The sequence below is a fragment of the Mercurialis annua genome, linkage group LG7 (genome assembly GCF_937616625.2).
Source record: "Mercurialis annua linkage group LG7, ddMerAnnu1.2, whole genome shotgun sequence".
NCBI classification, from domain to species: Eukaryota; Viridiplantae; Streptophyta; class Magnoliopsida; order Malpighiales; family Euphorbiaceae; genus Mercurialis; species Mercurialis annua.
Genome location: NC_065576.1, coordinates 4,700,349 through 4,772,291, shown reverse-complemented (window position 1 = coordinate 4,772,291; position 71,943 = coordinate 4,700,349). Strand labels below are relative to the sequence as shown.

The 71,943-nt window shown below is 34.0% G+C and overlaps 6 protein-coding genes and 2 non-coding genes across 8 annotated transcripts in view; 4 read left to right on the top strand and 4 right to left on the bottom strand.

Annotated features, from left to right (window-relative positions):
* The window catches only part of LOC126656038 (cytochrome P450 81Q32-like), a 2,659-nt gene extending 2,279 nt beyond the window's left edge, over positions 1–380 (top strand). Inside the window, exon 2 of the mRNA XM_050350491.2 lies at positions 1–380. This exon is cut by the window's left edge and continues 443 nt beyond it. Coding sequence (XP_050206448.1) covers positions 1–187 — 187 coding nt within the window. The 3' untranslated portion in view covers positions 188–380.
* Positions 381–7,614: 7,234 nt separating this feature from the next.
* On the bottom strand, positions 7,615–7,721 carry LOC126658911 (small nucleolar RNA R71). Its single transcript, XR_007634477.1, has one exon. It is a non-coding gene; the product is annotated as a small nucleolar RNA R71 (small nucleolar RNA).
* Positions 7,722–19,754: 12,033 nt separating this feature from the next.
* Positions 19,755–27,089, top strand: LOC126656033 (pleiotropic drug resistance protein 1-like). The gene is made up of 24 exons (XM_050350482.1): positions 19,755–20,090; positions 20,920–21,040; positions 21,144–21,232; positions 21,312–21,396; positions 21,520–21,679; positions 21,751–21,827; positions 22,019–22,072; positions 22,166–22,256; positions 22,325–22,626; positions 22,748–23,029; positions 23,125–23,441; positions 23,522–23,682; positions 23,770–23,873; positions 23,956–24,112; positions 24,202–24,273; positions 24,343–24,518; positions 24,605–24,937; positions 25,027–25,317; positions 25,417–25,500; positions 25,607–25,740; positions 25,828–26,055; positions 26,145–26,316; positions 26,403–26,657; positions 26,757–27,089. The coding sequence occupies exons 1-24, from the start codon at positions 19,777–19,779 to the stop codon at positions 27,012–27,014; spliced, it is 4,317 nt and encodes a 1,438-aa protein (XP_050206439.1). The 5' UTR covers positions 19,755–19,776; the 3' UTR covers positions 27,015–27,089.
* Positions 27,090–34,474: 7,385 nt separating this feature from the next.
* Positions 34,475–38,676, bottom strand: LOC126656037 (cytochrome P450 81Q32-like). Its single transcript, XM_050350490.2, has 2 exons — positions 37,737–38,676; positions 34,475–35,258 (listed from the first exon to the last, which is right to left on the bottom strand). Exons 1-2 carry the CDS (start codon positions 38,643–38,645, stop codon positions 34,629–34,631), a joined length of 1,539 nt encoding a protein of 512 aa, XP_050206447.1. The 5' UTR covers positions 38,646–38,676; the 3' UTR covers positions 34,475–34,628.
* Positions 38,677–42,242: 3,566 nt separating this feature from the next.
* LOC130014803 (uncharacterized) lies at positions 42,243–44,537 on the top strand. Its single transcript, XM_056103733.1, has 2 exons — positions 42,243–42,558; positions 42,637–44,537. Exons 1-2 carry the CDS (start codon positions 42,243–42,245, stop codon positions 44,535–44,537), a joined length of 2,217 nt encoding a protein of 738 aa, XP_055959708.1.
* A 969-nt stretch (positions 44,538–45,506) lies between these two features.
* On the top strand, positions 45,507–49,679 carry LOC130014802 (uncharacterized). Its single transcript, XM_056103732.1, has 5 exons — positions 45,507–45,586; positions 45,970–46,065; positions 47,233–47,273; positions 47,378–49,390; positions 49,510–49,679. Exons 1-5 carry the CDS (start codon positions 45,507–45,509, stop codon positions 49,677–49,679), a joined length of 2,400 nt encoding a protein of 799 aa, XP_055959707.1.
* Positions 47,888–47,993, bottom strand: LOC126658944 (small nucleolar RNA R71). The gene has a single exon (XR_007634509.1). It is a non-coding gene; the product is annotated as a small nucleolar RNA R71 (small nucleolar RNA).
* A 4,326-nt stretch (positions 49,680–54,005) lies between the features above and the next one.
* LOC126656040 (cytochrome P450 81Q32-like) lies at positions 54,006–56,599 on the bottom strand. The gene is made up of 2 exons (XM_050350493.2): positions 55,583–56,599; positions 54,006–54,709 (listed from the first exon to the last, which is right to left on the bottom strand). The coding sequence occupies exons 1-2, from the start codon at positions 56,474–56,476 to the stop codon at positions 54,098–54,100; spliced, it is 1,506 nt and encodes a 501-aa protein (XP_050206450.1). The 5' UTR covers positions 56,477–56,599; the 3' UTR covers positions 54,006–54,097.
* Positions 56,600–71,943: the final 15,344 nt, after the last annotated feature.

Here is a 71,943-nt window from a genome sequence, read left to right as displayed (position 1 = left end):
GTTAGCTCAACGCATTGTGGGATTGACTATCGGATCGTTGATTCAGTGTTTTGAATGGAAAAGGGTGGACGAGAAGTTGGTCGATATGAGCGAAGGTAAAGGCGTTTCTATGCCGAAAGCTGAGCCTTTGGAAGTCATGTGTAAAGCACGTACAATCATGACCAAAGTTCTTGCTGAAGGTTCTTAATTAGAAATAAGGATGAAGTTTTATGCCGGATGTATTTGTATATGTGACGTATAATAATGTCGTGTGTTTGGTGTTTTAGTAGTAGTATTGGGCAATTAGAATGGATTATTAGTTTTATATCGTATTCTATTATTGTAATATCGTGGTCGATGTTGTGTGAAATATATAATATAATTTAGGTTTAATCATTGAATTTTTTTTCATGTTTTTATGGCTTAAATTTTTAAAATCGTCAAATTTAACCCATTTTTTAATTTTCAGTTTTAGTTGTAGACATGTTTAAATTGAAATTTTTAAAAAAAATTCAAATCTACTCTTCATATTTCGAATTTTTGATGATAAAAGGGCGAACTCAAACAATATGAAGGATTTATTTTTTAAAAAATCCACTCTAATTTGAACAAAAAACACTGTGATTGAAACTGAAAAATAAAAATTGATTAAAACTGATAATTTTAAAAGATTGAACCATAAAAAAATGCTAAAAAAATGAGATATTTTTAAATGATTAACCTATAATATATATGAATTTTATTATTACGTAGTTATTTTATTTTGCATGGTCCATAAATAATTTCTGAAATCTTTTTGTTTAATTATCGATTCATCTTTGACTGACCTATGAAGATCGATGCATAATCTGAGTATGTTAATTGCTTTCATTTTATTATTCATGCTGTGCACGTAGCTTCCTTATACTAACATTGCCAGCAAACCAATTCCAATAAGCCAATACTTTTCAGAACTTTAAAGGTAAAGATAACATTCAAGTAGAATTACAAAAGTACTTTGTATTTATAGTAATTACGTGAATAGTTGACACAATTACCAATTGTTTCAAAAATTAATAAGGTCGATATGTGGTATGTATGTTGCACTTAGAGTTGGGCGAAAATCGAACCGAACTATAAATGAAAATGGATTGATCAAAGTGGTTGATATAATTTGGTTTGATTTAGGATTTTTAAATCTACGGTTTTCGGTTTTGATTTGGTTCAGGCTTCGGTTAACCAAACCAAATCGAAAACCAAAATAGGGACATATGGTTTTGCTTTGACTAGTTTATTATGATATTTTAGTTCAAACCAATTGTACTAGTTTGGTAAATTTTCAAACTAAAATTCAAACTAGACAGATTATAAAACAGCAAATTTAGTTTGGTTTGATTTGATAATTTCTTTTATGAAACCATTTCAATTTATCATCAAATAATTATTTATTTATTATCGAACATAAAAAAATAATAATCTAAAATTATTCATTTATCAATAAAAATAAATATTATATTTGATAAAATAAACCAGTTCAATTATACTGCTTTTATTTTACTCGGCTCCTAACATATATTTTGTATTTATATAGTCTTTAACAATTTAATCAATTTTGGCATGAAACCAAATAATTATGTTTTTTATAATTCCGCCCGCATAAGGACTGTATTTATACAAAATAAATAGTTAAAAAATTATTTAAATATAAACATTTTATTAAAAATCAAGTGAAATCAGTGATGGACGCAGACTTTTATTTTAGGGGAATTCAATTTAAAAATAAATTAATATATAATACACTTATAAACAGAAAATATATAAATTAGTTCTACTTTAATAAACTAATATAAATAAATTATAATATTTACTTTCAATTTTTAATATTCTAAAATCTATATCAGTCACTGCGAACACATTATTTTTGATATAATTCATTAAACAATCATTTAGTTGTTTATCCCTATCAGCTTGCGCAATAAATATTTAATGAATTTCATCGCAGAAAAATTTTGTTCAATTATCATAACAACTATTAAAATGAATGAACACTTAGTTAACAATAAATTAAAAGATATAATATCAATATCCAATTTCTAAAATTCCTTAGAAATTGGATATAATAGGTTATAGTTATCGTCAGATAAATTTTCCGAATAAGCCTCAATATTAGCTTTTTCGGATAGCATTTAAGCAACAATTTAATCTAATAATGTTGATTTCTTTCTACTACTTGTTATTTTTTTAATGAAATCCTTATATATCTAAAAAATTATATAGATAAAATATTTTAATATTAATACCAGATAAATAAAATTAAAAATGAGATATTTTGAATATTTGATGATTAATATTTAATAAATTTAATTTTTATCCAAATGCTTGTTGCTTGACGATTGATATTTTACAATAAAATTTAAAGACGATTTGATGGAAATTATTGATTTCATTAATAAACATTTTAAAAAATTCTAAATGATTATTTCCAATTGATATGCACAATTGAAATTCTTAGTGGACGCAAAATGCTTTAACAGCTAATTTCTTTTTATAACTAGGTTATTTATGTAAAGTCTCAATTATAAGAGAAATTAACGTTTATAGAATTCTATCATTTCGTTTAAGAAAAGGTATATGATTTTTACACATGAATCAAGAAAATATTAATTAGCAATATTGTGTTTTCTCATCTTGCCCTATCAATGATGGTCTTGTAAATTATATTTATATAGTCGTTAATTTTACAAAAAAAAAAGAGAATAAAAAACAAATCACATAAAATAATATGCTTAATATATAATTTGACTCTAAGTTTGTATATTTTTACCCACCTAATCTCTAAACTTTAAACGTTTGACCTATCAAATCTCCCAAATTGTTAAATAATCTCTTTTGATCATTTGATAATTTTATAAATATTTAGGGAGCGTTTGTTCAACTTTTCGGTGGAGATCTTAAGGTTTACTTTTCAAAATGCTCCACTTAAACATTTAGTGAATTTTAATTTTTTTGGGAGCTTTTTGAACCTCCAACAGCTGCTATTTGAAAATCTCCATTTTGGATTTTTTTGCCAACAGTTGTTAGCTATTTTAATTTTTTTAATTATTTAAACTAGATTACCCCTGCTAAAATATATTATTTTTTAATATATAAAATTATGTAAATTATTTTTAAATACTCCAATCATTTATAATTTATGTAAATTATTTTGCGTATATTAGAACAACTATAATTTAATAGTATTTTAAAACTAAATCACAAATTTATGAAAAAAATATTTAAACAAGTTTAAATTAAATGTTATTTTTTATTAAAAAAATAAATGTTAATATTTTTATTATATATTATATAATATAATATATTTATAATTTAATAAACAAAAATAAAAATTATACACTTTAAAGTCATTTTACGTATAAAAAGCAATATCTAATCATATTTTACCAAACACGTATTGTCTACCAGCTATCAGCTACCAGCGAACAGCTAATATTTATTAACAACAGCTAAAACTAACGATTGTAAGAAACTGACAAACCAAACAGGACCTTAACCTCTCCTTATCCACCATGGCTTTGGCGTTTGTGTTAAAAAAAACTTGCGCGCTAGGGTAGAAAATCAAAATTTACGTGAACAAAATAAAATGGCTTAATACATCGTTTGACCTCTGAACTTGTATTCATTTACCCATCTCATCCTAAATTTTTTGTTTAATCCATCAGACCTCTAAATTTTTTAAGTTATCCTTCTTAACCCCTAAATTTGAAAGGTTTAAATTTTTTTTTATGAGAGCAGACTCAGTACCCTTAATAATCATTGTTATTTTGATATCTCTCAGAAAGTAAAAGATCAGAGAGATAGGCTTGACAGAGTTCAAAGAGATGTTCAGCTGGACCCTTTTAATTGTTACTTGTTAGCTGAAGAAAGAGCCATGTGTTACCATTTGAGATACTTGATGCTCTGTGAGGAGAGTTTTTACAAGCAGAAGTCTAGAGTCCAATGGCTTAATCTTGGGGATTTAAATACCAAATTTTTCCACAATGCTATCAAGCATAAAAGAATCAAGAATACTGTGGCAGTTCTAAAACTTGACTCAGGGGACAATATTAGTAATCAAGATGACATTCATAGTGAGATGACAAGATTTTATAAAGAGCTCTTTAAAGATAATAACAACCAGAACAGATCTCATATGAATAGAGGTATGTTCAGGAAGGGTGCTTGCCTTAGTAATGATGATATTTCGGAATTATGCAAGCCTGTCAGTGAAGATGAAGTCAAGAAAGCTATCTTCTCCATTGGAAGTGACAAAGCTACAGGACCAGATGGATTCAGCATTCACTTTTTCAAGCATTCTTGGGAAGTTATTAAAAAAGATGTGACTAAAGCTATGCAGGAAACTTTCCAAAATGGTAAAATCCTTAGAATCATTAACTCTACTTCTTTAGTTGTTATTCCTAAGAATTCAAATGCTGATATATTAGTTGATTTCAGACCAATTGCTTGCTGCAACACCCTTTATAAAATCATTACTAAGATTGTCACCTCTAGATTGAGTCCTATTCTTAACAATCTTGTTTCTGATAATCAATCTGCTTTTATTCCTAAAAGATCCATAGCTCACAATATTATGCTAGCTCATGAACTTGCTAGGAATTATCATAATGATAAAGGCAGCCCTAGGTGCATTCTCAAAATTGACCTTAAGAAGGACTATGACTCCATTTCTTGGGACTTTGTAGAAGAGATTTTGATTAGCCTCAAGTTCCCTGACATTTTTATTAGTCTTATCATGAACTGCATAAGGACTGCCAGTTTCTATGTGAACTGGAATGACAATATTGGTGATAGATTCCTTTCCAGTAAGGGTCTAAGACAAGGGGACCCTATGTCACCCCTCATCTTTGTGCTTTGTATGGAATATTTGTCTAGAATGCTTAAAGAAGTTAGTGAAGATTTTAAGTATCAAAAAAACTGCCATAAGATGAAAATTAATCACTTGATGTTTGCTGATGATTTGCTTATGTTTTGTCATGGTGATCTCCATTCTGTCATGTTCTTTTCAGACACTTTGAATTCTTTCAAGTCCATTTCTTTGTCTTAGTGTTAATCCTTTGAAAAGTCAGATTTTCTGCTGCAATATTGACAACAATATTAAGACCAATATTATCCAGGCTCTGGGTTTGTTGAGGGAGTGCTACCTTTAAGATACTTAGGTATACCCTTAATCACTTCTAGACTATCTAAAAATGAGTGTAGAGGTATTATAGACAAAATCACAGGCAGGATTAATTCTTGGTCTAGTAAGTTCATTTCTTATGCAGGTAGAGTCCAATTGATCCAATCAGTCTTGATGAGTATTGATAGGAGTATTTTACTCCTATATTTAGGGTCGATTTTAGTCGATTTTCATTATGTGTAGTATTGTTTTTATACATTATTTGGCGTTTTTACGTTTAATAGTGTTTGTTAGTGTTTCAGTGGAAATTAGGTGAAAATCGACTATTTGGGGCAAAATTATGGTGGATTGCGTGTACGAGTAAAAAGCGTAGCTTGCGGACGAAGGAATTGAAGTTCACGAACGAGATTGAGGAAAAAAGGATTGTTCCGTTCGAAAAAGATGAGTCCCGAACGGAAAGCATGCAGAGTGAGCATGAGTCCCGAACGGAAAAGCCTTGTCCCGTTCGGGACTCAAGAAGGAATCTGATATCAAAAGCTTTCGGCCAACAAGTTTTTCGAACGTGAATGGTTTGTTCCGTTCGGGAAAGAAGAAAATTAGGCATGTCACGAACGGAACCAAGGGCTTCCCGAACGGGACAAGAGTAAAACACGCATGCTTCAGGATTTGATTTGGAGTGAAATTCCTTCTCCAAATACAATTACAATTCCTATTACAAATTGATTTGTAATACGAATTAGAAGACTCCGGAACTTCTCCTACTATATAAAGACCTTGTACTAGACTCAATTGAAGACGTAGAATAATTTAGACTATTTTAGTTTTATTTTCATTCTCCTAAAATAGCGTTTTAGCTTCTATTTCTCAGCAGTTTATAAGTAGTTTATTATTAGTTTCTGCAAAGAACGATTGTGAAGATTTCAAGTTTAATCTAGACGATTCTTCCGAAATTGACAACTTCGGTATTTATTGTTCTAATTATGTTTAATTCTTCATCTTTTTCTTTGTTTAATTTAAGCTTAAGCATGTGTAACTAAATCCTTTGTTCGGGGATTGATATGAACACTTAGACTAGTTTCGAATTGGATTAGGATTTATTAAGTGAATAAAATTGTGTTTTAATTACTAAGATTAATGCTTGAATTAATTTGATCACTTAGTTCATGATTTTGTGTTTAATTAACTAATTGAGAGATTGTTAATTAAATAGACATAGGTAATTAAAAACTTAGAGGAAAACACCGTGAGAGCGGGTTGGAATTTAGGTAGTCGTTGAGTTTGCTTCATAATTACAATTTAGTTATTTAATTCAGTTTTAATATTGTGAGAGCAAGTTAATAATTGATTAGCTAATTAGGTTGTGATTTTATTTGAATCTTTGAGGCTTGAGAGAGCGGGATTCGGTGCATTAGAATAGCTCGATTCACAATAAAATCACTAGATAAATTTTGATCCATTCTTCTACTAGTTTATTTGGAATTATCAATTCTTGAGCTTTTTACCATTATTGTTTAAACTTCGATTTATTTGTTTAAATTCAGATTTTTAGTCTAATTACTTGAGTTAATTCACTTTAGATTATAATTAGTTCACACAAATCCATTTATTTTCCTACTAGCCAATTAAAAGAATATTAGAAATTAGTTGTTTAGTTCATTGTTCCTTGTGGGATCGATACTTGGTCTTCCAAGTTATATTACTTGCGCGATATCGTACACTTGCGATTATTTGCCATCAAGTTTTTGGCGCCGTTGCCGGGGAGCAATTGCAATTAAATTAATTAAAAGTATCTTATTCTTAGATTGAGTTAGTTCTATTTAGTTATTTTTATACTTTGTGATTCTTGGATTTTACGTTGGTTTTCTTGTTTTTGTTTGCGCAGGAGTTTTGGTTAGTGTATGCCTAATACACGACGTGCCAGAAAACCACTAGAACCGTTTCAGTCAGATTTAACATCCTTCGAAAGAAGTATCCGAAAAACAGCGCAGAAATCCAAAACAATGGAGGACGACCGTAACCCTCCGTTGAATCACGAGGGGATTGTTCCACCACCACTACATGATGGCCTAGCTCTTAATAGGCCAAACGAGAGGGTCGCCCCTCTTCCCGCAAGACGTACCTTGGGTGAATTCTTCTTACCCAACGTAGACAACGCCAACTATGGATGCTTTGCACCTCCTATACTCGCTAACAATTTTGAAATCAAGCCGGGAACGATTCAACTACTTGAGAGTCGTTGTCAATTTTATGGGTTGGAACGCGAGGATCCAAACGCCCATCTTTCAAAATTCACGGAGGTATGCAACACATTCAAAATCCATAATGTGACGAAGGATCAAATCAAGCTTCGTCTTTTTCCTTTTTCTTTGAGGGATAAGGCGAGGAATTGGATTCAATCACTTCCAAGCACCTCAATCACAACATGGAAGCAATTGGCACAAGCTTTTCTCAATAAGTATTTCTCTATGGGTAAGACCGCAAGGATGACCAAGGAAATTATAGATTTTCTCCAATTACATGGTGAATCTCTATACCAAGCTTGGGAACGCTTCAAAGAGCTTCAAAGAAATTGTCCGCATCATCATCTAGGGAGGGAGCATCTTGTCTCTATTTTCTACAATGGTACCAATGAGGCTACACGGGCAACGATTGATGCGGCATCGGGAGGATCACTTATGAAGAAAACTTATGATGAGGCCAATAACTTGCTAGAGGAACTCGCTACAAATAGTTGTTCTTGGTCAACCGAGCGGTTGAGGCAACCACCTCAAAAGGGTATCATGACCCTCGAGCAAACCCAAGAATTTGAAGCAATGAAAGCGAAGAATGCGACACTTCTAGCACAACTCGAGATGTACAAACAACAAGCAAATCAAAGGAATGCTCAACTTGCGGTAGTTCAAATGGGTTGCGAGACTTGTGATGGGCACGATCATTCGGGAATGGATTGCCCCGTCCTACATCAAAACTCAAATGAGCAAGTCAACTATGTCAATGGGCAAAGGCAAGGCAATGACCCATATTCCAACACCTATAATCCGGGGTGGAGGAATCATCCTAATTTTTCATGGAGGGAAAATGCGGGTCAAGCCAATGCCAACCCAAATATGGGAGGAGCAAATTTTCAAGGAGGAAACCGTGGTCCACAAAACCAAGGCAACTTCAACAACTACCGACCACAACCCCCACCCGGTTTTCAAAATCGGAATACGGATGAGGGGAGCAAGATTGACAAGCTTATTGAGGAAGTTAGAACCGGTTTTAAGAACCAAGCTTCCGTCAATCACCATCTCGAGACTCAAATTTCTCAACTTGCCATCTCGCTTCAAAATAGAGCTCAAGGGGGTTTACCGTCTACAACGGAGTCAAATCCAAGGGAGCAAGTAAAAGCCATTGAACTCCGAAGCGGGAAAGAACTTGATGATCCACATGCAAGTAAAGAGAAAGCAATCGATCTAACAACGGGAACAAATGAGGAGGAAGTAACCGAACTTCCATATGTAAAACCGCCACCTCCTCCTCCATTTGTGCCAAAGGTCCCCTTCCCGGGACGATTGAAGAAGACGCCGGATAACCAAAAATTCCATAAATTTCTGGAAATTTTCAAGAAACTCCAAATCAATATAAGCTTTGCGGATGCTTTGCGTGAGATGCCTCAATACGCGAAGTTCCTCAAAGAAATCATAACGAAGAAAAGGAGTTGGGACGACAAAGGCACAATTTCCCTAACGGAAAATTGTAGCTCACTCATCCTTAGTGACTTGCCCACCAAGCTTAAGGACCCAGGGAGTTTTACAATTCCATGCAAAATAGGCGATTTAAATTCAATTAATTGTCTATGTGATTTAGGGGCAAGTATCAATCTAATGCCTTTGTTTCTTTTCAGGGATATTTTTGGTGATCAAACTTTGAAGCAAACATCAATGATGCTTCAATTGGCGGACCACTCCCTAAAAAAGCCATACGGAGTGGTAGAAGATGTTGTAGTCAAAGTAGACAAATTCATCTTTCCGGTGGATTTTGTCGTACTTGACTATGCGGCGGATAAAACATGCCCTATGATTCTTGGGCGTCCTTTCATGAACACGGGGAGGGCATTGATAGATGTGCACGCCGGACGACTCACTTTGCGTATCGATGATGACAAAGTGGAGTTTGATATGAAAAGGATTATGCGCAACACTTTTGAGGAGGTGGAATGCATGAAATTGGATATGGTTGATGGAATTGTGGAAGAACTTTTCCCGGTTTCAAAAGTCATATTCCATTCCGAGGAGACACAAGCAACTTCCGAGGAAGAATATTCCAAAGAAGATGAGCCGAAAGCCGAAAATTTGATTAGAAGAGAGAGCGTGACACCACCTTCTTCTATCTCTCCACCAAAGGTTGAGCTTAAAACGTTACCATCTCACTTACGGTATGCGTTTTTGGGCGACAACATGACTCTTCCCATCATCATCTCAAACAACTTGTCGGAAACACAAGAAGCGAGAGTTGTCAAAGTGGTGAAGCAACATATATTGGCGATCGGTTGGCAAATTTCGGACATCCGAGGAATTAGTCCTTCGGTGGTCATGCACAAGATCCACCTAGAAAATGAGTCAAGAGCATCGGCTCAAAGACAACGGCGTTTGAATCCAAATATGAAGGAGGTCGTGCACAAGGAGATAGTAAAACTTCTCGACGCCGGAATTATATACCCCATATCCGATAGTGCGTGGGTTAGTCCCATCCAATGCGTTCCAAAGAAAGGGGGGATGACGGTGATTGAGAACGAGAAGGGTGAGCAAATTTCCACTAGGACGGTAACGGGATGGCGTGTTTGTATTGACTACCGCAAGTTGAATACGGAGACGAGGAAGGACCATTTTCCGTTACCATTTATCGATCAAATGTTGGAGCGGGTAGCGGGCCACGCTTATTATTGTTTTCTCGATGGATATTCCGGGTACAATCAAATTCTTATCTTCCCGGATGACCAAGAGAAAACAACTTTCACATGTCCTTATGGAACGTTTGCTTATCGGAGAATGCCATTTGGTCTTTGTAATGCACCGGCAACATTTCAACGATGTATGACTTCCATCTTCGCCGATATGATTGAAGATATTATGGAGGTCTTCATGGATGATTTTTCGGTATTCGGGGACTCTTTTGAGATATGCTTAAATAATCTTGAACGAGTGTTGGCCCGGTGTGAGGAGACCAATCTAGTCTTGAATTGGGAGAAGTGCCATTTCATGGTAGAGGAAGGAATTGTCTTGGGACATAAAATCTCCAAGGACGGCATTGAAGTAGATAGAGCAAAAACGGAAATCATCGAGAAATTACCACCACCAACTACCGTAAAAGGAGTTCGTGCCTTCTTAGGGCACGCCGGGTTTTATCGACGATTCATCAAAAATTTCTCTTCCATTGCTCGTCCTTTAACTAATTTACTTGTTAAAGATACTCCTTATGAATTTACTAATGATTGCCTTGATGCTTTTGCTAGGTTGAAAGAAGCCCTTATCTCGGCCCCAATTATTTCATCACCCGATTGGACTCTTCCTTTCGAACTCATGTGTGATGCAAGTGATATAGCACTCGGGTGCGTATTGGGGCAACGGAGGGAGAAAAAGCTTCACGTGATATACTACGCGAGCCGAACATTGGCGGGTGCTCAACTCAATTACACCACCACCGAAAAAGAGATGCTTGCGGTGGTGTTCGCATTGGATAAATTTCGGTCGTACTTACTTTGCTCTAAGGTTATCATCTATACGGACCATGCGGCCCTTCGATACCTTTTTGCAAAGCAAGATGCTAAACCGAGACTAATCCGATGGGTGCTTCTTATGCAAGAGTTTGACATCGAAATTCGCGACAAGAAAGGGACGGAGAACGTCGTCGCCGACCACTTGTCAAGGTTAGAGATTCCGGAACCAATTATAAGTGGCGTAGAGATTAATGAAACGTTTCCGGATGAGATGTTGATGGTACTTTCGGAAGTGGAAATGCCATGGTATGCGGATATCGCAAACTATCTATCTTCCGAAATAATGCCACCGGATTTGACTTACCACCAAAGGAAGAAGTTCTTGAGCGATGCTAAACGGTTTCTATGGGAGGAACCATACCTCTTCAAGGTGTGTGGAGATGGGATTTTGAGGAGATGTGTACCACTACAAGAGATGATGCCTATACTTAGTCAATGCCATTCCTCGGATTATGCGGGTCACTATGGTACATCAAGGACCGCCGCTCGTGTGCTAGAGTGCGGATTCTTTTGGCCTACGCTATTTCGCGATGCAAAAGACTTTGTTAGTCATTGCGATCGATGCCAAAGAGTGGGGAACATATCTAAGAGAGATGAAATGCCGCTTACCAACATTCAAGAGGTGGAACTTTTCGATGTATGGGGAATAGACTTCATGGGTCCTTTTCCTATGTCGTTTGGAAAGCAATACATATTGGTGTGCGTAGATTACGTTTCAAAATGGGTAGAGGCGGAAGCATTACCCACTAACGATGCCAAAGTAGTGTTGGATTTTCTCAAACGTTTGATGAATCGATACGGGACTCCTAGAGCAATAATAAGCGACGGTGGATCTCACTTTTGCAATAGGCAATTCGATGCCTTGATGCGGAAATATAAAGTCTATCATCGGGTCGCTACTCCGTACCATTCTCAAACAAGCGGGCAAGTTGAAGTTTCTAACCGTGAGCTAAAGAGAATTCTAGAGAAAACGGTTAATAACACAAGGAAAGATTGGTCACTGAAACTAGATGATGCATTATGGGCATATCGTACGGCTTTTAAAACGCCCCTCGGAATGTCTCCATATCGTATTGTTTTTGGGAAAGCATGCCATCTTCCGGTGGAACTTGAACATAGAGCGTATTGGGCCATTAAAAAGCTCAATTTTGACCTTAAAGCGGCGGGGGAGAAACGTATGCTTCAACTCAATGAGTTGGACGAATTTCGGTTAAATGCCTATGAAAACGCCAAGCTTTACAAAGAAAAGACGAAACGATGGCATGACGCTCATATCGTGCCTAAAACGTTTGTGGAGGGCTCTTTTGTCTTGCTCTACAACTCGCGCCTCAAATTATTTCCCGGGAAATTAAAATCCCGTTGGAGCGGTCCTTTCAAAATTCGAACGGTGGCAAGTCATGGAGCTTTGGAATTGGAGAATTCTAGTGGTGAAATCTTCAAAGTAAATGGACAACGGTGCAAGCCGTATCTTGGACCTTTGACGGATCAAGTAGTGGAACAAATCACGTTCACCACTCCTACATAAATTCCGGGCCACGGTCTAGCTTTTGACCAAAAATAAAGCGCACTCGAGAGGCAATCTCGAGAGGTTACGTGTTTTGTTTTATTTATTTTATTTTCTTTTATGCGTATTTAATTTTCAATTTGTTTATTTATTTCCGTTTAATTCCGGGGTGTGTTTTTGTGTGTTTATGCAGGTATATACAATATTTCAGGAGGTTTACGTTCGTGAAAAACCTTTCCCGTTCGAAAAAAGGCAAATTTTGCCTTTGTCCCGTTCGGGAAAGGCTATTTCCGTTCGGGAAGCAGCCCTCAGCCCTCAGCCCTCAGCCCTCGGCTTCTAACTTTTTCGAACGGGAAAGGGTATTTCCGTTCGGAACTAGGCAAAATTTGCCTTTGTCCCGTTCGGGAAGCCATAGTTCCGTTCGGGAAACAAGGAAATTTTGCCTTGTTTCGAACGGGACAAGAATTAAGCCTAATCCCGTTCGGGATTAAATTATTCCCGTTCGGGAAACATCAAAAATTTTGAAAAATTTGAATTTTGAATTTTGAATTAAAGTGTAGTAGATTTCTTGGGACTTGTGTTTCTTTTGAGATTTGTGTTTCTTTTGAAACTTGTGTTTCTTTGAGATTTGTGCTTTGTAAAAATTTGAATTTTTCACTTGGATTGATGATTTGGCAAATCCGAACCATTCATTAGTGTTTCAATTTCACTTGGATTGATTACATGGCTTCGATCTAAACCGTTAAATCAATTTCAAGTTATTAAATGGAGAGTTTGAAATTAGTGGAGGGAAATCTTGAGATTTGATTTATTTTTCCTATAAATACCTTGCATTTTTCTACTTTCTATTTCACACATATTCTTCTTCTAATATTCTTCTTTTCTTATTCTCCAAATTTATTAGAAATACTCTCATTCCGCAATCATGGTGCGAAGCAAGAATGCCGAAAATCAACCAATCCGTCGTTCAAGCACGAGAAATCAAGAAGCGGCGAATCCACCCTTACCGGCCGTGGGAAGGGTACGTACTAAATCAACCGCTCCATCCTCATCTCGGGTTAACACCTCGGCGATATTGACTACTCGCTATAACGCACCTTTCCAAATCCATACGGAGGAGGAAGGTGATTTATATTTGAGTATCAAAGAAAGGGAAATGGTAGTTCCATTCCAAATCGATTTTGATGATATGGAGAGCCTTGGCATCAAGGATGAGGTGGAGCGTTATTTGGATATTTTGGGGTTATCGGCATTGGCAAAGGTTAGTCATCACTCTTACGATGAACTTACTCGTGAATTCTTCTCTACTCTCAAACCGGTTAGCGGTTCTCCTTCATCTATTTCTTTCCGCATCAACAACACTAGCCACACACTTAGTGTTGAAGATTTGGTGGAAATGTTTGGAATGAGGGGAACGGGGTTGATAGATTGGGATCAAAATTTTGATCAAGTGGAGATATGGAGGGAATTGACGGATCGTGATGATTATCGGACAAGGGGGTCCAAAATTAATGAAATCAAAGACATCGCTATCGTGGTGTTTGTGAAGTGGTTTGGGCACTCGTTTGGCGGGCGTGGTGAATATACGAAGGTGGCCAAGAGTGATCTTTTAGCTTTGAATGCTATTTTGCATCCGGAGATAGAAGCATACCAAGTCAACACGGCGTATCGTCTTTTGAAGCGATTGAGGGAAGTTCCATCCGAATTATCCAAGATTGGCTATGGTTTCATTATTCGTGCTTTGGCGGAAAAATACAATTGTATGCCTACGGCGTCTACTTTGGCAACTTTTGAGACCATTCTAGCACGGTCTCTTAATATGAACCATTTGGATGTTGCCGGGTTTGTGAAGAAGGGAAGAGTTATTCCCTACAATAGAAGGGTACGATTGGTGGCACGAACACGGCGAGAAGAGGTAGCACGGGAAGAAGAAGGTGGAGAAGAAAGAAGAGCGGGGAAGGAACCCGCAGGAACTTCTCAAGCCGGAGAAGCGGCTCATGTTTCCGGGTTTGACCAACGGTTTTCTGAGTTGGTTGAGCAAAACCGGATCGGATGGGAGCAAAACCGGGTTGGTTGGGAAACTAACCAAAAATTACTTGAAGATATCCGACGTGAACAACATGTTGGTCTTGCACAACTACAATGGAGGCAAGATTGAATGCGAGCACGACTCAATCGGCAAGAGGATTTTCTTCGGGGTTACTTTAATGCCGCCGGCGGAGAGCGTTATCCATCACCGGAACCATCACCGGATCCACCGGCCTTTGACTAGAGCGAGATTTGTTTTTCTAAACCCAAACTCTTTCCAATTTTTTCTATTTTTATTTCTTATTTCTTAGCTTTGGGGACATAGCTAGAAATAGTGTGAGGAGGGGGGCAGAAAAATATATTTTTCGTTTGGGTTATTTTTCGGTGATTTATCTTTATTTTCAGTTTTAGTTTATTTTTATTAAGTTGTTATTTTCTTTTTAGTAGATTGTATTAGGTGTTAAATTAGTTTATTTCAAGGTCTTGTATCGTTTTAAATCGTTGTCTTTTAAATATGAAAGTGTTAGTTGATTTGGTGTGTATCTTAATTAATTTGTCAATCTTAGATTTCCCCGAATCAATGAATGTATGAACGCGTTTTCTTAATTCGAAAATTGATAAGCGATGCTTGCTTAATGACTTAATAATTCGTTGACATAATCCGATGAAATAAGGGTGAATTCAAAATTTAGACTTGTTCAAATCGTTGAAACATAATTGAATAACTTGATGCGGATTCATGACATGTTGATTGTTTATTTTTATAGTCGTTTTTAAACTTTTGGCATGAGTAGCATAATTTAAGTAGGAATTGAGTTTATGGCATAACACTACACACTTTTGAGAGTTTTGAGCTTAATTTCCTTGTTGTGAGTGTTGATTTCGTGTTTTATTCCTAGAACTTGCTCGGTGTCCGTTTAAAGTTACACGATTGAGTTTTCAACAATTAGATGATTATGGCAATTAGGTATAACCTTTCTTTTAGACCACTTAAATAGACTACCCTTTATCCCTTAGATTACACCAATTTGAGCCTTAAGCTTTTTTTATTGTTTTTACCATATTTTACCATTTACCGTTCTATGCTTTACCTCTTTTGTTTACCTTATCGACTTGATATATTATTTGTTATGACTATGATGAATATAGGTGATTAATAACTCAAGATTAGTGAAAAGAGAAAAGTGAACTACATTGTGCTTTAAAGATTAAGATTGCGCCTTGAAAAAGATTGAAAAAGAAAAAAAAAAGATAGAAATTTGCAAGCAAAAAGCTTCAAAAAGAGAAAAATTCTGAGATTGCAAAAAGCAATGAGTAGAGCGTAAATTCAAAAATAAAAGAAAGTTATAAGTTCACATAAACGCAAAAGCGGAGTTAGATCAACCTAGAAGTTAATAGTAGTAATAAATAGTATATTAAGTTGATAATTAGCCTTTGTTTAAACCTTTTTACCTACCCTTTACCTTAGCCACATTACAACCCAATAAAAGACCATATGATTTTTGTTGATTACCGAATCAAGTAGCGGAGTCCGGGACTATGAGCAAGCTTATGGTGAGTATTCATGTTTTCAATTGTGAGCTTTCTTTGTTATACACCCTACTTGTTGAAATATTGATGCCATTAGCTTAGTTTTTACTAAATTGTGCTATGATTTGCCTAAGTGAGAAATTGATTATTTTCCATGTCCCGCAAGTGATAGTGAAGCTTGAAGTGTGATTCAATTTGACCTTGTACTAATGAGTTAGTAACCGTTGTTATATTGAATTATGTCATAAAATTATTATTGTTATTTGATTGCATCATTATTTAGTTGTCGGTTTTAGAAGGTTGTTTTTCATATTATTCATAGGGTTGGGGATTTCTTTGATTGATTTATTGTTAAAGTTATATGCTAAGGATTTCTAACATATTTTGTAGAGTAAGATTTATTTCTTGCTTGAGGACAAGCAAAGGTTAAGTGTGAGGAGGTTTGATAGGAGTATTTTACTCCTATATTTAGGGTCGATTTTAGTCGATTTTCATTATGTGTAGTATTATTTTTATACATTATTTGGCGTTTTTACGTTTAATAGTGTTTGTTAGTGTTTCAGTGGAAATTAGGTGAAAATCGACTATTTGGGGCAAAATTATGGTGGATTGCGTGTACGAGTAAAAAGCGTAGCTTGCGGACGAAGGAATTGAAGTTCACGAACGAGATTGAGGAAAAAAGGATTGTTCCGTTCGAAAAAGATGAGTCCCGAACGGAAAGCATGCAGAGTGAGCATGAGTCCCGAACGGAAAAGCCTTGTCCCGTTCGGGACTCAAGAAGGAATCTGATATCAAAAGCTTTCGGCCAACAAGTTTTTCGAACGTGAATGGTTTGTTCCGTTCGGGAAAGAAGAAAATTAGGCATGTCACGAACGGAACCAAGGGCTTCCCGAACGGGACAAGAGTAAAACACGCATGCTTCAGGATTTGATTTGGAGTGAAATTCCTTCTCCAAATACAATTACAATTCCTATTACAAATTGATTTGTAATACGAATTAGAAGACTCCGGAACTTCTCCTACTATATAAAGACCTTGTACTAGACTCAATTGAAGACGTAGAATAATTTAGACTATTTTAGTTTTATTTTCATTCTCCTAAAATAGCGTTTTAGCTTCTATTTCTCAGCAGTTTATAAGTAGTTTATTATTAGTTTCTGCAAAGAACGATTGTGAAGATTTCAAGTTTAATCTAGACGATTCTTCCGAAATTGACAACTTCGGTATTTATTGTTCTAATTATGTTTAATTCTTCATCTTTTTCTTTGTTTAATTTAAGCTTAAGCATGTGTAACTAAATCCTTTGTTCGGGGATTGATATGAACACTTAGACTAGTTTCGAATTGGATTAGGATTTATTAAGTGAATAAAATTGTGTTTTAATTACTAAGATTAATGCTTGAATTAATTTGATCACTTAGTTCATGATTTTGTGTTTAATTAACTAATTGAGAGATTGTTAATTAAATAGACATAGGTAATTAAAAGCTTAGAGGAAAACACCGTGAGAGCGGGTTGGAATTTAGGTAGTCGTTGAGTTTGCTTCATAATTACAATTTAGTTATTTAATTCAGTTTTAATATTGTGAGAGCAAGTTAATAATTGATTAGCTAATTAGGTTGTGATTTTATTTGAATCTTTGAGGCTTGAGAGAGCGGGATTCGGTGCATTAGAATAGCTCGATTCACAATAAAATCACTAGATAAATTTTGATCCATTCTTCTACTAGTTTATTTGGAATTATCAATTCTTGAGCTTTTTACCATTATTGTTTAAACTTCGATTTATTTGTTTAAATTCAGATTTTTAGTCTAATTACTTGAGTTAATTCACTTTAGATTATAATTAGTTCACACAAATCCATTTATTTTCCTACTAGCCAATTAAAAGAATATTAGAAATTAGTTGTTTAGTTCATTGTTCCTTGTGGGATCGATACTTGGTCTTCCAAGTTATATTACTTGCGCGATATCGTACACTTGCGATTATTTGCCATCAAGTTTTTGGCGCCGTTGCCGGGGAGCAATAATTCTTTGTTATATAATATTTATTTTTAGTTTATTAAATATTTATTTCATGATTATCATGGTTTATTTATATCTATTATCTTTTCATTAAATTTTTTTTTTATTATATTTAAACTATATTTAGCAATACAATATAATAGTTTTGCTAGCCATTCGAGCTGCCTGTAATCTGTTCATTCGGATCTCATCCCATCCATTATAGTTGTAGATTAAAATAAATTAAATGAAAATAATTATTAAATAAAGTATAACTTTTTTTCCTTGAAATTTTATTAGCACTGATAATATATATAAAATTAACGGTATTATCTAAACAAATAGTATATAAAGCATGTAAAAAATTATTTGTTATTAATTATTAACTAAACTAAAGATATATTAAAAATGTAATGTTAATTAAAATAGATTTAAAACTCTCAAGTTCAGGAGTAAAAAGGATAATTTAACAAGTTTAGAGGTGTGATGAGTTAAACTAAAAGTGTAAAGGTTAGATAGGTAAATTAGTACTAATTCAGAGGTCAAATAATGTATTAAGTTTTTATATATATTTAATGATGTGGCAAACGAGCTGGCATTCCAGTCAAAGATCTTTCATTTAAGACTCAATTTCTCTTTCAGGGGTTAAGAAAGATAATTTAACAAATTCAGAGGTTCGGTAAGTCAAACGTTAAATTTACAGGTTAGATGAATAAAAAGGTATAAATTTAAGGATCAAATTATAAATTAAGCTTTTTTCTGAGAATAATTATAAATTAAGCTTAAAATAATTTTAAAAGACATAGTAGAATTTTTTAGATGAAATATATTAAAATAAAATTTAGGTTTTTATTTCAACGGGATCGAGGGTGCAGTACTTATTTTCAGAACCACAAAACTGAATTCAAGTTTTATTTAAGAGAAATCTGACTACTTGTATTAGTATATAAGTACATTCTAATTAAAGGCAATCGTAAGAATTGATCATTTAGAAATTGATTCTTGCACGTCATATATAATTTTATATCTTTCCCTTAAACTGGGTAGAGATTGGACTTTTATAATTTAGGCCTAATCACTCAAAAAACCCTCACATTTATTTATTTTTTTAATTCCATCCCGACGTTGAAAATTTGTCAATTTTACCCACTTTTAAATTTTCCGTTTTCAATTGTACCCCAATATTTTAATTTTTGTTAATTATTTAACTTAAATGATGAAATCATTCAATTAACTAAGTTTAAACATGAAATTAAATTTTTTTTTATTCAAAAAAATACAAATAAGTCCTTTATTTTTAAAAATTAACTAAAACCCATAATCATATCAACACTAACTTAAATTCTTAATTAATTTAACTAAATTTAAATAAATTTTAAAAACGTACAATTAATATATGCTAGACATGGAGAATGTTTTAAACAAATTTCCAAACGAAAAAGACGTTAATTTTATTTTTCAGGGTACAATTGAAACACAAAAATGCAAAATAGGGTGAAATTGACAAATTTTCAACGTCAGGGTATGATTGAAAAGGGGCTAAAAGGTCGGGTTTTTTTTAAGACATTAGACTTATAATTTACAAACAGTGTTGTCATCCATTTATTTATCATAAGGTTGACTTCCATGTAGAACGCAAGGTACATTATACTATTGAAATCCCTGTATATAAAAATATAGAGAAAAGTATACAAGGCAGAAGGTGGCATCATGTAAATGTAATCATGGAGCACATAAAATATAAATATAGTAACTACCTCAAAAGAAAACTATATGAAATGGCTGAGAGAAAATAACCCATTTTTTCCTGGTCTTGGAAATGGAGGGTTCTAATAATGTTTATTCTAGAGCTGGTAGCTCTTCTTCCACAACATGGCAACTCAATTCTGATGACATTTTCTCAAAATCTTCACGAGAAGACGAGGAGGAAGCTCTAATATGGGCTGCACTTCAAAGATTACCCACTTACAAACGCTTAAAAACTGGCATGCTTTCATCATCTTCAAAACGTGGAGCCATTGAAGTGGATATCCAAAATATTGAATTGCAGGAAAGACAATCTTTGCTTCAGAGATTGGTCAAAATAGATGATAATGAGAGGTTCTTATGGAAGATAAAGAATCGTGTTGACAGGTATGATAGAGAAAACAATGCCTTCAATCTGTTATTTTATTTGCATGGCTTGTTTGGTTGCTGAGAAAATGTATGCAAGAAAGTAAAAGAAGTACTAGAATTTAAGCATGACAACTGAAATTTTCTTTTTAATAATGGGGAGTCTTTCTATGGTTAGTTTGTTGTTTAACAAAATAAACCTTACTTTATCCACTTGTCACCGTTGAATGGATTTTCATCACGTTCATCTAATGGTAAAATGGACGAAATAAGCTAAAACAAATTAACTATAAACTTTCCTTGATATGGAGTATTGAGATTTTCTCTCTTTTTGTTTTGCTGATAATCTTTACATAAAATAAAATGTATTTTGTGACCGCAAAATCTATCACAAATTGATATATATATTTTTTGAAGCTAAATTGATATATATATATATATATATATATATGAAGAATTTTGGTCGTCATAAAAAGGGGTCATAACTTTTTTTTTTGGTGACGGAAAAGGAAATCCGTCATAAAATTTGTGACTGAAATTTCCCATCACAGTCACAAATATTTTTTGACGGAAAATTTATAAAAATATCTATATTAAAAAAAGAAACTTGTTTGTAAAAAACATTTAGATGAAAATATTTTACAATCCGTCACAAAAAATTTGTGAATTTGTGACAGAAAATTCCTTCAAAAATCCACAAAACTCTGTAAATCCATTATAAATTTGTGACAAATTTTTTCTGTTACAAATTTCCGTCACAATTTGAGAATTTTCGTGTAGTGAATAAGCTTTGCCTTTAATATATTGTAGAATGTCTTTAATGCAATTCCTTGTTTTAATGATTTCTTAGAGTTGGACTGAAGTTTCCAACTGTAGAAGTCCGATTTGAACAGCTAAATGTTGAGGCACAAGTTGATGCAGGGAGCAGAACTCTTCCTTCACTCATCAGTTTCTTTCTGAACATACTACATGTATATTTTTCATTATACCAATTTGATATGCTATGTCATGCTTTTATTTATTTCCATCACAAGTTTTCCTTGTATGCTTACTTCTCAATTTCAATCATAAAAGAGTATTTTAAAAGGCCTGCATATCCTCCCGAGCAAAAAGATTGATCTTCCTATCCTTAGAGATGTTAGTGGAATCATCCATCCGTCAAGGTTAGTTGAATATTGAAGCCTTTTCTTCATGTTTATAACACATAATATGATTACAGTACTCTTCGTGTTGGCGTTGCAGGATGACATTGCTTCTTGGACCCCCGAGTTCTGGAAAAACCACACTCCTGTTGGCACTGGCTGGGAAGTTGGACCGAAATCTAAAGGTTATGATACTGAATTTAATGTTATAGACAAACTGCAATTTTGATATGCTGATGTTGCATGGGATGTATCCAGGTTAGTCCGTTTTAATCTCTAATTTGAATAAATTGCAATTTATTTTGCAGTTTTCTGGTAGCGTAACTTATAATGGACATGGGATGAATGAGTTCATACCCCAAAGAATTGCTGCTTATATTGGTCAACATGATCTTCATATAGGAGAAATGACTGTGAGGGAAACTTTGGCATTTGCCGCAAGATGCCAAGGGGTTGGGCTTCGTCATGGTAATAATAAGTTTATAACAAATTCCTTTATGAATATTTTTAGTTCTAAACACAGTTTAAGCCATATGCAGAGATGTTGGCGGAGTTGTTGAGAAGAGAGAAAGCGGAAAATGTTAAACCTGATCCTGATATTGATGTCTTCATGAAGGTGACCTCAAATACCACTAGTGAAAGAAATTGATATATAGAATTAATTTGGATTATTATCAACATCATTATAGCAACCTTGTTCATTGACTTTGATTAATGATTTATGATATCCAAACACGAGCATCTTCCAACAAGAATAATTATATTGAAAACAAGAGATATTATGCCTTATATTCTCTGATATTTTAGGCGGCTGCAATTGAAGGTCAGGAGGTGAATGTGATGACAGATTATGTTCTCAAGGTAGTGATCTTGATAAGTAGTATTGTGAGTTTCTTGATGATGTATAAGTATCACGAAGACATATTTATTTGAACCTTTTATATTAATTTGCAGATATTAGGATTGGAAGCTTGTGCAGATATCATGGTAGGGAATGCAATGATTAGGGGCATATCAGGAGGGCAACAGAAGCGTCTTACAACTGGTAAACTGCTTTAGTAATCAATTGTATTACAATCAACTTTGTTATAACCTATAATAATCTACTTCTAGGAGAAATGCTTGTTGGACCAGCCAGAGGTCTCTTTATGGATGAGATTTCTAATGGCTTGGACAGCTCAACGACTTACCAAATCGTGCGCTCGTTGAGGCAATTCATTCGCATTCTCAACGGAACAGCTGTCATCTCTCTTCTACAACCAGCTCCAGAAACATTTGAACTTTTTGATGACATTATTCTGCTTTCTGATGGCCAGATTGTGTACCACGGTCCTCGTGCAAATGTGCTTGAATTTTTTGAACACATGGGCTTCAAGTGTCCTGAACGAAAAGGTGTAGCTGACTTCTTGCAAGAAGTAAGCATGGACATGGCCTTTTTTCCTTTCTCATTTTTTTACAACAAGATCTTCTGGTATAAGTCCTCTATCTGTAGTTCCATAGTATACTCTCATTGCTAATTCATATTTTGGATTACAGGTAACTTCCAGGAAAGATCAGGGACAGTATTGGGCACGGAACGGTGAGCCTTACACTTTTATGACAGTGAAAGAATTTGTTGAGGCATTTCAGTCATTTCATGTGGGACAAAACATTAAAGATAAGATTTCAACTCCATTTAACAAGGTTGAGAGTGATCCAGCTGCATTAACATCTCGAAAATATGGTGTTGATAATGTGGAGTTGTTTAAAGCTTGCTTCTCAAGAGAACTCCTGCTTTTGAAGAGAAATGCATTTCTCTATGTTTTCAAGAACATTCAAGTGAGTAAAAAAAGAATTTGTATTAAGCAATGTATTTTTTTTCTAGATAAAATATTTGCTTATGGAGTTGGACCCTTTTTTCTCTTCTGCTTTAGGCTTCAATCATGGCAGTTATTGCAATGACTGTCTTTTTCCGAACTGAAATGCACCGAGATTCAGTCATTGGTGGGGGAAAATATTTAGGTGCTTTATTCTATTCTTTGCTCGTTTCGATGTTTAATGGCCTGGTGGAGGCTCCCTTGACACTTGCAAGACTCCCAGTATTTTATAAGGAAAGGGACTCCCTATTCTATTCTTCATGGGCATTTTCTCTTCCTCATCTGGTCCTTAAGATTCCTATATCAATCATGGAAGTTGCAGTTTGGGTGGTAATTACATATTATGGAATTGGATTTGATCCAAATGTTGGAAGGTAAGATCACAATTATTTGAGATGTCTTATGATCTTTGTGAACTTGGAGAGTAATTTGGAGAGTAATCTACTTTATGCAGGTTCTTTAAGCAGTATCTTCTGCTAATCCTTGTTAAGCAGATGGCTTCTGCATTGTTTCAATTTATTGCAGCAACTGGAAGAGACATGGTAATTGCTAACAGCGTCGGGATATATATATCACTTGTAATTTTTTCATCAGGCGGCTTTATCCTTTCTCAAGGTATAATTACTCAATAACTTTATTGTAATCTTTTTCTTTAATAAAAATTTAAAGAAATTTGCCTTCTTCACTTGCTCAACACTGAAGATATGATAAAGAAATGGTGGAAATGGGCTTACTGGATATCACCGATGATGTATGGACAGAATGCAATAACAATCAATGAGTTACTTGGAAAAAGTTGGAGCCATGTAAGTTTCTCCAGTTTGCAGATCATATGCTCATGCATTCCTTGCAATCACCTTCCAAATAATTATTATATTCTTTTCAAAGGTTCTCCCAAACTCGACAGAAACTCTAGGAGCTGAGGTTCTCAATTCTCGTGCGTTCTTCACGGATGCATACTGGTATTGGATTGGAGTCGGGGCATTGTTTGGATATACATTTTTATTTAACTCCTGCTACATTATGGCTCTCACTTTCCTTGGCCGTGAGTATCATGATCAGTTATCAACTTAGTTTTATGTTGACTAAGGGTAGGTGGTCATTTTCTAAATTCATGCAAATATTGTCATGCAGCGCTCAAGAAACCTCAAACTATTATACCTACAGAGTCTCAGAGTAATGGACCAGGAGATAGCCAACAAGAAGGTAAGTAGATTTATATACTTATGTTATTTCTACTAATTGCCAGTTTTTATGACACCAAACGGTATATAGGAAGCCGCAGTGGAGTTGGTCAGAGCAGTTCATATAGGTCCTTCGAAAAAGGGTCCAGTCCAGCAGTAGAGACCATTGATGTGGCCAACCATGACAAGAAAAAGGGCATGGTTCTTCCATTCGAACCTCATTTCATCACCTTCAATGAAATTACTTACTCTATTGACATGCCACTGGTATCAAATGTTTTGTAGCTATTATCTTGTTCGTAGAGATGCTTGAGAAACTAGAAGTGACGATCTTGTCAAATTGAACTCTGCAGGAAATGAAAAATCAGGGAGTGATTGAAGATAAATTGATGCTTATACATGATGTGAGTGGTGCTTTTAGGCCAGGTGTTCTTACAGCTTTGATGGGTGTTACTGGTGCTGGTAAAACCACTATGATGGATGTGCTGGCTGGTAGAAAAACTACTGGGTATACACAGGGGACCATTACAATTTCCGGTTACCCAAAGAAGCAAGAAACATTTGCTAGAATTTCAGGATATTGTGAGCAAAATGACATCCATTCTCCGAATGTTACTGTTTTTGAATCCTTGTTCTACTCAGCTTGGCTTCGTCTACCGATAGAAGTTGATGCCAAAACCAGAAAGGTATGCATCTATTCCTTAAATCGGCATCAAGTTGTAATCTAGCTGACTAGCGTTCATTTGGTTGAACTTATGAATTCATTTAATTACAGATGTTCATTGAGGAAGTCATGGAGCTAGTTGAACTGAATCACTTGAGACATGCACTTATAGGATTGCCTGGTGTAAATGGTCTTTCTACTGAGCAGCGTAAGCGACTAACCATTGCGGTTGAACTTGTGGCAAACCCCTCTATAATATTCATGGATGAGCCAACTTCAGGACTGGATGCAAGAGCTGCTGCAATTGTTATGAGAACGGTTAGAAATACTGTGGATACAGGAAGAACAGTTGTTTGCACAATACATCAGCCAAGCATCGACATATTTGAAAGTTTTGATGAGGTAAGAAATTCTTCAACTCATAAGGTTTTTGTTATTTTTTGTTTCTTTGTATATATGGATTATACAGTTTAAGATGTTGTCTGTAACATGCGGCTGTAGCTTATCCTGTTGAAGCAAGGAGGACAAGAAATTTACGTCGGACCACTGGGTCACAATTCTTCCCATCTTGTCAAGTATTTTGAGGTACATAGATCTTAAGAACAATGAAGAAAAATAATTAGGATGTCAATTTTATACCTCCATGTTCATAATTAATCCTGGCCAAATCATGTGCTATTTTTTAATCAAGGGAATTGAAGCAGTAAATAAAATAAAAGATGGTTACAATCCAGCAACTTGGATGTTAGAAGTTACTGCTCCTGCACAAGAAATATCTTTGAGGATTGATTTTGCTGATATATACCGAAATTCAGAACAGTTCAGGTATATATACTGATAAAATAAGAATTTATGTGAAGAAAACAAGGAAATTTTGAAGAAATTGTAACTAATATATTGAGTATTTTTCAGGAGAACTAAAGCAGTAATTAATGAATTAAACAAACCAGTTCCTGGATCAAAGGATCTATATTTCCGTACACAGTATGCACAGTCACTTTTTTTCCAGTTCATCGCTTGCTTGTGGAAGCAACGAAGTTCATACTGGCGTAATTCGTCATACACTGCAGTAAGATTTATCCACACAATAGTTATAGCTTTAACGTTGGGGACAATGTTCTGGAGGCTTGGCTCCAAAACGTAAGTTACTTCTCCATCCCATTCTAAAAAACTTCACAAATTCCAATTATGCCTGCTTATTATTAATTTCTCCGAGCTCTAAATTGCAGGAAAAGAAAAACTGATCTTCTAAATGCAATGGGTTCATTGTATGCTGCTGTTTTGTTCCTTGGTATAAGAAATGCAGGGATTGTTCAGGCAGTAGTGGCTGTTGAAAGAAGTGTTTTCTACCGAGAAAGGGCCGCTGGAATGTATTCAGCTTTCCCCTACGCCTTTGCACAAGTAACAACTAGATTTTTTAACTTTCTCAAATAGTAGCATTGTGATTTTTTTTTTCGGCTTATGAAAGTTTTATCTATTTACTGCAGCTTCTCGTCGAGTTACCATATACGTTTGTGGAAGCTATGGCTTATGGTTTAATTGTTTACACAATGATGGGGTTTGAATTCACTGCTGTAAAAATCTTTTGGTATTTATTCTTCATCTACTTCACATTGTTGTATTTCACCTTCTATGGTATGATGGCTGTGGCAATGACACCGAATCAACAAATTTCAATGATTGTTTCTACTGCATTTTATTCGATATGGAACCTTTTCTCAGGTTACATTATCCCACGAACGGTTAGTATTTTTGCTGGTCAATATCTGCATTTCCCGAATATGGTCATATACACTGAGAATTAACATTCTTCCTGCATCAAATCGTTTCGTTTGTCACAGCAAATTCCTATATGGTGGAGATGGTGCACTTGGACAAGCCCAGTGTCGTGGACATTATATGGATTATTTGCATCGCAATTCGGAGATTTAAAGGATACAGTTACGGCAGAAGAAACGGTGGAACATTTTCTAAGAACATATTTTGGTTATAGACATGACTTTCTAGGAGTTGTTGCTGTTGTTGTTGTTGGATTCACTATACTATTTGCATTTGTTTTTGTGGTTTCCATTAAGATGTTTACCTTTCAAAGGCGTTAGATCTGTGCATGCCTGCATGAAGAGAAGAAATTGGTGAATTCAGTTCATTACGTAGAATTATAAATTTTCCGCTTATTTTGTGATGTGTAGTGATGCGTAATTCAATAAAGAAATCTAAAATTACTAGAGACCGTATCAATTTATTGTGTCTTTAATTAGTATTAAATTTTCTTTATTAATCGGAGAGTTTAACTTATTTACGCTAATATGACTCTGTCCATGTAAATTTCATAATTTTTCATGGTGAAATGAGTTCATGCAGGCTAAGTTTAACAAACATCCAAAATGTCCATAAAAATCATTCAAGAATGACCTCCTCCTGTTTTGTTATGGGGATGAGAGTTCAGTTATGGCTATGATTAAGACTCTGGATAATTTTAAGAACATATCTGGGCTTCAAGTGAATAGTAACAAGAGTCAAATCTTTTTCTGTATGGTGGATCACAACATTAAAGATAGAATTCTGAGTAATCTGGGATTTGAAGAAGGGGAGCTGCCTTTGAGGTATCTAGGCATACCTCTTATCTCATCAAAGCTTTCTAAAGAGGATTGCAGGGGTATTATTTCTAAAATAACTAGCAGAATCCATTCTTGGACAAGCAAGTTATTATCCTATGCAGGGAGGATTCAGCTGATTCAATCAGTCCTTATGAGTATGCATGTCTTCTGGGCATCTATAATGATTCTTCCTAAGCAAGTGACTAAAGAGATCCAAGGAATTTGCTCCAAATTTCTTTGGACTGGTAGTACTGAGGGCAGAAACAAAGCTGTTGTCTCCTGGAAAGAATTGACTAAGCTTAAGAAAGAGGGAGGGCTTAGCATGAAAGATATCAACTGTTGGAATAGAGCAGCTATCAGTAAGCACATTTGGCACCTCTTTAATAACCCAGATTCTATATGGGTAAAATGGGTTAAAGCCAACAAGATTAAGAAGAAAAGTTTCTGGGGTATGAACTTTAGTAATACTACTAGCTGGATTTGGAGGGGCATCCTGAATATCAGACCTGAGATTAGTAAGATTATTGATTTCAGATTGGGAAATGGGAAAATTACTAGCTTCTGGAATGACCCATGGCTCCAAGGGCACTCTGTGGTGGAGAGATTTCCAAGAGTGAAAATGAGAGAATCAGATATCCCAAGGGCTGCTGTAGTTGCTGATTTGTGGAGGAATGGTAAATGGGATTTGCCAGACCCTACTGATGAGGATATGGATGAAGCCTGGAGTTACATTACTCAGAACTGCTCTATCTCCAATAATAATGATGAAATTAAGTGGAAAGTTGTAAAGAACAGTAAATTCTCCATTGACCAGACCTGGAGAATATATAGAGAAACCCATCCTACTGTTAACTGGTTCAAAGTTGTCTGGGGTAAGGGCTCAGTCCCAAGGTACAATTTTATTTTGTGGCTAGTGTTAAAAAGGAGAGTTAGAACTAAAGACAAGTTGAAGAGGTGGGGAGTTACAGAAGATGATAAGTGTGTTCTTTGTAATGATGGCACTGAAACTATCAAGCATTGCTTCTATGAGTGTGATTTTGCCAAGCTCATTTGGAGCAAAGTGTTGAGAATCTGCAGATGTAATGCTACTATCAGAAGCTGGGGGAGATTGATTAGCTGGTTCTGCAGGAAAGCTGCTGGGAAGAATGGTGTTGCGGTTATCAGAAGAATTGCCTTAACAGCAACTGTTTATCATATTTGGTCTGTTAGGAACAAGAAGGTTTTTTAAAATGAAGTTCCTAATGCAGAAGCTGTGATGAGAAAGATTAAAGCAATAATTATTGATAAAATCAGTGCGATGAAGATGAATGATAGAATGATTAGTATAGTTGATGATATCCATTTGATGTAATCTTCTTTTTTGTAGTTGGCAGGCCTTTTAAAAAGCCTGATCTCTGTTTTGTAGTGGTTTAGGCTTTATGCCTAAGGACTATTCTTTATTTCAATCTGAAATGAAGCTTTTTTGGGTTTTTCACCAAAAAAAAAAGATGATTTATATGTACATATCATAATGAAATTGTTTTACTGAACAAGTGTGACTTGAGTACAAATCAAATATCTCAAATCAAATAATGAAATTTATATTGATATTCTTCAATTGCGTTGACAAATTTAGATATTAAACTTGAAAGGACATTGAATTATGGGAATGTTTGATGATGGATATCAAACAATTTTTTTTTATAAAATGGATATTAAACAATTTTTTTTTATAAAATGGATATTAAACTTACTAAATCGTTTCAATAGGAGGTCACCCATCAAAAGATGGTCACTTTTTGCCGACATAGCCACATGTTTTTTATCGTCCAATCAATGTCACATCACTAGCTATAATGCCACATCATCCAGGCAAAAGCTCAATTCACTCCCTCAATTTTGTACATAATTTCAAAAATAACAATTACTTATTTTTTTTCATTTTCACCATTTCCTACAACCGCCACCACTAGCTCACAGCTCCCTTCATCTGAGCCGAAGCTCAAACGAAGATCTCTTTATCTGAGACGAAACTTTTCATTTGGCGGTGAGATAGAGGTAGCGGCGGTGACTGCATGGTAGGGATGGCGGTGACTGCATGGTAGGGATGGCGGTGACTGCATGGTAGGGATGGCTACGGCTGAAGGTAGGCTATTGGAGGTAGAGGTGGTGGCTATAGAGGTGGGTAGAGGGAGGAGAAATGTGGAGAACATGAAGAAATTGGATTTTTTTCAATGATGCGACGAGATGATGTGCTGGGGCGATGTGTTTTTTTTAAAGTAAAGTAGTACTGGATAGGTGAGGAAAAAATATTATGGTGGTCATGTCAGCAACACGCCAGCGTTTTTCAATGGGTGACTTCCTGTTGTAACATTTGGATAAGTTTTTTTTTTAAAAAAAATATGTTTTGATAAGTTTAGTATACATTTTTTAACAAAAAAATTAATTAATATAAATTTTTAAACATCGCCATAGTTTAGTTCCCAAGAAAGTTTAATATCCGATAAGTTTCTTTGATTGTACAGCTCGGCCATATGTTTTCTCTACTACACTCCACTCTATAGTTAATTTATGTAAGAACCCTAAAATCCTACGATAATTGGATCGTGCTACGAGGTCTAAATTATGGGATACAAATCTAGTAGGTCGGGAATAAAACTCGACTTAAGAAGTATAATTGAGATAAGAATAGAAATTAAGTGATAGAATAATAATTTGAAATATAAATTATTATTTATCAGAGCAATTATTAGCGGGACTTAATATAAAATAAGCTATACGTCCTAAGCTAATAATTTTCACGACGACGTTTGTGAAATGTTAATCGGAATAGGATATCCGAAATTATTTGGAAAGTTAGCTTGACAGTTATTTGGAAATTTGAGTTTAAGTGAAATTTAACCGTTTTGAGCTAAAGTGAATTTTTAGCCATTTTGAGTTAAATGGACTTTTGGCCAATAAAACTTCCTAAGGAAGTTGTTTCTATTATTATATCCTAAGATAGAAAATGAGCTTCCTTTTCTCTCCTAGAAGGCCAAAATGGCCGAACCATTACCCTTCACCCCCTATCATTATGATTCTTCTCCAATCTTCATAGTTTTTGAAGCAATCATTCCCAAATCATAAGGAGATCAAGGTAAGGCTCCTATTCGGTGATTTCAATGATTGATTTGTGAGAATTAATGGTTAGAAAGGTTAGGGTTTATGAGAAATGATTTGGGATTTTTGATTGATTAGTGCATGTGAGATGGAATTAAGCTTAAGGAAAGGTTAATGATGATGGAAATGAAGACTTGCAACCTTCGGCTATAGAGTTTCATGGAGGTAAGGAATTTTCTAAATTTTGGTGATTTGAAAATGATGAGTTTGATGATCAAATAGATTGTGTATTTGGCTTAGAGATAGAGAATAATGGTGTTTGATGTTTGTTGGAGTTAGCTAGAGAAGTAGTGTTGTGAAATTGATGAAATTTTAGTGTAAAATGATAGCTATGGTTCGGCCATGGAGCTATGAGGTTGAAGAAGATCCTAAGGATGTTTTAAGAATTTAGGATGAGTTTAGATTGATTAAGAATGAATGATAAGTTTGTGTAATTGCAGAATATAACTCTGCAGAACAGCCCTGTTGCGTGAGTTGTATCTCGGGTTATATAACTCCGAATTAAATTCCGTTTGTTGGTACGGAAACTAAAGGATGTTAGCTAAATATGTTTAGCTTTGAGTTTTTGCAAATTCGTGTAGTCGCATAATTTTATCTTTTAAGACAAAACACTTTTGAAGTGGATGACTAATTAGTCGATGATACTTGCAATAGTTTGGGTCATTCACTTTGTCAGCCTCTTCGGGACGCTTCATTTCTGGAAATTGGATGAGATTAGCCTCAAGCAAGTCATCCAACATTTTAGAAACGTCAGAGTCATTGAAAGGTAGACATTTTCTTGTCTCTCCTTTAAAGTACTCTTCTTTACTTCTTGACGGTTGAAGGCAGGAGGCTTTCCTTCTTGTTTCTTTTCATACTTGGTGAATTTGAACGATGTTGTAGTAACAACCATGGAATGTTTCCCTTCAACCTTTGTTGATGTTTTTCCCACTTTACGAGCCTCTTGTCTTTCTTTTCCCTTTTGGGGATTTTCTACCATTGAACCTTGAGTTCCCGCAGCGGCGAAAGTTAGCTCCATGTCATGTGCACGAGTTGCCAACTCCTCGAAGCTTCTAAGCTTGATACCTTGGAGAATGTAGAGAAGTTGAAAGTGCATGCCTTGAATGCATATATCTAGAGCGGATGCTTCCGAAAGACGATCTTTGCAGTTAAGACTCAAGTTTCTCCATCTATGAATGTAGTCAATAACAGCCTCATCTTTCCATTGACGTGTACTCGTTAGCTCTATCATGCTAACAATTTGACGAGTGCCATAGAAGCGATTTAGAAACTCACGTTCCAACTGTTCCCAACTATCAATTGTGTCAAACTCTAAGTCCGTGTACTAATCAGAAGCATTTCCTTTTAAGGAGCGAACAAATTGCTTGATCATCAAGTCACCATAAGTACCAGCGTTGTTGCATGTCTCAACAAAATGAGCTACATGTTGTCTTGGGTTGCCTTTGCCATCAAACTGTTGAAACTTTGGAGGTTGATAGCTTGTGGACATCTTCTTGAGGTCAATCCTATAAAAATAGGGTTTGGCATATGAATATGATGGTTGTGTACCACTCTCAACTTGATCTTTGACAACCTCCTTGATGAGATTCTCCAATTGGTCTCCATGAATAGAACCATTGGTGATTGAAATCTGAGCTTCTTTTGAAGCATCACTAGAGGAAGTACCATCCACAGTAGTAGAAGGAAAGATATTTGCAATATCATCACCTTCTTGTGATTGTGAAGTTTTAGAAACAACAACCGCCTTAGCAGTTAAATTGTCTACCTTCTTCATCAAAAAGGAGATTTGTTCATCTTTTTCCTTAATGGAGTCAAAAAGAGCCTCCAACACCTTGCTCATCTTAGCGACTTGTTCTTCCAAGGAAGTAGTGCTAGTCATCATAACGCTCATGACATCAGAAGAACTCTTTGACGATGTTGGTGTGAATGGAGTGGTTGGCAAATCCTTGCTTGTCGGCGACTTAGGATATCCTTTTGCCTTTGGTGGAGAATGAGTTGGTGATGGAGTTTCTTCATCCGATTGTGATGAAAACGAGCATCTTTTGAAGAAGGGGAAGAGTGCGAGCATAAATATCCTAAATCAACCTCTCTTTGATTATTGCTCCAGGGCTAGCATTAGTCGTATTTCGAACGGTGAAACGCACTGGTGCCTTGGATTGGCGACTGTAGTTGTTGTTTCTTGAAGCCATGGATCTTTGTTGTTATTTCTTTGAATTTGCGAAGGAAAGAGATGAAAGGTAGAGATGTCCCACTGGACGTGCCAAAAATTTGTTAACAATAATTTCTTGTCCTAAAATTAGAAAAAAAAATGCACAAATGTCAATTTTATTGAGTTTACTCAAAAACCGAGTACAATCTCTATGGGGTAATTTCTACACGTGTAGAAATTAAATCCTTTGATGCTTTCCTTCAAAATTTGTGGATTAAGGGCTTATGAAGCTTGTTCTTAAATCCGTTGTAGAATCTCCTTCGATTTGGTGAAGAAAATTGTTGAATCGTTGACGAGTGAAGAACACGCCGTATGGAGATTCAAATATGAAGACTTGATTTGATATGTAGTCACTTGGTTGAATCCTCGATGGGTGATGAACACGACGTATGAAGATTCGAATATGGAGGCTTTATTTGGTGTAGTCGCTTGAAGAAATTATGCAGAGCTTATTTGTTGCTTTGTTTGTAGAGTTTTCACGACTTAAGAGTTATGTGTCCTTTTTGTTGTGAAGACACTCCTATTTATAGAAGGGTAGAGAATATGTATATATGGACATATCTCTAAAGTGGGAAAGAATTAATTGATTTTCTATTAATTAGTCATGTAATTATATTTACTTAACTAATAAAAGAAAATAATATATTCTTTTATTTTTAGGTAAATATAAATTTATTTTAACTTACTAAAATGAGTATTTAGTATCAATTAAATTTTAAATAGTAATTAATCTTAAATTACTATATAAATATAAAAATTTAATAATATTAAGCCCAATTTATATTATAGGCTTAAAATTTATGGGTCAACACAACCAATTGAGTTTTATTTGATGTGTCAGAGAGAGAGTCGGAAGAGATAGACATGATGAGATAGAGATTAGAAAAAGAAGCCAAAAAAATTGGGAAGAAATAGAGGTCAATCTGGTCAAGTTAGAGAGAGCTCTAATACCATGAAAGATTGTTAAAATTATATGAAACTATAATGTATTTCTGTTATTAACTTGTGTAAATTTGTACAAGAATAGCAACGACTATTTACATTAATTAGAAGGAAATAGAATCAATATAAAATCAGTAATAAAGAAGAAAATATTTATAAGGTACATCAAATCAAATCTTCTAAGATTAAGGCAAAAATCACGGTAGCTGATTATTTATTTATCAGATTTATGGTCAGCCAGTAAATTAGTGTTTTTTTTACAGTATCATAGAATTATCTTTAGAGTTAATGTCATAAAAATTCACCAACTTTACACGTTTTTTCATTTTAATCACGCACTTTTTCTTAAATTCATGCACGGTGCTGAGATGTTACGGCTCTATTGGTGTAATTCGATGAGGTGGAGGTCATTTTACACCAATGAATGAGCGCCACCTCAACACAGTATATGAATTTGAGAAAAAATTATAGTTCGTGCATGAAAATAAGAAAATTTAAACTGCGTGATTAAAATGAAAAAACGTGTAAAGTTCGTAATCTTTTTTGACATTAATCCTTATCTTTATTCTTGTTACTTCTGCTATATCAACGTGCCGTTTCGCCGAGGACATTTTTTAGACAAAACATACACTTTTGAAGCATTGGGTCATAATGAAAATTTAAGAACAACATATGTAAAACTAATTATCCATTCTAATTGCCTTATTCATGCTATTAATGATACAAGTAGTAATCCCCATAATACCCGAAAAACTATTACTTCACACATAATATTATTTTATAACAACAATAATACAATATTCATACAAATTCATCCATATTTCTAATTAAGAAGCTTGGGCAAGAACCTCGTTCATGATTGCACATGCTTTACACATCACTTTCAATGGCTCGGCTTTAGGCATAGCAAAGCCTTTATCTTCACTCATATCGACCAACTTCTCATCCATTCTTTTCCATTCAAAGCACTGAATCAAGGAACCAATAGTCAATCCCAAAATACGTTGAGCTAACCCCATTCCAGGACAAACCCTTCTCCCTCCACCAAATGGAATATAATTATATGTCTGATGAACACCAAGTCTATGATCGGCCTCGAATCTCTCTGGTCGAAAGCTCGAAGGATCGTCCCAAACAGTCGGATCTCTATGAATAGCCCATGCATTTATCAGTACAATTGTATTTATAGGTATGTTATACCCATTAATAATGCAGTCCTTAGAGGAGTAGTGTGGTACTAGAAGCGGGCCTGCAGGATACAAACGTAGGGTTTCTGATATTATACTTTGAAGATAAGGTAAATTCGGAAGATCTGATTCTTCAAGTAATCGTTTTTGTCCAACTTGTAAATCAATTTCTGTTTTAGCTTTTTGTAAGACATTTGGATTATTAACCAAACTTGCCATTGCCCATTCTAATGTTAATGTTGGAGTATCGGTCCCTCCTAGTAACATCACCTACATATAAACATCCCATATACATGCATAAGAAGCAAACACAGAACTCAAATTAGCTAATTAAAAGTTTTCTAGCAAAATATGGTGTTTTTTTTTTCCTGAAATCAGCAATATAGATTGTTGGTTATACATATTGTATACTTAAATTTTTACTAGTTTGATCCAACTTTTAAATTAACTAAATCACATCTATCAATGTATTATTTATGATGTCCAAATGATAAAAATAAAATATTTGTTATATTTTTTCAAAACTAACAAAATCTGAAGATATTTTTTAAATAAGATATTCTTATTTATTAAAAAACATATGTTTTTTGTAAGTTTAATTAGTAATTAAATATCAGTACATAATTTACTTATTTTTTTAAGAAAACTTTTAAAGTTGAAAATTCAGAAAACGCACACGAGCATTTCGACTAGTTTTACACCCTTTTAGCGTATGTTTGATTTTATCGCACCAATATAAATATATTTGAAAAAAAAACATAATTCAATAATAAGAAAAATTCTTAGATAGACTCAGTCTATCATGTCATCCGTGAACTAAACTAATCATATCATAATACCTTATTAAAATGAAGGTATTCGTGTAATATTATTATTCACAAATGTATGCAAATAACAAACAAAATACAAGAATACCCTCATTTTAATGAGGTTATGATATGACTGGCTTAGTCTACGGATGATGTGGTAGACTGACTCTACATAAAAATTTCTCCCAATAATAAATTAATGTATCTGTCTACATTTTTACCATAATATTTATGAATTTTTATATTATCATAAAATAATCTATGATTTTTGTCCATGTATGAATTAGCTTGTCATAAAAAAAGAGTTAAAATATTCAATTACATTCATTTTATTCACTTAAACTTTTAGTTTTTAAAATAAAATTGATTTAAATATTAGATCACACTGATACTACTTTAATTCAAAACTCATTTATTAATTTTATCATAACTGCACAGTTATTAACACATTTTGACTTTTTTGACAAATGTGAAATTATAAAAAGAAAAAATCTTTAAACAGGATATTAAACAGCTGGTGTCACTAAGTTAACCTGTCATTACAAAAAGGCCTAATTACTTTAAAAAACCCCACCTTGAAACAATTTTTCGTTTATACCTGACCTAGGAAAAAGTTCATTTATTTCCTTTTTTTGATTTTTCGTTTTCAACTGTATACCAAAATTTTATTTTTTGACAATTTAATTAATTAAAGGATGAAAATATTAAAAATAATTAAATAGAAGGGTTATATCATCTTTTTTCTATTTGAAAAAATACAAAAAAGGTAAAAAAGAAAGGATTATTTTAAGCTTTTTCTAGATATAAAAAGTTCAATTTAGTGCTTTAGGGTAGAGTTGAAAACAAAAAATCAAAAAAAGGGTACAATTGAACTTTTTCTTAGGTCATGGTATAAACGAAAAAATATTACAAGGTGGGGTTTTTTTAAGTAATCAAGCCTTACAAAAAGTGTATTGTATTTTTATTTTGTCACAAAAACAAAATCGAATTATATTATTTATTACAAAAAGAAGTCACTTTGATCGGTTCAGTTGAAAAGGTTTAATATTTTAAAAAATTCCGACCTTTTATCCCCTTTTCAATCCTATCCTGACGTTTAAAATCAGTCAGTTTTATCATATTTTGTATTTTTTTCATTTTAATTGTACCTTAGATTACAAAATTGATTTTTTTTTATTTTGCAAAAGTTCAAAAAAATTCTCTAAATTGACCCTTTTTACATTAGATTAACTTTTATATTAAATTAACCATTTTTGACGAACTTTTTTGAACTTTTGTCAAATAAATGAAGGTTAATTTTATGCTTCAGGTACAATTAAAATGAAAAATACAAAATAGGGTAAAATTAACAAATTTTCAACATCAGGGTAGGATTGAAAAGGGGATAAAAGGTCGGGATTTTTTAAGACATTAAACCTATTATAAACAAATGCTGAGATTTTCGTGAACTAAAAAAGAGATTTAAGTTATATTTTTTGTTTTATAAAGAATACTACATTATTTCCTTTTCTATAAGTCTGACATTGTTATATAAATAAAAATAATACTTTTCGTTATTCGTTTTGGTTAAATTGAGTTAGTGATTTGTTATGTTGTCATGTCAGTTAATTTGCTGAGTTAGAAGTAACATAGATGACATGAGGGAAATAAATACAGTTTGATTCAAAAATAATTGGAAAAAAAAACAGAATATAATAAAAATTGACTAGATCTGGTGATTTTAAAAAATTTAGTTGTAAATTAACTGACACGAAACGTAAATGTTGGAACTTTTTTTGGTAATGTCACCAATATTCAAAATATGATATATTTGACAAATATTTTAAGATTTACAGATAAGGATGAAACTTTTTGCCAAAAACAGTTAAATAAATCATATAGATATGTGGGTAGGTACTTCAAAAAAAAAGATCATGTAGATATATGGGCAGGTACATACCATTATGAGTCCTTTAATAACCTCATCTTTGTAATTGTTCGGCTCAGATTCTTGCAAAGAAAGCAAACGATCAATCATTGTAGCTGCTTTGCTCTCTAAACCCTTCTCCTTACTCCGATGTTCTTCAAGCAAATCTTCCAAAAATAAATCCATTTTATTAGAGAGAATTTCAAGTTTCTTCTCGAGCTTACCACCATTGATCCACCTCAAAAAGGGTAAAACATCCTCCAAATTTGATACCCCAGCAAAGCTAAAAATCTCTTCTATTATCTCTTTGAATTTCGTAGCCTGCTCCTCATTATTCACATCATCACCGTAGTATTTTTTCCCTGCTACCATTTGCATTAAAATATTAAAAGTTGCATTCTTGAACATAGGTTTTAACTCTACCTGAGCAAATTCTCGGCCTCCGGCGCGACATAAGCCGTATAATAATTGCTTTATTTCATCGTTTCGACTGCTTAGAAAAGCGTTAAGACGGTTAGCTGAGAAAATTTCGGTTGCTGCTATGCGACGGAGGTTGCGCCATTGATGACCGTAAGGTGCTGAGATAAGATTATTGTTGTTGTAGTTAAAATACTTGCTCATAATGTATTGAGGGCGATTGGCCAAAACAATGTCGTTTTTAGTGTAACATTCCTCGACTGCCGATGGTGATGAGACGATCACCACGAGACGGGACCCCAATTTGAGGGAGATGATCGGACCGTACTTTTGAGACAAGCCGTAGAAAGCACGGTGGAGCAGTGGTTTTAGGAGATGGAGATGGCCGAGAATTGGAAGAGCATACGGTGGGCTTGGAGGAAGTTTAATTCCTTTGTTGTTTTTTGAGGGGTAGAATTGATATGCAAAAAAGAGAAAGAGAATAGAAAGGAATGTGTAGAGGAAATAAAGATTAATAGCTTCCATTATTATGGCTTTGCTCTTGAGTTGTTTAAACTCTCCAAGGGTTATATATATATAGTATTGTATACTACCTTATATTTTTGACTTTTTTCATTTACAATTTTTTAAAATCGTCAAAATATTCTTTTAATTTTTAGTTTTAATTGTATATGTTTATTTAATTGGACTAGAAAAAAAATTTAAATATACTTTTGTGTTTGAAATTTTTAATATTAAAAAGACAAATTGGAACGATATGAATAGTAGTATTGAATTTTTATCATTATAATTTGAACAAATGGTTATAACTGAATCGAAAATTGATAGGTGTCGATTGTTTGGATAATATTTGAGCTTTACACTTAACTGTATCTTCTACTTGTATATCGATTGAGAAGTTATTCAAGATAAAGCCCTTCGAATTTGAGTATGATCACTAATAGGGTATGACATCTTCTATTGAATGTCTCTTCATAAACCTTTAACTACAACAAATTTAGAAACCTCAGCATCTTAAACATCAGTGTTAGAAAATTTATCAATAATTCACTTGCTATCCATCCAAAGATCATACCAAAAAGAAAACTCCACACCATTCCGCTGCGTAAACCAATCCAATCATTAACCGGTTACGACAATTGGTATCAAATATTCGTATCAATGTTACAACAATAAATATAAAATATCGGTAAATCATGTGCGTAAGAGAGAAAATTTAATGAACTTTAATTTGGCTACATAAGAGAGACATTTGGATATTTTGTAGATTAATCAAATTGATCAACTTTAAAATAAAATCCAGACTATAATTTAAGATAATTTAAAACAAAAATAGTCTACTAGTTTATAACATAGAGAAAACAACAGCCTAAGGATGACTAAATGGCCGGTCAAACTGGATGAACAGACGATAGGGCATTCCGACTAGTTCAATGTCAAGGTTGTTGATGACAGAAAAACCTTATATTTAGATGCAAAATTTTCCTCCTAGAATTCAGATTTTCTGCTGGCTTGTAGCTAAAGATTGTATTTTAATTTATTTCCGAGCATATAATTCTCCTTTTAAATCAAAATAACCCACACTAAACTAAAATCAAAGGCTAGTGCTGTAAAATAATTATTTATATAATCAAAAATTAATTAAAAGATAAATCTAAAAAATAAGTATACTTTAAAATTTAAATATATTTATCTCAATTTATAAAATTGGCAAATCAAAATATTTAATTTATATCTTTTTTAGTTATTGGAGAGAGGGAGTGTTTCTGGAAAAATTTAAACCGACGATAGCGTTTATATCATTTAAAATATAAGTCATTGGTTATTCAATTTATAAATTAAATATATATTTAATAAAATAATCAAAATTATAGATACAAAAAATTATTTTGTGAAATCATGTATTATTTAATTCAATGGAACTTTTGCTCAACCATATAGCTAAGCATTAATGGCTATAGATTTTAAATTCATAGAGGTTGCTAGCTCAATAAATGGCCATACTACCTAATTTTAAAATAACGCTTACCGATGTCAATTTAAATTGAAATGCCACTACTTTTTTATTTACTCTTGTGTCCCTTAATTTAGATTTTTTGAATGACAATGCTATTTCATTTATTTTTTATATTTTTTATTGTACTACCTAACATGAAAATAAAAAATATAAATGTATTAATTTGTTAAAAAACAATTGGTTATTGACATTATTAAGTTTTAAAATTTATGTTATAATTGCAAATAGGGATAAAGTTCGTGATTAATTTGCAATTTACCCTTATTTTAAAAATATTTTATATTTTTTTATAAATTTCTTAAAATCTCCAAATTTATTCTCATTACTAACATACTGTATAGAATGAATATATATATTGAAGCAAATTAATATTACTTAATAATTGTTAATATCTACAAAAATAAATAAAAGAATTGACAATAAAATAAAATAATATCTTTTTAAATATAGCTAAAAAAAATATTTATTTTGAAACAATTCAAAAAATCATTTTATATATACATATAATGAAGGAATTATTTATTTATTTTAAAATATCAAAATACTATCTATATCTCGGTGTTATTGGTAATAGTTTAATTTAGATAATTTATTCTAATTGATAAATTTTATTAAATATTTTTTATTTGATTTTTCTATTTTTTAGCTTAATTTTTAGAAAATTATATAGTATATAATATGAAAAAGAACAAATATACAACTAAGTTTTATTTATTCATTTTTCAAAATTATGTCTATAGTTGTTTTTCTTAATTACTTTGAACTATTGCTTGGTTTGGAGAGTTAATAAAATAAGTACAATATTCTAGAAAATGGTAATAACTTTTTAGTTTATTTCATTTTGAATAAAGGGTCATTTCACCCCTTTAACTTGACACGAAATATCAAACAAGCCGAGTTATCCTAATTTAGTTGTTAATAATAAGCTATCCCCGAAAACGGCGCCAAAAATTTGTTGATAAAAATACACAAGCGTACATAGCCAACTTGTAATACAGACTGCGAAGTCCGGATATCGTACCCACAGAGAAAGCTCTAAAGACAACCAGCTAAGAGACTCGATTTGAATAATCGAAAAGATAATTTTGTTTGTTATGTAATTTGAAAGACAGAATTTAGTGATTGCAAATTAAGTAAACTAAAGCTGTAATTCAAATGATGTTTTAACAATAATGGATTGTATTGTTCTGATGAGGTTCGAACTAATCTAAAGCACCTAAAATTCTCTCTCGAGCAATTACATGCAAAAGCATTAAACTAACTAATACTAGGTTAATTATTCACTCTCGCACAATAATTAACCTATGTATAAATCGATTTAATGATGGTTAAGCAAATTCAAAGAACCCGCACTCATTAATTCACTCTCGCACAATCAACTCCTGCGTTCTTAATTATATGATTCTATTCCAATTTTACTCTCTCGAGCTAAAAAATAAAACATATGGCATAAACTAAGTGATCAGTGATAAACCATAATTCTACCACCTAAGCTTAAAGATACATAAATTCTAGATAAAGTTCTAGAATTAATTCGCATAACTACCGTAGGATAGAGATATACCTACGGATTTGTGTATGACATATAGGTTGTAATCTTTCATCATTCGATTAAATTAGGGTTTGGATTGAGAAATTAAACTCACTTTAATTGAATAGGCTTTCTTGATTCGAGAGAATATTAAAGCAATTTTGAATACCGTCATTGAATCACATTCATTCCATAGTTGACAATGTATCTTATAATTAAGTGAAACCCCGAAACTCTAGTGTTCTTCACCATTAATTTATCTTTACATCTTAATTTCTGTCGTTCTATTTACTTTAGTTAATTAGTTTAAACAAATTCAATTCAAATTTATAATTGTTTTAGCTATAATTAATACAAATAATAGTTAATCCGTTGTCTCTGTGGATACGACCTTGTTTGCTACGATTACATTCTGTATACTTGCAGGAGTTGCATTTTTAGCTATCAAGTTTTTGGCGCCGTTGCCGGGGACAACGTTGTTTTTAATTATTATTTTATTAATTCTAGTCTTTACTTTTAGTTTTTTTTTCTTTTTTATTTCTTTCAATTCTCTTTGTCATCTTCAGGATTTTGAATGCTATTGAGACGGTCAAAAAGTCTTAATAACGAAGAAATACTTGAGCTGAATCTAGAGATTGAACGAACGTGCCGTGCAAATAGAGCGAGAAGAAGACAAGACACAGCTGAAAACATGAACGGACTAGTTAATCCCAATCAAGAGCAAAGGCTACGTGATATTCAAAGGCCAACGGTTACTGCAAACCCGTCATGTATCCGTTTGAGTGAAGCAGCAAGGAACTATGAGCTCAAAACTTTCCATCTCAATATGCTGCCTCAGTTTAATGGAACGGCTACTGAAGACTCACTAGCTTTTATCAGAGATTTCTATGGTATTGTGCAGACTCTACCATTGAACAATCTCAATGAGGATGAGTTAAGGACGAGGTGTTTTCCTCATTGTCTGTAAGGAGACGCGAAACAGTGGCTGTTAAACCAGCCAGAAGGTGTTTTTCTCACATGGGAGGATGTCTACAATGAATTCATGCTGAGGTTCTACTCATCCCAAAAGACCATGGATCTCAGGGCAAAAATTTGCAACTTTGTGCAGCGAGATCCAGAGTCGTTTCATGAAGCATGGGAAAGGTTTAAGCTACTCTTGACTCAGTGCCCTCATCACCAAGTGCCGAAAAATTTGCTGACTCAGTTTTTCTATGATGGCCTAAATGTTACTTGTCAAACGCTAGTTGACACAGCTTCTGGAGGTTATTATGGAGATACAACAGCTGCAGAACTCATGAAAACCTCTGAGAAGTTGGCAATGAATTCAAGGCAGAAGGCAATCAGAGGAAAAAGGGCAGGAGTATATGAAATCAATTCTCATTATGATCTCTCAGCACAAATGGCTGATTTAACCAAGCAAGTCAAGATGCTTATAGACAGAGATACTTCCAATCAAGAGTCATGCGCCTTTTGTGGGATGTTTGGACACAATGCAAATGTGTGCTCAAACATTGGATCGACACCACCAAACAGTGAGGAAGCAAATTTCATGGGAGCCTTCCAGGGTAGACAAGTCAAGAATGATACTTTCTCAAACACTTATAACCCTGGATGGCACAACCACCCAAATTTCTCATGGAGGGATCAAGGAGCGAATAGGCAAGCACCACCTCCGGGATTTCAGCAACAAAGACAAGTTCTCCCACCTCAACAACAGAATATTCCAGACAGGAAACCGTCTGTAGAAGAGATGTTATCTCAGTTCTTAGCGACTCAAGATACCACTATTAAGAAGATGGATGCGAAAATTGACCAGTTGGCACAGTCAAGTCAAGCATCAATTCACAAATTAGAGTTGCAGCTGGGCCAATTGACACGAACTGTTGCTGAACGTGAACAAGGCAAACTCCCTAGTAATACTGAGAATAATCCAAGAGAGGTGGTTATGGCCATTAGTCTAGGGAGCGAAACTCGGGCAGGAGATGGAAGCAAAGGCAGGAAAGTAATTGAGATTGTCAACGATAGAGACGACAAGAAAGAGAGTGACCACGATGTAAAGCAAGGGAATGATCTTGATAGGAAAGTGGTGGCTGATCCTTCACTCAAACCTTATGTTCCACCTATTCCATATCCACAAAGGCTTAAGAAGAAAACTACTAGCAATAATTTTCAGCACTTTCTTAATGCCTTTAAAAATATTGAGCTTAATATTCCTATTTTGCAGGCCCTTGCTAAGATGCCTTCCTATGCCAAGTTCTTAAAAGAACTAGTTTCCAACAAGAGCAAGGTAGAGGAGTACGCCACCGTAGCTTTAACTGAAGAATACAGTGCCATACTTCAAAAGAAGCTACCACCTAAGCTTAAGGACCCAGGGAGTTTTTCTATTCCTTGTGTTATTGGTGATATCACTATCTCTAAATGTTTGTGTGACCTTGGTGCTAGTGTGAATATTATGCCTGCATCTTTTTATAATAGGCTTGGCATGAAAGAAATGAAGCCCACAACTGTGTCTCTACAATTGGCCGATCGATCGATCAAATACCCTTTAGGCATTGTAGAAGACTTATTTGTGCGAGTGGGCAAGTTTTATTTTCCTGCAGATTTTCTTGTTTTAGAAACAGAGGATGAAAATGGTATATCTATGATTTTAGGTAGACCATTTTTAGCTACAGGAGGTGTGTTGATTGATGTTGTTAAAGGTAAGCTTACCTTTAGGATGGGGAGTGGAAAAGAAGAATTGAATATTCTTAAAGCCATGGAACATCCATCACTTGATGGTTCTTGTTTTAGTGTCGATATTATTGACCATACTGTTTCACATATTGTTGAACAGGAATCGTTCAAGGAGCTATTAGAAGCATATCAATGAGTCTAGCTAAAGACGTTAAACAAAGCGCTAATTGGGAGGCAACCCAATATTTTCTTTTGCAATTTTATTTTCTTTATCTTTTGTTTAATAATTGTCGTTGTTTAGTTTTTTTTTTTTCAGTGTCGTAGCGGGTTACAAGACTCTTTCTCCTTTTATTTAGTGGCAACAATACATCAATAGCATAAAGGAACTCTCGCAGTTAATACGTCACAAGTCGGGGGAGTTTTATGTTTTCTAATTGCTTGCATTTATTTTCATTTATTATGCATCTTGAGGGCAATCTGCGAATTAAGTATGGGGGAAGAGTCAATTTGGCTTTATGCTTTTGTTTGATTTTTAAGATAGTTTTTAGCTTGTCCTTCAAATTGTTTTTAGTTGTACGTTCTTTGATGAGTCGATTACCCTTAAATTATCACTAGAGTCAAGTAATTAATTATCACTTTTTGAATGGTTTTGCAATTATCAACTTAAATTATCTTTGGTTAGTAGCTAGTGCGATGGTTTAATGACTTGAAATTGCTGTTTTTTTATTGAAATTGGTTGAATTCTAAAACTTTATTTAACTAATTAACATTTGTAAATCTCTTAGACTTTCATTTGAATCGAAAATAGATAAGAGTGAGTATTAGTATGAATTATAGTTGCTTCAAAAAGGTGAGATGGAGCGTAAAACGCACTCACCAGAAAAAGAAAAAAAAATTCTTTTGAATCACTCAAACATAAAAGAAATTACTATTCCGCTAATTTTGACCAAAAGAAACGTAAATGTTTAAACTTGTAGTGGTCAAAGTTATGAATAGGGCTTATAGCCACTTGAATTTGTGATTTAGCAAAGTACACCGTTGATATTTGAGTTTTCTATATGATGTATTTTTGGTGGAAAAACTAGATGACATTTCAAATAGATGGAGTGTTCAATTGAAAAGAAAATAAGAGTGGGATGGAGCGTAAAACGCACCAACTAAAGAGATGGAGCGTAAAACGCACTCAAAGAAAAAAATAGAGCAAGCAACTTTCTTCATACTTTTACTCATGATTTTTCGATCTTGGTTCATATGTTAGTTTACTAGATTTGTTTAGCTTAATTATTTGAATAAATAAAGACTTGAGATATTTTCTTTAATGTTTTTGTAGGTCATCTAATCATCATATGTAGTGATTGATTTTTGTAATTTGGTTGGTGTTGTTAACTTTTCTTTAAGTGATTTTTGATTACTAAATCTCTTGATATGATTCATGGGTGTATTGATGCATTATAATACGGGCTGAATTCAGTATGCTTGAGGACAAGCAAAAGCTCAAGTGTGGGGGAATTTGATAAACCATAATTTTACGTATTTTGTTGAGAATATTGTGATTTAATTGTTATGAGATTATGTAAATTATGGTTTGATTATTGCCCTGATTCGTGGAATTTGCTAACTTTCTTTAGGATTAAGCAAATGCGTAATAAAAAGCCGAACGGACCGAAGATTGCAACAAAATTCGCTATTTCGGAGTCGACCTTACCTACAGCCGGACCTGCCCAGTAGAAAAGGCTGTAGGTAAGGTCAACTCACTGCCTTGCTATTTTGGACTCGACCTTACCTACAGCCGGACCTGCCCCGTAGAAAAGGCTGGAGGTAAGGTCAACGACCATACCTACGGCCGGACCTGCCCCGTAGAAAAGGTCGGAGGTAAGGTCCACCTTCTGCCAGTTTTTTTTAGCCGACCGGACCTGCGACTTTACCTACCCAGTAGAACCGGTCAGTAGGTCCGGTCAAGAGCAATTTTAAGTCCGGTTTGATTAGGTTTTCCTTGAGACTTGGAGACTATAAAAGCCAAAAAGAGAAGTTAAGTTGGGGTTCGATTTTTACACAACTCAGAGACTTTGTAAGCAACCACAAGGAGGAAAAAGACCGAATTGGCGATTGGATCAAAGATTCTTAACGATCGAAGGAGGGAATCAACTGACGATTGATCTAACCTGAAATCAAAGAGTTTTTCCTTATTCTCTACTCAATGAACTCTTTTAATTCTGTTTTTGCTTTCCAATCTCAGATTATGTGTAGCTAAACTTTTACATTAGAGCTAGGGATGTAGTTTAATTATGAGATTCATTGTTATTTTATGGATTGAAGTTTTATATTAGCAAGAGATTGTTTAATATCGTGATTTCAGTAATTAATTCTTGTTTTTATCGTTGTTTGATTGTTTGGCCGTCAATTGAACTTTATCTAGAATTTATGTGAAGTATTGAGAGATGAAACATAAATTCTGATCGAGAATTAATTCGCATAACTACCGTAGGATAGAGATATACCTACGGATTTGTGTATGACATATAGGTTGTAATCTTTCATCATTCGATTAAATTAGGGTTTGGATTGAGAAATTAAACTCACTTTAATTGAATAGGCTTTCTTGATTCGAGAGAATATTAAAGCAATTTTGAATACCCTCATTGAATCACATTCATTCCATAGTTGACAATGTATCTTATAATTAAGTGAAACCCCGAAACTCTAGTGTTCTTCACCATTAATTTATCTTTACATCTTAATTTATGTCGTTCTATTTACTTTAGTTAATTAGTTTAAACAAATTCAATTCAAATTTATAATTGTTTTAGCTATAATTAATACAAATAATGGTTAATCCGTTGTCTCTGTGGATACGACCTTGTTTGCTACGATTACATTCTGTATACTTGCAGGAGTTTCATTTTTAGCTATCAAGTTTTTGGCGCCGTTTTCGGTGACAACGTTGTTTTTAATTATTATTTTATTAATTTTAGTCTTTACTTTTAGTTTTTTTTTTCTTTCTTTTTTCTTTCTTTCAATTCTCTTTGTCATCTTCAGGATTTTTATTGCTATTGAGACGATCAAAAAGTCTTAATAACGAAGAAATACTTGAGCTGAATCTAGAGATTGAACGAACGTGCCGTGCAAATAGATCGAGAAGAAGACAAGAAAGAGCTGAAAACATGGACGAACTAGCTAATCCTAATCAAGCACAAAGGTTACGTGATATTCAAAGGCCAACGGTTACTGCTAACCCGTCATGTATCCGTTTGAGTGAAGCAGCAAGGAACTATGAGCTCAAAACTTTCCATCTCAATATGCTGCCTCAGTTTAATGGAACGGCTACTGAAGACTCACTAGCCTTTATCAGAGATTTCTATGGTATTGTGCAGACTTTACCGCTGAACAATCTCAATGAGGATGAGCTAAGGACGAGGTGTTTTCCTCATTGTCTGAAAGGAGACGCGAGACAGTGGCTGTTGAACCAACCAGAAGGTGTTTTTCTCACATGGGAGGATGTCTACAATGAATTCATGCTGAGGTTCTACTCACCACAAAAGACCATGGATCTCAGGGCAAAAATTTGCAACTTTGTGCAACGAGATCCAGAATCTTTTCATGAAGCATGGGAAAGGTTTAAGCTGCTCTTAACTCAATGCCCTCATCACCAAGTGCCAGAGAATTTGCTGACTCAGTTTTTCTATGATGGCCTGAACGTTAATTGTCAAACGCTAGTTGACACAGCTTCTGGAGGTTACTATGGAGATACCACAGCTGCAGAACTCATGAAAACCTATGAGAAATTGGCAATGAATTCAAGGCAGAAGGCAATCAGAGGAAAAAGGGCAGGAATATATGAAATCAACTCCCATTCTGATCTCTCAGCACAAATGGCTGATTTAACCAAGCAAGTCAAGATGCTTGTAGACAGAGATACTTCCAATCAAGAGTCATGCGCCTTTTGTGGGATGTTTGGACACAATGCAAATGTGTGCGCAAACATTGGATCGACACCACCAAATAGTGAGGAAGCAAATTTCATGGGAGCCTTCCAGGGTAGACAAGTCAAGAATGATTCTTTCTCAAACACTTATAACCCTGGATGGCACAACCACCCAAATTTCTCATGGAGGGATCAAGGAGCGAATAGGCAAGCACCACCTCCGGGATTTCAGCAACAAAGACAAGTTCTCCCACCTCAACAACAGAATATTCCAGACAGGAAACTGTCGGTAGAAGAGATCTTATCTCAGTTCTTAGCGAATCAAGATACCACTATTAAGAAGATGGATGCGAAAATTGACCAGTTGGCACAGTCAAGTCAAGCATCAATTCACAAATTAGAGTTGCAGCTGGGCCAATTGGCACGAACTGTTGCTGAACGTGAACAAGGCAAACTCCCTAGTAATACTGAGAATAATCCAAGAGAGGTGGTTATGGCCATTAGTCTAGGGAGCGAAACTCGGGTAGGAGATGGAAGCAAAGGCAGGAAAGTAATTGAGATTGTCAACGATAGAGACGACAAGGAAGAGAGTGAGCACGATGTAAAGCAAGGGAATGATCTTGATAAGGAAGTGGTGGCTGATCCTTCAGTCCAACCTTATGTTCCACCTATTCCATATCCACAAAGGCTTAAGAAGAAAACTACTAGCAATAATTTTCAGCACTTTCTTAATGCCTTTAAAAAGATTGAGCTTAATATTCCTATTTTGCAGGCCCTTGCTAAGATTTCTTCCTATGCCAAGTTCTTAAAAGAACTAGTTTCCAACAAGAGCAAGCTAGAGGAGTACGCCACCGTAGCTTTAACTGAAGAATGCAGTGCCATACTTCAAAGGAAGCTACCACCTAAGCTTAAAGACCCAGGGAGTTTTTCTATTCCTTGTATTATTGGTGATACCACTATCTCTAAATGTTTGTGTGACCTTGGTGCTAGTGTGAATATTATGCCTGCATCTCTTTATAATAGGCTTGGCATGAAAGAAATGAAGCCCACAACTGTGTCTTTACAATTGGCCGATCGATCGATCAAATACCCTTTAGGCATTGTAGAAGACTTATTTGTGCAAGTGGGCAAGTTTTATTTTCCTGCAGATTTCTTGTCTTAGAAACAGAGGATGAAAATGATATATCTATGATTTTAGGTAGACCATTTTTAGCTACAGGAGGTGTGTTGATTGATGTTGTTTAAGGTAAGCTTACCTTTAGGATGGGGAGTGAAAAAGAAGAATTTAATATTCTTACAGCCATGAAACACCCATTACTTGATGATTCTTGTTTTAGTGTCGATATTATTGACCATGCTGTTTCACATAATGTTGAACATGAATCGTTCAAGGAGCCATTAGATGCGTGTCAATGAGTCTAGCTAAAGACGTTAAACAAAGCGCTAATTGGGAGGCAACCCAATATTTTCTTTTGCAATTTTATTTTCTTTATCTTTTGTTTAATAATTGTCGTTGTTTAGTTTTTTTTTTTTCAGTGTCGTAGCGGGTTACAAGACTCTTTCTCCTTTTATTTAGTGGCAGCAATACATCAATAGCATAAAGGAACTCTCGCAGTTAATACGTCACAAGTCGGGGGAGTTTTATGTTTTCTAATTGCTTGCATTTATTTTCATTTATTATGCATCTTGAGGGCAATCTGCGAATTAAGTATGGGGGAAGAGTCAATTTGGCTTTATGCTTTTGTTTGATTTTTAAGATAGTTTTTAGCTTGTCCTTCAAATTGTTTTTAGTTGTACGTTCTTTGATGAGTCGATTACCCTTAAATTATCACTAGAGTCAAGTAATTAATTATCACTTTTTGAATGGTTTTGCAATTATCAACTTAAATTATCTTTGGTTAGTAGCTAGTGCGATGGTTTAATGACTTGAAATTGCTGTTTTTTTTATTGAAATTGGTTGAATTCTAAAACTTTATTTAACTAATTAACCTTTGTAAATTTCTTAGACTTTCATTTGAATCGAAAATATATGAGAGTGAGTATTAGTATGAATTATAGTTGCTTCAAAAAGGTGAGATGGAGCGTAAAACGCACTCACCAGAAAAAGAAAAAAAAATTCTTTTGAATCACTCAAACATAAAACAGATTACTATTCCGCTAATTTTCACCAAAAGAAACATAAATGTTTAAATTTTTAGTGGTCAAGGTTATGAATAGGGCTTAAAGCCACTTGAAATTGTGATTTAGCAAAGTACACCGTTGATGTTTTCTAGTTTATGTAATTGAAAAGAAATTAAGAGTGGAATGGAGCGTAAAACGCACCCACTAAAGAGATGGAGCGTAAAACGCACTCATAGAAAAAAATAGAGCAAGCAACTTTCTTCATACTTTTACTCATGATTTTTCGATCTTGGTTCATACGTTAGTTTACTAGATTTGTTTAGCTCAATTATTTGAATAAATAAAGAATTGAGATATTTTCTTTAATGTTTTTGTAGGTCATCTAATCATCGTATGTAGTGATTGATTTTTGTAATTTGGTTGGTGTTGTTAACTTTTCTCTAAGTGGTTTTTGATTACTAAATCTCTTGATATGATTCATGGGTGTATTGATGCATTATAATACGGGCTGAATTCAGTTTGCTTGAGGACAAGCAAAAGCTCAAGTGTGGGGGAATTTGATAAACCATAATTTTACGTATTTTGTTGAGAATATTGTGATTTAATTGTTATGAGATTATGTAAATTATGGTTTGATTATTTCCCTAATTCGTGGAATTTGCTAACTTTCTTTAGGATTAAGCAAATGCGTAATAAAAAGCCGAACGAACCGAAGATTGCAACAAAATTCGCTATTTCGGAGTCGACCTTACCTACAGCCGGACCTGCCCAGTAGAAAAGGCTGGAGGTAAGGTCAACTCACTGCCTTGCTATTTTGGACTCGACCTTACCTACAGCCGGACCTGCCCTGTAGAAAAGGTTGGAGATAAGGTCAACGACCTTACCTACGGCCGGACCTGCCCCGTAGAAAAGGTCGGAGGTAAGGTCCACCTTCTGCCAGTTTTTTTTAGCCGACCGGACCTGCGACTTTACCTACCCAGTAGAACCAGTCAGTAGGTCCGGTCAAGAGCAATTTTAAGTCCGGTTTGATTAGGTTTTCCTTGAGACTTGGAGACTATAAAGGCCAAAAAGAGAAGTTAAGTTGGGGTTCGATTTTTACACAACTCAGAGACTTTGTAAGCAACCACAAGGAGGAAAAAGACCGAATTGGCGATTGGATCAAGGATTCTTAACGATCGAAGGAGGGAATCAACTGACGATTGATCTAACCTGAAATCAAAGAGTTTTTCCTTATTCTCTACTCAATGAACTCTTTTAATTCTGTTTTTTCTTTCCAATCTCAGATTATGTGTAGCTAAACTTTTACATTAGAGCTAGGGATGTAGTTTAATTATGAGATTCATTGTTATTTTATGGATTGAAGTTTTATATTAGCAAGAGATTGTTTAATATCGTGTTTTCAGTAATTAATTCTTGTGTTTATCGTTGTTTGATTGTTTGGCCGTCAATTGAACTTTATCTAGAATTTATGTGAAGTATTGAGAGATGAAACATAAATTCTGATCTAGAATTAATTCGCATAACTACCGTAGGATAGAGATATACCTACGGATTTGTGTATGACATATAGGTTGTAATCTTTCATCATTCGATTAAATTAGGGTTTGGATTGAGAAATTAAACTCACTTTAATTGAATAGGCTTTCTTGATTCGAGAGAATATTAAAGCAATTTTGAATACCCTTATTGAATCACATTCATTCCATAGTTGACAATGTATCTTATAATTAAGTGAAACCCCGAAACTCTAGTGTTCTTCACCATTAATTTATCTTTACATCTTAATTTCTGTCGTTCTATTTACTTTAGTTAATTAGTTTAAACAAATTCAATTCAAATTTATAATTGTTTTAGCTATAATTAATACAAATAATAGTTAATCCGTTGTCTCTGTGGATACGACCTTGTTTGCTACGATTACATTCTGTATACTTGCAGGAGTTGTATTTTTAGCTATCAATCAGTTTTGACTAAGCGTTAAGTACAATAATTAAAATCCATCAAGAACAAGAACCCATAAATCCAATTCAATTAAACATACATAATTTTGATTGATAATCCCCAATGAAAGGTTTAGCTAGACATAATAATAGAATAACTAAAACAATAATTAAAGAACTCATTCTAAGATTAAATTGAATACTGAATATGAAATTAAAATCAAGCGTACTTTGTTCGAAGTAATCTAATAATAATTGCAGTAGAAAATAATAATCAATGATGAATCCAATTGCGAAAACGAATAGAAAGACTAAGATACTAGGGTTTATTGTCTAATACAAAAATTACGCGAACCCTATTACAATGATTCAGTCTAGTATTTATACGGCTCCCAATGTTGTTGATGTATTTAAGTTGAGCGGTGATGAAATTCGAGAAGTGCCCTTGAAGCTTGCTGGAGATTGCTGACGAACAGGGACATTTTTGTCCAAATAAAAACGATTCAGCACGTAGTGTGCGTTCGCACACAAGGGAGTGTGCGAACGCACACTCTTCCTTCTTTTGGGAGTGTGCGTCGCACACTCCTTTTCTCTCATGCGCACACCCCTCTACTTAGCCACATATTTTTAGTCAATTTCTCAATTTTTTCACTGGATCTCAAGAATTAGCTCATGAAGAGCTCGCACATTCCATTCCCGTTCGCATACTTCAACATTCAACCTGATAATTTGCGGTTTTGATCCTTCAATTTTACTCCAACTTGCTTTCTGATCCCTAACTCCTGAATTTCACCAAAAACACCCTGATTCTCGATATAATTGCATATTTCACCTAAAACGCTCAAAGTAATAATAAGACAATAAAACACCAATAAAATAATCAAAATATGCAATTACCGAGTCAAAAACACACCTAAAGAGAGGAGTATTTCTACTCCTATCAAACTAAATCCGATAACCTGACATAGAACAGATAACATGCTGTCTGATTCACATATCTTACGAAAATAAAAATATATTATTAACTATTTCGCTAATTAAGTGCAGTCTTCAATCAGTCTTCGATAATTCTCCAATCACCCGCAAACTCACATCATCCGATTTATTCACCACTTGAGAACTCCTTCATAAAAAAGAGACAACAAACCTTTCATAGAAAAAGGACAACAAACCTTTCACAAATAAAGGACAAAATTAAAACATCCAGAAAAAAAAAACTAATATAGCTCATGAACTATTCCATTTTGTTGTTGAAAGATCTCTAGCTTATCTTCGCTTCTTGGTAATTAAATTGCGCTTCGTTGATAAATTTTAATCCATTAAGAAAAAATGAAAAAGAATTAGCTATTTATTATATTTTATGAAATTAAAATAACTTAAATAAATGGATGGCTACCGTTAGCAGAAAAATCAAACTATTAACGGTTGTCGGAGAAGAAATAAAAAAAACTCTAAGCGGCTAGGGTTTGTTTATATAAAAAATAATAGGGTTTAGTTTTAAGTGATAATATCTAATTTAATACGAGTTGAATAGTTCTTATTGTGTTAATTACAAGATAATAACTTTAGTAATTAAAAAAATAAAATAAATTATAACATTTATATATTCTATAATTAAATGAAAATTCAATAATTTATGGAGTTTAATATATGAAAAGACGACATATTAAGTACATAAATGTTGGTCTAATAATATATATTAATTTTCGCTAATTACCGTTAACAACTAACGCTGAGTAGGTTTATTTCTGATAAAACAAAAATACATAAATACTAAATATGTGAAGAGGGAATTGTTTTCATGATTGGACGTGATTTGCACATAGCTTCTAATGGTTCAGCCTTAGGCATAGTAATCCCTTTATCTTCAAACATGTCAATTTCTTTCTCACTCACTCTTTTCCATTCAAAGCATTGAATCAACGAGCCCAAAGCTAAACCCACAACTCTCTGAGCTAACCCAGCTCCAGGACATGACCTTCTACCCAAACCAAATGGCATCAGTTTATTTGTCCTGTCAGCTTCTCCACTATCAAATCTCTCAGGTTTAAAAATATTTGCATCATCCCATATTGTAGGGTCTCTATGAATGGCCCATGCATTAACCAATAGCATCGTGCCACGCGGCACGTCGTATCCTCCAACCGTGGACGACATGTGGGGGACTAAGAGTGGAGCTGATGGATAGAGCCTTAATGTTTCAGAAATGATGTTTTGAAGATAAGGTAATTTAGAAAGATGATATTCATCTAGCAAACATTTTTCCCCGGCTTGTTTATCTATTTCATCTCTGGTCTTTTTTAACATTTTTGGATGGTTGAGTAGGTTAGACATTGCCCATTCTATTGTCACCGATGTTGTATCAGTCCCAGCAAATATCATTACCTGTATAGGAAAATAACTATACTTAAGTTAGGCATTTCCTCTCTTTTAACCAAAAATAAATTTATAATAGATAGTGATATTTAAATAAAGACTTTGGGGATTAAAAACTTTATTATTTTATTTTATTTTATCCTCAATAAGTTGCTGTACAACAAGACATTATCTAGTAACCAACAAAATTTTAGCTAGACAGTGATCCATACTACTTTGTCGCTGTCTCATGAGTCATGATCTGTACACAGTTGCATATATTTGCGAGTAAAGATCAGCATTGCCAAGGGAGGCATGCGTTCGTCCATATATGCCATATCATGATAATATAAAGGAATAACCACTGAAAAATTAAAATTTCAAATATTTTGAATTCCAATTAAAAATAAACTATAAATTAACTTAAATTATAATATTGTTTTAGTTATATTTAAGTTTGTCTAATTAAAAATGTCTAATATATTAAAAATATGATCAAAGTCTATTGGATGAACAAAATTCTAATCAAACCTTTAAAAACACCAATTTTAGCATATTTTCCATAGATAAGTTTCAATTTCGACCAATTGCTCATTCGTTTTTCAAATAAATACCAAACGTGTTTGAATATTTTTAATTTTAACCAAAACTAACCATTTCTCATTGAGAAAATACTTATAAAAATTGAGAACTGAAATAAATAATGGAAAATTGGTACTTTATAGAAAAAATATATGAATGGAAGCCTAAAATTAAAGCGTACTAATTGAAAATCGGTTAAAATTAATATTTTGAAAAGGTTTTGTTAGAATTACTTCAACCGAAAATGTTTGATATTGTTAAAACATTGCCTAGAAAGAAAATTGTACATAAAAATAGTGGCAGCAGAGTATGTGCACTAACCTGTATAAGCCCTTTAATAATCTCATCAGTATAATACTCAGGTTCCGATTCTTGTAAAGAAAGAAGATGATCAATCATAGTATTATTCATACTCTCTAAATTCGCCTTCTTGCGTCTATGTTCATCGATCAGTCCTTGAAAAAACGCATCAATTCTTTTAGCATATCCAATTACAGTTCTTTTAAACTTACCACCATCCAACCAATTCAAAATCGGCAAGAAATCTCCAGGGTTTGATACTCCTCCATACGATGCAGTTTCCTTCAATATCTGCCGAAACTGTCTCGCCTCTTCTTCGTCACTCACCTCATCTCCGTAATATCTCTTCCCCGCAATCATTCTTATCATTATGTTAAATGTCAGCTCTCGAAACTTTGATTTTAGCTCTACTTTGGAGAACCCTTGGAGCGAGTTACGAGTTAGGTTAACCATTAGTCTCTTTATTTCGTCTTTTCGGATGCTTGCGAGTTTATTAAGGCGATGAGTGGAGAACATCTCGATGGCGCATATGCGACGGAGGTTGCGCCAGTGGTCACCGTAGGGTGCTTGAACTACGGTTGTATGGTTATAAGCTACGTATTTGCCCAAAAGTAATTTAGGACGATTCGCGAAAATGATGTCGTTTTTCGTGAAGCATTCTTCGGCTGCGGAGGATGAAGAAACTATGATTACCGGGCGAGAACCTAAGCGGAGGATAATGATGGGGCCGTGCTTTTGGAAAAGGCGGTAGAGGGTTCTGTGCATGGGATGTTTTAGGAGATGGAGATGGCCGATGATGGGGAGAGCACGAGGGCTAGGGGGGAGATTTTTATGGCGTAATCTTGATTGGTAAAAGATTAAAGATAGGAATACTAGAAGAAACATAGTAGAAATGAGAAGAAACAACATTTCCATTGATTATTATTGATTTAGTTTGGTGATGGAGTTGATGAACGAAGGAATTAGAGTTAATTATATAGACATGGTGACTTAAGGAAAATGAGAAGAGCTCAAAAAATTGGTGATGGGCAGATTTTGGACTGGTTTCTTACTGCACATGCATGCTTATGTTTTTTATATATGTTTATATATAAAATTTGAACCCTTAATCAAAAATATTATTTTTAAATTTTGTAATTATTATAATATGAACATGTGAGATTTTTTTGATTAAAATCTGCATGGTTATGGTAGCTTAATTGAGGTCGTAAGTTTAAACCACACTCACACTCATATAATTGCAATCGTTTAAAATCTAAAATTAAACTCGAATAAAGATTGATTTTTATGTGAAACGTCTTAAAATAACCCAATTGACGTAGTTGAAACTCATTTAGATTACCTGGTGCTTATAATAGAAACTTAAATTAATAATTCTTCCTCCATTGCATTTGAAAAGAATTCTGCAGCTTAAAAATTTCATTTATATCATGTAGAATAATTTTTTTTATTAATGGTGTATACATTTTGTAATTAACGATATCTATAATTCTAAATAGAGACATAACTATCATAGAATTAGGATAGAATCTAGTCCGGACTAATTTTTTTTTTAAAAGATAAAATTTATAGTGAATTTAGAAACAGATGGAAATTAAATCCGGTCTGTTCAAAAATTAAAATAAACTACATAAAAGAAATTGAAATGGATCGATCGATGGGGAAATAACAATTTTTTACAAGCCAGGGGTGGAGTCAGAATTGATTTTAAGCGGGTGCCTAAGTATACAAAATTCGAATTTTATAGCTATATTTAATAAAAATTATGGATATTTTTCGCAGGAAAATAAGTTCAGCGAGGCCAATTGTATAAAAATCTAGCCTAATGACTATAATATTAATGTAAAAAAAATTCAAAGGCTATTTTGAGCCAAAAATAAAAAAATTGGGGGAAGGGGGAGGGTTGATAACCTGGCTCCGCCCATGGTGTTCACCGAGCAATATATTTAGTTTTATATTTCTCTTGATTTCTGAATTTGTATATATTTATCTATATGATTTTTTATTTTTTAGTTTAACCTATCTGACATTCCTATTTATAAATTCTAGAGAGTAAAGCTCAAATGGGATGACGTGGCGAGAAAATATTGACTAGGCTGGCAGCTCGCTCAACACATCATCAAATTTGAAAAAAGAAAGTTAAACGGGTTAACTGGAAATATAGAAACTAAATAGGTGAAAAGATACAATTTCTTTTAAAAAAAATTAATATTTTTAGTAAAAAAACTCATAATTATAAGCAAATTAACATCAAATATAATATTTTAGAAATAGATTGGGAATATATTTTTATTTATAATTTAAAGAGATTAAACTGAAAATTGGAGATCATATGTATTAAAAGGTACAAGTTTAAAGTTCAAAATATATTTTATTATATGACTCATCAGATAAAGTTCATGAGTCAAGATACATTTACGTGTTGTTTTTTTATTTGTAACTAAACACTTGTCCCAATTGAATAAGAAGGGGTTAAACAATTATAAAAATTATTATGTTTGAGAACATATAAATATAATTTACAAGTTGAGTTGTCAAATAGGTTAAACTGAAAGATGAAAGATCAAGTGAATAAATAAATATATATTCAGAGATTATTAAAGTTATTAAATTACAAATTTATTTCATTTTGAAATTTTAATTTATTCTATTTCGACTATTACAGTTTAATTTTATCATAAAAAAGATATTTAGGCTAAACATATATGGGTGTCAATCGATTTTTTTTTTTGGCATGTGGCGATTGATTCTTGTTGATTTATGCAAACACAGTTTATTTTTAGATCAAATTGAATAACAATAGATAGTAGTATATGTATTTTTAAGAAAATATTGATTTGTCATATTGCATTTTTTAGGATGAAAATCTCATTTTAAAACAATAATTTAATAAATAAACAAATCATTCAAAAACATTTCATTAAAATAAAATAAAGCCATCTACAAAAAAGCTACACATGTATCCATTTCCTCCAGCTTCACAAAATTAATTTTGTTCGATGCATCACAATCAGATTTTAAACTTAATTTTAGGGGCCGTTTGGTTCAAGGTTGGGAATGGAAATCGGAATGAAATCGGAATGAGAAGGAATGAGAATGAGAATGATTGTTTTCAATTTTTGTTTGGTTCAAAATTAGTGTAGGAATGGGAATGGATAAAGTTTAATAAAAAAATTATTTATTATTTATTAAAAATATTTTTTTATTTTTTTTAAATATTTTTTTATATAAAAAAATAAAATTATTTAAAAAAATTAAAAAAAAGTTTAAAAAAATTAAAAAAATATTTTCGAAAAAATTAAAAAAATTAAAAAATTATTTTTTAAAAAAAAAAATTTAAAAAAAAATTATTTAAAAAAAATATTAAAAAAGTTTTTTTATTATTTTAAGTATATTTTTTAAAATAAATATTTAAAAATAGTTTTTTTAATAATTATATATTTATTATTTATTATTAAAATATTTTGTAAAATTTTGATTCCCATTCTCAAAAGTCCATTCCCATAGGGTGAGGGGGGAATGAGTGATTCCTATTGAGGGGGTAATCACATTCTCATTCCTTAGTGCAATTTGACAAAACAAACATAAATAATGGAAATTATTCCCATACCCATTCCCATTCCCCTTTTTATGGCGAACTAAACGGATTTATGACAAAAAAAATCATGATTTATGACAAAAAAAATCATGATTAAGATTTATTCTTCAAAAACAGAAGTTGATAACTCTTGAATTAAAAAAGAAAAAAACAAGAAGCAGAACTGATAACTATTGATAGGAAAAGTAGCAAAACTGACGAAGTTGTGGATGAGTGTAGTTTTATGTCCCCCGTAGTCCTCACAATTATTAGAATTACTTTTTATAGCAAATGCGTCACTGCATACGCAAACCACCAAAGGATCCTGTCTTGATTACTACCACAATGCAAATTTGGAAGGTATCGAAAAATTATACGAGATCATAATCGTGTGATGTTATTCTTGCAATAAATATGTATTTATTTTTTGAAATATTTAATGATAAAAAGAATAACAATTAAAATAATTTAAAATTGTTTTTCTATTATAAATATTTATTGGCTTTTTATAAATATGATACAGTATAACAGTTGTGTGAGATAAACGTTCATAATTCAGTGAATAATTGATTTTCACGGCCTTTAAACTGCATTTCATTTATGTTATATATCTAAAAATATTTCAATTTTCTAACTTTTCTAGTTTATAGTATATCTTTCAAATTTTTTAAGTTTTGTTATTTTTTAATTTTCAATTTTAAATATAGCCATTTATCGAAACAAAAAGAAAGTCCAAAAATACTCTCATATTACTTCATATTTAAAAAATAGAATATTGATAAAACAAATACCAATATTTCATATTTATAGCGGTTTAGGCTCAATGTGCAAAACGTTACAAATAAATCTCAGTCTTTCTCTTTTTAACATTTTGTATTACCAAACCGGTCATTTTTTGTTGGGATGTCAGAGTGCTAGGTTATGGACATCGTGAAAGGACTTCAAAATGCAACTGTCTTTTTTTTCAAATCTTTATTTAAAGGGTTAATTACATATAAAATCACCACCTTTACACGAATTTTCAAAAATAACACGACCTTTAAAACGTGTCAATTCAGGGCATCACCTTTCATTTCTTTTCAAAAACAACATGGACACGTTTTTAGATAAAATTTTGCTGACTTGGACACCCAATAGGAGTGCCACGTGTCATGCCACGTCAGCAAAAATGCCATTAAAAATGTGTCCGTGTTGTTTTTGAAAAGAAATGAAAGGTGGTGCCCTGAATTGCCACGTTTTAAAGGTCGTGTTATTTTTGCAATTTCGTGTAAAGGTGGTGATTTTATATGTAATTAACCCTTATTTAAATAAACGGTGCCATTTTGAACAAAACAGAACCGATTTGTTTCGAACAAAACGGTACCGTTTTTCTTCTTCTAACTTAAACATCAAACATCAAATATCAAACATTTCAAACTCATTTTCTTCTTTAAATCAGTCTCCCCTCCAGTTCCAGCCGCATATTCTTTCTGGAAATCAAAGTTGGGCTAGAAAATGCAAATAAAAGAAAGGTTGAGATATATTTTGTAAAATTTTGGACATTATGATTAAATTGCTACAAACATGAAACCTTAAATATTTATTTTGACAATACCCCTTAAAATATTTATAATAATAATGCAAATTGACACAATATCAATTAATATAAACGATATTTTTGATCTTTGTTCCGATCCAATTTAAACAAATGACTATGGTTGAAACTGAAAATTGAAAAATGGATAGAATTGAAGATTTTAAAAGGTAAAACTATAATCGAAAAATTCTAAAAAATTGGATATTTTTGAAAGATTAAACACTTAATTTATTATATTTTTGTGATAGGACTTTAGCTTGTTTCAATTTAATTATTAAATTTTAATTTCATTTTAACAGAGACTTTTCAGCCAAAATAATAACGTGGCAGCTAGATTTTACCATGTGGCTATTGTTTTTTATTTGTATTTTTTTTTTTGAAAACTTGTCGTTTATAAATGCGTAACTATGATACAAGTTGGAGTTTTTTTAGCAAAATTATACATATATGTCAAGTTTTATGAAAAATATAAATTCGGCTGCCATTTTTGTATTTTTTTACTGAAAAACCTTCCGTTGAAACAAAATCAAAATTTTATAATCAAATTAAATTAAATAAGAAAATTGAAATAAATTCAAGTTTGATAACCAAAGTAGAGAAAATGGGATAGTTTGGTACTTCCATGATCAATTACATCTAATTTAGTTACTGACTCTCAACTTTCATCTCTATTTTTCTAGAATTATTTTTATTAATATTAAATGAAATAGTAAAAATAAATAATTATATTCCTAATAGTTTTCTGAGAACAAATTAATTATTTTTAAACTTTTACCTCATACATTAGTTTATAATTTCTAAATGGTTCAATTTGACCCATACTTTTAAGCCGTGTTAACATTTTGTTTTATAAAGGGGGAAAATTATATATTATTTTTAAATTCTAAGGATATATTAAAGGTGGAAACTCTAAAACAATTATTTACGTTTAAGATAAATGGATAGCTAATTCTAGGGACTTTCAAGCTATTGATTGACTCGATCGTTACTGAAAAAACTTTAATCTATTTTAATTTAGGCCTCTTTTGATTAAAAAAGTATAATTTCTGGGAAATATATTTTTCGAAAAGTTAATTACTAAGGAAGTTAGTGTGGAGGAAATTAATATTTTTATTACTTGGTTCACTTAATAACTTCTCGGAAAGTTGTATTTATTTTAAATTAATTAAAATGTAAAGACAATATTACGCTCAATAACTAAATTAACTAATTAAATATATAGGGTTATAATCGTATTTTAATTAATTTAATTAGGAAAGTAGAGCTTATCTAGATTTTGCTAGGGAAGTCATTTTTTTAATTAAAGGGCATTCAACTCTTCAACTTTTTGAAAAGTAGATTAACAATAATGAAGCAGATAAGAAGAATATGTTATTTTTAGAGAAATTAAACTTTTTTAGTGAAATTATCCCAAATCAAATGAGGTCTTAGTTCTCAAACCTCACCTTTTTTTGGAGCACTCTCGAAGCTGATATTTTAAAATTGTTTTTCCTTTCATATTACTATTTCCCTTCCCCAAGGTGTTAATTTATCTTTTATGATATTCGTCCTAATAATTTATCTGATATTCTGGACTATCGTCCCATTAGCGTGCTAAATGGATTTTATAAACTGCCATTCAAATTGGGGTTTTTTACACAAACAACTTAATTTGTCCACTTTATAACTTTTATACGGATGCAGGTTTGAGTTTTCTAAACTACCATGTGCGGACTGAATTATAACTTTTATACGGACTCTATATATCAAACCCTAACAACATACAAATCATAATTTCATTTATTTTCTCTCTCCTCATCATTCAATTCTCTCTTCCTCTTAGTTCTTCCTCTCTCTTTTTTATCGTTCGCCGTCTTCCGCTGAGCCGTTCTCTGTTCCTCCGCTTCTCCGTCATTGTTCTCATCATCGTCTTCGTTGTCATCTTCGTCAACGCCATCATCTCCTCGGCTCATCGTCGTCATCTATTTGATTTCATATCTATAATTTATTAATTTTTCTTCTTCTTCTTCTTCTTTTTTATTTTCAGATCTACAATTTTTTTACTGTTTTTTCACCATTAAACATGTATAGAGATTATATTTTAAGAATATAATGCTAATTTCATATTATGTAATATAAATTTATGGTTATATGGAATAAATTTTTGTTATTTCTGCATTTTTTTGTGTTTGGTTGTATTTCTGTGTTTTTTATTATGCAGTTCGATTTATTGATGATGGTTGATTGCTGAAATATTATAATATTACAGTGTTGTTGATTTTATGTTGATTTTGTATTGATAATTAGTTGGTATTTCCTTAATTTTAACATTGAAAAAATTTATTCTAAAAAAAACATTAGCAAATTAGATAATTTTGTGCGTGAAATAACTAAACAAACAAAATCTAAATGAGATTAAATAAGGATATGTTAGTATTATCATGTTGACATGTTGTTGATTTCTTGTTGATATTTTATCGACTGCCACAATTTTTAAAAAAATTATGTTTTATTTTATTCCTTATGTTGATTCGTTGTTGATTTATTGTTGACATTATGTTCATATGTATTTCAACTTTTTTTGATTTTCAATTTTATGTTGACATGTTGTTGATATACTGTTGATAACATGTTGATTTTTCAATCATTGAAAGAAAAATAAACTTAGTCTTAAATTGATGTATTAATGAGCTATTGACATGTTTTTGATAATATGTTGATTGTTTTTGACTTAAATCAATCAATGTTCTCATTTTACAAACATCTTAACTAAATTAGCATTAATTGTTGATTCTTTGTTGATTTATTGTTGACATTATGTTGATAAGTATTTCAACTTTTTTTGATTTTCAATTTTATGTTGACATGTTGTTGATATACTGTTGATAACATGTTGATTTTTCAATCATTAAAAGAAAAATAAAGTTAGTCTTAAATTACTGTATTGATGAGTTATTGACATGTTTTTGATAATATGTTGATTGTTTTTGGCTTAAATCAATCGATGTTCTTATTTTACAAACATCTTGACTAAATTAGCATTAATTGTTGATATCATGTTGACATTATGTTGCTAACTTGTTAATATGATAGTAGTAATTCCACTCACTACTAGAATTCCTGCGATTAGCGACCGAAATTAGCGACGGATGTACAATTCGTCGCTAATTTCGATAATACCGACGGACTTGGCGACAGACATACTGTCCGTCGCCAAGTTCTCAAAATAAATTGGCGGGAGCTTCCCCGCCAATTTTTTCCCCCGGTTTTAGCGACGGATTGTAGTAATCCGTCGCTAATCTCTAGAGGAAAATGAAACGCAGAGTTTCATTGTTACGTTAGCGACAGATTTTCACAATCCGTCGCTAACGTACCAATGAAACTCTGCGTTTCATTTAATGTCTAACATTAGCGACGGATTTAATATCCGTCGCTAATGTTAGGCATTAAACGGGCAGAAGCCCTTTCCTTTCCCCATTTTTTTCTTTTCCTTCCTTCATCAGTTCAGATCGCCGTTCACCGCTGCCGTCCCCATTTCATCAGTCCTCTGCCGCCGTTCACCTCCATATTTTCTTCAGTCCACCGTCGTCCGAGCCCGCCGTTCACCACTGCCAGCAGAACCACCGCCGTTCACCGCTGCCTTTCAGCCAGAGCATCAGTCCGCCGTTCACCACTGCCGTTCATCAGTCCGCCGTTCACCGCTGCCGCCGTTCACCACCGTTTTCCGCCTTTCAGCCAGAGGTAAGGTTTTATTTATTTATTTATTTGTTTATTATATTTTCAGATTTAATATTAGGTTTAAATTAGGATGTAATTAGATTTAAAATTAGGTTTTTAGATTTTAATTAGGTTTACTGATTTAATAAATTTAGGTTAAAATTAAGTTAAAAGTTAATTAGGCTTTAATAAATTAGGTTAATTGTTAATTAGGGTTTATTAAAATTAGATTAAGTTTTAATTAGATTAATTTTTAATTAAGTTAAATTGAAATTGTTTGCATTAAATTTTGAAATATTTGATATGTTATTATTTTAAATAATAATTAATTATGTTAACTGTTAATTAAATTAGTCAATTTTAGATAATTAAATTATACAATTCAATTTAAGGTTTAGTTAACAATATTTAATTATTTTTTAGTTTGTGGTGTAGTTATTAATTAGGTTATGTAATTAGTAATATTTTATTAATTGATGAAATTCAAGTTAAATATTAGATTATATATGATTAGGTTAATTAAATTGTTAATTTGTAGTTTAAATAAATTATAATTTAATTAGATTAAAAATTTAATTAGAGTTAATTGAATTGTTTAATTTGATTACGTAATTTATTCTTAATTTGAAAAATTTTAGATGCAATGGTTTGTTGGTTATGTTGGAATATGTAATGTTTGCTTACAGGACTTCCCTGAAAAATGGGTGATGCTCATTTTACGGGGAAGTTCTGCCGAATTTTCAATAAGTATATGTAACTAATAGTATAACTTTAATTATTTAATTAATAGTGTTCTACAAAACTAATATAAAACTATCGTATTAGGTTTGTATGTGTCTCGCTGACGGTTTCTGATAGCCGCTTATAATAGCCATTGTTGTCTGTTTACATCGCGGCTACCGTATTCATATCTCTTCTCTCTTGCGGTTCTGCTCTTCAACAAGTAAGTGTTACTGCATTTTTGTATTTCATTTTAGTTTGTTAGAGTAAATTGAATAACTGTTAAATTTAATTAACAAAGATTTTATTCCCACCGAATAAAATCTTACCTAGCCGTAGAAACCCGTCCCGTGTGTTCAAGAGATTGAACGACACGGGATTGTACGTGTGTACAGTTCGTAAAACTGCTGTCGTCTGCGTAATTTGATCACGAAAAAACATATATGTATGGATATGGTATAAAAATATTTGGTAGTTTTCTGGCGTATGTTCTCCGGGTGGCTATTTAATATAGGCTGTGTAACGCTTATTCCTTACGGAATATATAATTAGCGTTACACATCCTATATTATATAATGCACCTGGGGAACGACGCCGGAAGGCTGCCGAATATTTTTTCCGTATTCATCCATATATCGTGATCGAATTATGGGGCGCCAGTTTTGCGAATGGGATAGGACCCTACCCTTTTAGCAGTCAATTACATTGACTTTGCTACATTGAGCTTATGAACCAGTACCTAATTGTACGTCCTCCAGAAATGAATCCAGACCGCAGTTGGATGTATACGAGACATGACAGAGGCTTCCTGCCGCCTGATTTTTTCCCTAATCTTGAAGAGTTCGTGAATTTTGCTGTACAACATCCCGAGTGTATGAGTGGGGAAGAGATAAAATGCCCATGTTCTAGGACAAAATGTAGAAATACAAATTTTTGAGATGTCGAAGTTGTGAAACTACATGTCTTGCAGTCTGGGTTTGTTCCAGATTACTATGTCTGGATTCACCACGGTGAGGTGAATGTCCCTCCTGTAGTTCAGCAGCCGGCTAATGAATACGATTACTATAATGAGGGAGGGGGAGATTTAAACTATGGCCAGAGAATGGTTATTGATGCTGCTGGTCCCGAAGTTTTTGAGGAAGAGACCCCGAATGTCGAAGCTCGGAAGTTTTTTGATATGATGAGTGCGGCAGAAGAAGAAATATGGCCCGGAAATAGCAAACACTCACCCCTGTCCGCATCTGTTGAAATTTTGGATATTAAGTGTCGACATCAGGGGTCGATATCTTTGATTGATGACACCTGCCGTTTATTACAAGAACTGCTTCCAGAGAACAACAAAATGCCGAAATTTTTTGCTAATATCAAGAAGCTGGTGAAAGGTCTCGGGTTTCCGGTCGAGGTTATTGATTGCTGTTTCCACAACTGTATGATTTACTGGGGGGCGGACGAGGATTTAACCCACTGTAAAGTTTGCACATTTCCTCGGTGGAAACCTGTAACGAAAAGCAATTCGGCCAAAAGAAGGGCTAACGTTCCGTACAAAAAAATGTTTTATTTCCCTTTAACTCCGAGGCTGCAAAGATTGTACGCTTCCAAAGCCACAGCTAAACATATGACATGGCACGCTGAACATGAAATGGAAGACGAGAAGATGTGTCATCCTTCTGACTCTCCGGCTTGGAAACGGTTCAGTGAGTTGCATACAGATTTTGCTGACGAAACAAGAAATATCAGGCTAGGCTTATGTACTGACGGGTTTCAACCATTTGGTAGTTTTGGGAAAAATTATTCTTCCTGGCCAGTTATTGTGACGCCGTATAATCTGCCTCCTGGCATGTGCATGAAGGATGAGTTTATGTTTCTAACAATACTTGTCCCGGGACCCGGTAATCCAAAAAACCATATGGATATTTTCCTGCAGCCATTAATAGCGGAGTTGAATCAGTTGTGGGAATCTGGAATCCGGACATATGACATTCAAAAACGGCAGAATTTTCAAATGAGGGCGGCGCTTATGTGGACAATTAATGACTTTCCCGCTTATTCAATGTTGTCCGGTTGGAGCACATCAGGAAGATTGGCATGTCCGCATTGTATGGAAAATACTGAGGCTTTCACGTTGCCCGAGAGTGGAAAACAATCGTGGTTTGATTGCCACAGAAAGTTTTTACCTACAGGTCACCATTTCCGTCGGAATGTTACCGAATTCCGAAAAGGCAAACAAGTTAGACATCAATTTGGAGGTGTGAGGACTGGAGATGAAGTGTTAGCAGAGGTGGACGGTTTGGGGTTTAAGAGGGCCTATGAGAATGATGCTAAGGCTACGAATGATGAACTATCTAAAGGCCGTGGTTGGAACCGAAAAAGTATATTTTGGGATTTACCGTATTGGAGGACAAATGTGATCCGGCATAATCTCGATGTCATGCATATTGAGAAAAATGTATTTGACAACGTTTTCAATACCGTGCTCAATGTACCTGGTAAGACGAAAGATACGGTAAAATCTCGGGCAGAGTTGAATAAAATTTGTGATCGTCCTGCCTGGCACAAGATGAGGAAACTGGTAGATATCCAAAGGCTTTGTATGCTTTGGACAGAGATTTAAAAAAGATTTTGTTAGAATGGATTCAAAAGTTAAAGTTTCCAGATGGTTACGTGTCCAACTTGTCTAGGTGCGTTGATTTAAACAGTTTAAAGATGATGGGCATGAAAAGTCATGATTGTCATGTCTTCATGCAACGACTTTTGCCAATTGCTCTTCGGGAGCTTCTTCCGGCAGAAGTGTGGGAGCCTTTAACAGAGTTGAGTATATTCTTCAGAGAGTTAACCGCCACATCGCTGAAAAAGGCAGATCTTCAGAGATTAGAGCTTGATATCCCGAAGATACTGTGCAAGTTGGAACGTATATTTCCGCCGAGTTTTTTTGATTCGATGGAACATCTCCCCGTACACCTTCCATACGAAGCTATGATGGCAGGACCTGTTCAGTATCGTTGGATGTATCCGTTTGAAAGGTGATATATTTAAAGTTCTATTTCGTCAACCGATAATTAGGTAAATTAACTAATTATATGATTATGCAGATACCTGAGAAAACTCAAAAATAAGGTTTCGAATAAAGGCAGAGTGGAAGGAAGCATTAGCAGCGGATATCTACTGGAGGAAACAGCAAAATTTGCATCTTTTTATTTCAAGGATGGTGATCCGATGGTACCATGTCGGATGCAAAGAAATGAAGTTTGCGAAATGGACGTTGATGATGATTTCGACAGATTAAATATTTTCAAACCAAAAGGGCGACCTGTAGGTGCTTGTCGGAACAGATATCTGGATGATGCTGAATATGTTGCTGCCCGAAGCTACATCCTTTTGAATTGCCCTGAAATCGAACCTTACAGAGAGTAAGTCTTAATATACAAATTTAAGTTCAGTATTGAAGAATTTGATACAAATTGTATTAATTCGCTCGTATTCTTGTAAAAAGAGTTTTTGAAGGCGAGTTGTATGAATTCAACCCCGAAATTACACAGACCGAAGTTGTAGTCAAATTGGAGAGGGAATTCGCCTTTTGGTTCGAGCAATATGTAAGTATTAATGTTGTTTTACCGTCGTAGTTGTATATTATATTATCGTGTTGATCCGTATAATAATTGTGCTACAGGTGAAAGACCCAACTGTCAGTACCAATCCCTATATTCTAAGTCTTGCAAAGGGACCGCTTAGATCGTTCAAAACATTCAAGGGGTACTGTGTGAACGGGTTTAAATTCAATACTGAAGAATATGGGGAGGATCGGGTCACAATGAATAGCGGAGTCTGTGTAAAAGGATCACTCTACGGCCCAGCTGAAAGCGACTTTTATGGAGTGTTGACTGACATTATTGAGTTAGAGTATCCAGCTCTACCAATAAAGAGGACGGTTTTATTTAAATGTAATTGGTTTGATCCTACAAAAACGGTTGGTATGTTAGTCCATCCTCGGTATAACATAGTGGATGTTAATCACAGAAGGAGATACAACAAATATGAACCTTTCATTTTAGCTGAACAGTCCGACCAAGTACATTACTTACCTTATCCTAGCAAAAAGCGGGACAAGAAAGATTGGTGGGCAGTATGCAAGATAAAAGCTCGCTCTGAGCTAGACATGCCTGAAACAACTGTTCCAGCTTTCCAAGATGATAGTGCAGAACATCCGCTCGATGTCATAACGAATGACGACCCGACAAATTTAGTTGATCCGAATGGCGAGGCGGACGAGGCTGCATTACACAACCCTCCAATAGTAGAGACGGAAGATGATTATCCACCATCCTCATCAGACGATGATGACATTGGAGCGGAAGATGATATAGAAATTGCATGATTTGTTTTAATGTTATTTCTGTAGAATTTTGACTTTTATTTACGTTTGTTGATGTAGTAACTTTATTTTGTTAAAAAATTATGTGTTATGGTTTTTATAATAGATGTGATTATTTTTTTCTTGTCGAATATTGTTTTGTAATTTGTTTTGCAGATATGAGAGGTTCAGGTTCTTCTTCTGCCGGCCGAGGCCGGGGTAGGGACACTGGTCAGGGACGTGGACGTGGACGTGGACGTGGCGACCCAGAGCAGGATCCACTTGAGAGCTCGGATCCAGGGGCTGAGCAGCAGGTGCTGGCGGGTAGACCCGCACCGCGGAGAGCGGCGAGACAGCCACAGGACCAGCCGCCAGCTACGGACGAGACTGGGAGGATTAGAGTTACACCTGATGCTGCAAGGTATGATTGACAACTTTTTTTAACAAATATTATTTCAAAAATGTGAAAACTAACTTTTTTGTAACGTACAGAGAAAGGTTACTAGATAGCAGGAACGACAGCGGGAGCGCATCGAGGGCGATCTTGCCCATTTTCCGATCTAGCTGGTTCCCTGAGGGTTCCTCGTGGAAGAAGCTGACAGCAGAGCATAAGGGCTTCTACTTCGAGGAGTTCAAGGTTGTTAAATTAAAATTTTAAATATATGTTTTACTGTCTTTTTGATTTCTAATTGTTTTTATTAATTAATGGTTTACAGAAGGGTTTTTGCTGGGACTCCACCCACCCTGAGGACCTGATTAGAGGGGTCTTCTACCGACATGCGGCTAATCGGTACAAAGATACTCTCCACAACATGAAGCCAGATAAAAAAGAGGGCAGTGTTAGTGCTGATACTTGGGCGTCGTGGAAGCGAGACTGGGATACTGCTGAGGCTAAGAAGAAGTCTGAGGTAGCACGAGCTAATCGGCTGAGTGAGCCGTCCGGAGCTGGCACCGGACCGGTTCGACATACCGCAGGATCGAGATCGGCTACGAGGCATAAGACAGTTATGGTAAGTTTTTAATATTACTAATCGTTATATATTCTGTTTATCTACTAATTAACTTTTTCATTTCATATGATAGACTGAGGAGCTCGGTCGAGAGCCCACTTTAGCTGAGTTGCATGTACGGTTGCACCTGACCAAGGCTGATCGGACTGTCTTCGCTGACAAGAGATCAAAGGATAAAAACGTAAGTTTATTTTAACCTTAAGTGACTGCTTACTATGATATAAATATAACTTTATATAGTTAGTTGTTTATAGGATGTTTACGTGTTTGTTGTGGGTGTTGTGATTGCTATTTCGTATTGTTGAACAGAGTTGTCTGTAGTTGTTGCAGGATGTCCCTGGAAAATGGGTGATGATCTAATTTTAGAGAAAATACTGCCGAATTTTAGTTAGAAATGTAGGTTTAAACTAATATTTGTGAAGTATTTTTATAAAGTTTTACTAAACTATAAATTTGTATTTTTATTCTCAGGACCGTTTCCAGGCAGAGCTTGCTGCAGCGACCCAGTCTCAGGCGGCTGGAGAAGGGAGTTCGTCGACTCCAGAGCCGATCGACGAGAACGAGCTGTTTTTGTCTCTCGAGGCAATCAAGAAGCAGCGAGTCTACGGTATTGGTTCGGCTTCAGCATCCTACATCGGCCAGAGCAGCCGATTGCGCCGCGGCGGATCATCCCAGTCACAGCAGCAGGCGGTCGTTAGTGAGGAGATCGAGCAGCGCATTGCTAGAGAGGTTGAGGAGCGACTCGAGCAGCGGATGCGTACTGTGGAGGCGGGTTTTGAAGAGCGGGTCGAGCAGCGGATCCGTACTGTGGAGGCGGGTTTCGACGAGCGGATCCGTACTGAGCTTGCGCGACTGATGACTACACTCCCACCGGAGTTACGACCGCAGTTTCCCCCACCTCCACCTCCACCGGCTGACGACACTACTAGTTTGGGGTAGTATAGTATTTGGACTTGGATTTTTATAATACAGTTTGCATAGTTTGACTTATTTAGTATTTATCGAATTATATACTTTTTTACCGTTTATTTATATATAACGGTTTTGGTTTATGTTTATTTGTGTTTCGGTTTTTGTTTATTTGTTGTTGTCTATTGTGTCTGTCTGTGATTAGTTAACGGGTCTATTCAAAAACAGGGAAAATCGAAAAATGCCGAAAAACGGGAATTTTCTGCCAAAAAAACAAAAAATTAGCGACCACATATGAGCTTTTAGCGACGGATATTCCGTCGCTAAAATGCTCAAAAACGACAAAATTGGACTATTTAGCGACGGAAAATCCGTCGCTAAATAGTCCAATTTTGCGACTACATTTAGCGACGGACAGTTCCGTCGCTGATTTAGCGACGGAATTGTCCGTCGCTAAATGTGTCGGTATTTGGTCGGTCAACCCGACCAAAATACCGACAGGTCCAGGTCAACTTACCGACGGAAATTTCCGTCGGTAAGTTGGCG

Excerpts from the sequence above, each read along its gene's own strand:
- LOC126656033 (XM_050350482.1), top strand. The coding sequence starts at position 19,777 with ATGGAGGGTTCTAATAATGTTTATTCTAGAGCTGGTAGCTCTTCTTCC. Across the intron at positions 21,828-22,018 it reads ATATTGATGTCTTCATGAAG|GCGGCTGCAATTGAAGGTCA; the intron begins GTGACCTCAAAT and ends CTGATATTTTAG. Across the intron at positions 23,683-23,769 it reads CGGCTTTATCCTTTCTCAAG|ATATGATAAAGAAATGGTGG; the intron begins GTATAATTACTC and ends TCAACACTGAAG.
- LOC126656037 (XM_050350490.2), bottom strand. The coding sequence starts at position 38,645 with ATGGAAGCTATTAATCTTTATTTCCTCTACACATTCCTTTCTATTCTC. Across the intron at positions 35,259-37,736 it reads TTATTAAAGGACTCATAATG|GTGATGTTACTAGGAGGGAC; the intron begins GTATGTACCTGC and ends GTTTATATGTAG.
- LOC130014803 (XM_056103733.1), top strand. The coding sequence starts at position 42,243 with ATGCTATTGAGACGGTCAAAAAGTCTTAATAACGAAGAAATACTTGAG. Across the intron at positions 42,559-42,636 it reads TTTTATCAGAGATTTCTATG|GAGACGCGAAACAGTGGCTG; the intron begins GTATTGTGCAGA and ends ATTGTCTGTAAG.
- LOC130014802 (XM_056103732.1), top strand. The coding sequence starts at position 45,507 with ATGGAGCGTAAAACGCACTCAAAGAAAAAAATAGAGCAAGCAACTTTC. Across the intron at positions 47,274-47,377 it reads AGTTTTTGGCGCCGTTTTCG|GATTTTTATTGCTATTGAGA; the intron begins GTGACAACGTTG and ends TGTCATCTTCAG. Across the intron at positions 49,391-49,509 it reads AGACTTATTTGTGCAAGTGG|GTAAGCTTACCTTTAGGATG; the intron begins GCAAGTTTTATT and ends ATGTTGTTTAAG.
- LOC126656040 (XM_050350493.2), bottom strand. The coding sequence starts at position 56,476 with ATGGAAATGTTGTTTCTTCTCATTTCTACTATGTTTCTTCTAGTATTC. Across the intron at positions 54,710-55,582 it reads TTATTAAAGGGCTTATACAG|GTAATGATATTTGCTGGGAC; the intron begins GTTAGTGCACAT and ends TTTCCTATACAG.